The 72089-nt window shown below is 38.9% G+C and overlaps 2 protein-coding genes across 2 annotated transcripts; both read right to left on the bottom strand.

Moving 5' to 3' along the window:
* Positions 1–5670: 5670 nt before the first annotated feature.
* LOC124257195 (ankyrin repeat domain-containing protein 17-like) lies at positions 5671–7485 on the bottom strand. The gene has a single exon (XM_046691213.1). The coding sequence runs from the start codon at positions 7483–7485 to the stop codon at positions 5671–5673; it is 1815 nt and encodes a 604-aa protein (XP_046547169.1).
* Positions 7486–24061: 16576 nt separating this feature from the next.
* Positions 24062–25799, bottom strand: LOC124257167 (putative ankyrin repeat protein RF_0381). The gene has a single exon (XM_046691185.1). The coding sequence runs from the start codon at positions 25688–25690 to the stop codon at positions 24062–24064; it is 1629 nt and encodes a 542-aa protein (XP_046547141.1). The 5' UTR covers positions 25691–25799.
* Between the last annotated feature and the right edge of the window lie 46290 nt (positions 25800–72089).

Consider the following 72089-nt stretch of genomic DNA (forward strand, 5'->3'; position numbering starts at 1 on the left):
TACTGAGAAGGTGTAATCCCATGTCTAACATATGTTACAAGATCAATTTAACCCAGTCAAAAGCTTCGTTGTCCTTTCAGTCGTATTTGGAATGATGCCTATATCTTGTAATATGTGTTAATAGGATATGTGGCATATAAAATACATTAAGTGCAGTATTAAATAAAGGCAAGTTCGTTCTAGTAAAACAATTTCATTACAAGACATTACTCCCTTCAATTCACAAGAACACTTTTACAACTTAGGAGTGTCCGTTTGAAAATAACGTTTCTAAAATCAGAGCCACTTTAGAAATATTGTTTGAGTTTACTTTACGTTAATGTTGGTGAGTATAATTTTAAGTTACATCTAGATCAACGCCAAGCTGGTATCATGACTATATAACAGTAAATGATAAAGACTGTTTCAGGATATAGAGGTCGTTTGGCAGATACTGCTTATGGGAATAGTTCCATCTCATTTAGTTCTCTTGACAAAACTGGAGTCGATGATTATAGTTTTATGAAAATGTTTCAAGCTATAATTGGATGGTGATTATCTGATACTATTGCTCATAACAAGGACTGACATTTAGTGTGGTGAAGAAGATAAGTCCCAAGACCATTTTCGATAACTCTTTATTGAACATGATCCCAGTTACTGGACGACATCCTACTTCAGACCTAGATAAAGGATCAAATTCACATACCACCAGGTAATGAGTACATGTGTAGATTCAATCAGAGTGTGATCCGTTTCTAGATATCGGTAAAGTGCTTCAGCATACCAAATGTCTGTTCATTGGAACATGTGTCCAAGATGGGTTTGAAGATGCATCAGTATTGAGTAAGTAAGTTAGGTTAGTAGTCCCGTTGAACAATTACTCTCACAATTTGCAGTTAACACATCTTGTCCTCTATACATTTTAAAACGTGAGTGAGAGAGTTTAGTTTTACGCCGTACTTAGGCATATTTCAGCTATATGGCGGCGGTCTCTAAATAATCCAGTCTTGACCAGACAATCGAGTGATCAACAGCATGAGCATCGATCTACGCAACTGGGGCATGATGAGTGGAATCACACCAAACAGACAAACTTTACACCATAATCTACATATAGAACGAGATGTCATAGATGCACAAGCAAAAAAACCACACTGCACTATGGCCATCTTTCATTTCATTCCAGTCAAACTTTCAACATGGTTTGACACAACGGACTACCAGAAATGTAACAAAAAATGACATAAATGGTAAAAGTATAAATTCTTTACTACCAGACGGAATTGTTACAGTAAAATCAAATCAAGCACTTTCAGACAAATCCGCCCTGGAAAATGGCATCCCACAATGAATCATCATGATTGACGGCATTTTGCCCAAAGTAATCCAAACAAGTAATAGTAGGAAAGCCAAATTAGCCATTGTTTTGGCCAAGGTCGGAAAATTGATGAAGAAACGAAACCTGGCATATAAGTTCTATGGACCTTCCAGCATAACATACTAAAAGTCCCCATAAATCCCTAAATTCACAGTGCACAGATATAATGGATGATAGTGCACGTGTATAAAAATACTTTAAAAGTAGAAAATAATTATTTTCGGCCTGAAACTTTTGAAATGAAATTTAATTGGTCTTATACAGGCATGAATAAATTGCTGTACATATTTCATTTAAACATTTAAATTGAAACTAGCAAAACGGGAAATTTCATTGATTTGCATACCAGCCAGATTACTGTGTTGCCCCCAACCCCTATCCACTCGCTTTGTAATAACCAGCATGCATGAGTCTTATCACAATAATATTCATCAAAGTTACTGATAAGTAAACATTTTACTACTTTCATGGCAAATTGAACATTATCTAAAAATTTTAATATAATGACTATACTTATAATTATAATTTCATTTCCATTGAAAATCGCAACAATTATAAAAGCACTGGTACTTAACCAACAATTATTTCACAAAATCCCACGAATGGCTGAAACAATTCCCTCAGGCGGTAAACTATCACTTGCTCTTTTCTTCCATAATTGCTCATAAACTATGGTCTCCCACTTAAGGGGTCCTAAGATGCATAGCATTGATCAAGGGTTTGATTTTTTGTCAGCGAATAGTTTAACACGAACAGTTGAACAGCTTCCATTCACTGAAGCAAATGCAGTAACAGTTTTCTAAAGTTTCTAGTTTGATGGACCAATTTGATTTGATGGTTTGTGAGAAATCGATTGCTTGTGCTTTTCACAACATTTCTATCCTTGCTTCCATCATTTCTCTTCATGATAGTTTTGAGAGGGTCTCTAGCAATGACATAGTGAAGCATATCCACATTTCAACCTGCTAGTTCCACTGACAAGTTTTATTTCACGATGGATCCAACAGAGTGTTGTATCATATGCAGCAAAAGTTTATCTCCTGGTGATATTGTCACCCGTCACAAGAGGTCTAACTACCTTAGTGCAAAGTAGTGTCAGGCGCAAAGATGGAACTTCTGAAAAATTATCAGTTCATGTAAATTCCAGTTCATGTAAACTGCCGCAAAGATTACACTCGTGAATCTTCCATTTTAGCAGCTGTGAATCCCTCACCTCGAAAGACTGTGAATTTCAAAATGAATTGCTTGTTCTTTGGAGAAAATTGTGATATAGTTTCAGAGACTAAACAACCTAATGGCAAGAGGGATATTTTAGAACTCCGAACGATTAGTTCCAAAGATTCCATTCTTGAGATGGCTGAATATCGTGGTGATGTGTGGGGTCGAGCTGTTATTGAACGGATATCAAGCGCCATAGATTTAGTGGCTGCCGAAGCCAGGCATCACCATACAAGTCATAAGAAATTCTTTAACAGACCGCGTTCTATCCGAGGGATAGGGTAGACCTGCACATGAAAAACTTAGCAGAGCCTTGGATTATTTGTTTGAATTTCTGGAACAAAATGATGAATGTCAGAATTCAACAGAGGATCTCGTGAACAAACTGAGAGAATTTCATGTTGATGGTGAGAGTGAATGTAGTGAAAAAACCCTGATATCAAAATTGCTATCACTTTGGTGATGGTGTTATCATTTCTAGCATTCGTTGAAGGAAATCGTTATTTTGCATTAGAAACTGGCCACAAGATTCTTAGCGATGCATGGTATTCTCAGAAGTTGGCGAACCCTGAAGAAGAATGGTTGCTCATAGTAATGCGGATATCAGGACATCAGGTCAATGCTTTGTGATACTGACCATCACACTCCTGCTGATGATCCTTTCCATAATCACATGATAAATGTGTCTAAAACTCTCAGTGTTTTTTGGTCGAAAGGATTACAAACAAAGATAAGAAAGCAAAGGAAGGCATCTGTTATTTATCACCAAATACTCTCAGCAACAAGAGAAAGAAAGATTTCTTTCTATGATACAACTTGGTTAAGCCGTGTATATTCACCGACACATTGGATCTAAGCACCTTCTGGATGTTATGTCAGGGTTGGGAGTGTGTTCATCATATAATGAGGCTATTACTTATGAACATGCCTTCGTGCAATTTGCCTTTGACAATGCAGATTTTAATGTTCGCACACTTGGTGGATATGGCACATTTCATAGTATGGGTGGAATCATGTTTGACACACCAGGTAGATCTGTCTGTATATCTGATGTTATCAAGCGTAACAAAGCTGTTTCAGCAAACAATGTCAGGTCTAAGTCAATTGATATTTTGACTTGTTCATTTCAGAGCAAGAAAAGTTTGCTTGGTTCGACTGTTGATGACATTTCCAATGTCAGAAAGCTGACCTCTTCCAGCTCTGTGCATATTCTTTTGGATACGCTTTGGATGAATGGAGTATAGTTGAAATTTGAGGACACTCCCTGCTGGAGCGGATACATGGAGTGTACCAGAAGTGTTGACAATTATGAAATATCCAAAGTGATCCCATTGCTATTTGTCAACTTGCAGGCATCGAATCCAGACGCAGTATATTCTGTGCTGGCATATTCTGCTGACAAGTGCAGGAAACATGGACAGAAAACATGTTTTGTGACATTTGACCAACCTCTATATGAGAAAGCTGTTGATAGTGTAGCTTCCCACCAGAACAAAAGTACTCTAGCTTCAGTTTGTTGTCAGACTTGGTGGTATCCATCTCCTTATGCCTTTCGGTTTAGTCTTTATTCGCCTACATCTCAATTCGCCTACATCCCATTTCGCATACAGAAGCAATGTAGGCTAATTGGGATTAGAAAAATGCACCCCTACTCTTATAATGAACCTGACTCACTGGTCAGTGCCATACTAATTAGGTAAATCTTCCAAATTATCCTTACTCATGTCTAAATTACATTTTAACGACACACATTTTGGAAAAAGTTAGCATAAATGGATAATAATATTAAATATTTTTTTGACGAAATTGGACTTAGTTATATCTGGAATTCCCAAAATTTTGAATGAAAACTAGAAGAGGCGTATAAACAAGTGTGGTTGTCTACGGTAGAACATTCATCAAAAGATAACTTATATAGCTCCTTATCTAACTAAGATTTAAGGTTGAGTAAATATTTGGATATTTTAAATGGTAATTGTTCAAAGGCATTGTTATGTTATGAAACAGCAAATCCTAACTTACCCATTGAAACAGGCCGCTGGAGCAATATTCAAAAACGTGATAGAATATGCAAACTTTGTAATGGAAAGGACATTGGCGATGCATTTCATTATTTATCTATTTGTTCCCACTCTATAAATGCAAGAGTTAAATATTTAAAGCCATATTTTATTCCAAACCAAATTTCATAATATGTATACAATGTATTATTCAATAAAATAAGAAAGGTATTCTTAGAAAACTCAGATTCTGTAATATCATAAATGTTTTTCAGAATCTTCGGTAAGAATAACTCCATCTAAATATTTCTATTATCCTTATGCAATCTATTTGCAGATAGATTTGCAATCTATCTATATATATAATGCAATACTTATTCATCTGTATATATGAAATACTCGACTGCACACACTATGTGAATATATTTAATTGTAACATATTTGTAACCTCATATGCCGCTGTCTGTGGCCTGAGTTGAAATAAAGTTCAGTTCAGTTCAGTTAAAATAAAATGAAGGGATTAATGCACAAGCTAAATTGTAAAAGCAGTGATGATAACATATTGAACAAACAATGAGCAAACTACAATGAATGACAATCCAGATTTCTAGTACGATACACTTGAATCACAAATCTAATATATTGGGTCACAAATATAGGATATTAACTCTAAAGAGTCTTGGCATTTACAGTGAGAGCAGATACAGTGATTAAAGGTTGTTTACAATGACAGTCGACGAATAGGCAAGCACGACGATGGCAGACAGATGTACATAAATCCAGTTACGTGAAAAGTCCGTGTGATTCCGAGTCTCACAACACAACAACCAGCCTTTGTATAGCTCTTACACAGTTTTCGAGCATTCTAGCAAAGCTAGGCTGTATCATTATCCACTCTGAACTTTGTGGAAATCCGTCGAAATCGGTGAAAAAATCTATGGCATGATGAAACCGTAAATAAACAGGACTGCCAAGGAAGGCAACTCTGAAGCGCTATCAAAAAGGCTATCAAAAGGCCAAAGCCCATTGATCAATGGATTGATGTGTCAAAAAACGATGAAAGAAATTCTTTTACATATGATAGGGACTCCTTCAACATGGATCGTCTTCCCTGTATGGCCCCTCAACAATGTGTCGTGTGGAAACATACTTCACTATCTGTACATTTTCCCCGTCACACGCCATATTTAGGATGTTATCACCAGCATCATTTGTAATTGTTAGATCTGCCTCATTCTCAACAAGTAAGTTAAAGATAGCCTCATCTCCGCGACGTGCTGCAATCATTGCTGCCGTGCAGTCGTCCCCATCTCGACTGTTAATATCCACAAGTTTGTCTGTCAGGAGCTGCTTGATTATCTCGATACTGTCGTGACAACAAGCCAGATGAAGGATGTTGGCATTGTTTTCATCCAGCAGTGACAGATCAGCTCCCCCTTTCACAAGAACGTCAAACACATCTTTATGTCCTTCACAGGTTGCTTGCATTATTGGTGTCCAACCGTCCATATTCCGACTGTCGATGTCGACAATAGCATGTTTCAAGAGATACTTGATTATCTCAACATTTCCGTTTTCACAGGATACATGAAGTATGGTTTCATTGTAAGTACTCACTAGTGACAGATCTGCTCCTGCCTCCACAAGAACGTCAAACACATCTTTACGTCCTTCACTGGCTGCAAACATTGCTGGTGTCCAACCGTTGATATCCCGACTGTCGATGTCGACAATTTCATGTGTCAGGAGGTACTTGATTATCTCAACAGTGTTTCTTTTACAAGACACATGAAGGATGGTTTCTTTCTTATTGCCCACTTGTGACAGATCTGCTCCTGCTTCCACAAGAACGTCAAACACATCTTTTTGTCCAACACTGGCTGCACGCATCACTGGTGTCCATCCGTTGATATCTCGACTGTCTATGTCCACAATGCCAAGTTTCAGGAGGTACTTGATTATTTCAACAGATCCACTATCACAGACCACATGAAGGATGGTTTCTTTGGCATTATTCACTAATAACAGATCTGCACCTTGTTCAACAAGAAAGGCTAAAGCATCTTTATGCCCAGCATTGACTGCATGCATTACTGGTGTCCATCCATCCACATCTTGACTGTCGATGTCCACAACGCCATGTTTCAGGAGGTACTGGAGTATCCCAACATTACCCCCTTTACAGGCCGAATGAAGGAGGGTTTCTGCGCCATTAGTAATTAGTGACAGATCTGCTCCTGCTTCCACAAGAACGTCAAACGCACCCTTACGTCCCTTACTTACTGCATGCATTACTGGTGTCCGGCCGTAGATGTCTCGATTGTCAATGTCCAGAACTGAAAGTGTCAGGAGATACTTTACTATCTCAACATTACCCCCTCCACAGGCCATATGAAGGATGCTTTCTTTGTCATTACTCACTTGTGACAGATCTGCCCCTTCCTCCACAAGAACATCAAACACATCCTTTTGTCCATCACTTACTGCATACATTACGGGTGTCCAGCCGCTCATTGCACGACTGTTGATGTCCACAGTGTGGTGTGTGAGGATAGCCTTGACTATCTCAACATTACCCCCTTGACAGGCCACATGAAGGACGGTTTGTTTGAAATCATCCACCAGTAACAGATCTGCTCCTGCCTCCACCAGTAAATAAAACACGTCTTGTCTTTTGTATAACGCTGCATTCATTGCTGGCGTCTGCCTATCCATATCTCGGCTGTTGATGCTTGCAATATTCTGTTCGAGGACATACCTGACGATTTCAACATTTCCCCCAAAACAAGCGAAAAAGAGAATGTTCCGGTTTCGATGATCCACTAAAGACAGGTTGGCACCTTCCCTGACAAGTAGGTCAAACACTTCTCTATGTCCCGCTTTTGCTGCGTGCATCACCGGTGTCATGTTGCCCCTCCCCATTGAGTTGATATTTGCCTGGCCTTCAGACAAAAGTTTCTTGGTTCGAGCCAAATCTCCAACCGTGCAGGCATCTAGGAGAGTAGTGTTTAATTCACTATGATTCCATTTTTCTGGAGGAAAACAAACAATCATTCGATAAAACCTGAACAAATCATATCCTAGAAACATGGTAACGCATATGTAGAAAGCATGTATTATCATCTCCAACACCTCAATTATAATTTTATTCGACAGATTTGTTAATATTTGGTTTTTGAAATGAAACGTATAAAACATTAAAGGTAAAGGGTTGTAGATCCATTTCAGGCAGGAAGATTTGTTAACTTGCCTTTGCACGTCTTGTTATTGGAACAACTGGAGTGGCAGATTGCCCTCAGCTTTTTGGCCAGCTCTTTATATCATCACAATTTGATTGTGAATTTTAAACACATGGATTTCGCACAGTGGACGCTAGTCTCACAAGACATGTCATATGACTATACATTTATTCAAAGACACAAATACCTCTAGTATATTAAACAAAAATGGCAAAATTATTAATGATTATCGGTGAGTTGAGTCCTCCTCCTAAAACAATTGGACAAACGCAAATGAAATTTACTTATTGGAACGCTTACATGTTTGACAGAAAAATAGCTTACATATACTTTCTGATTCAAATGAAGGTTACTTATTGGATGATAGACATGATAGTTTACATGTACTGGTTAAATGGAAAATTCTCCAGGAAGAGTAACTCGATTGAATAATTGTACAGCTAGTTTCTATTTTCAAGCAAACCAGCAATGGTTTTACTCTGCTATTCTTCTTAGCTAACTCTTAGCACTTCAGAATAGGATCCAGAACAGTATCTTCTAGAATACCGGATAGCAGCTCTATTTTTACATATATTAACACTTCTAAAATATATTAAAAACACCCTTAACGCAAACAAAATAATATTCTTTTCTGACGCTCTTTCGTATATTCACGAAATTATTAAAAACCGATTCTTGTAAACACCCACTTTCAACAGAAAGTATTGAATTGTATAATGATCATGCTAGTGGTCAATACGACATTGTCGTCTGTTGGTTACCAAGCCACGTTGGAATTTCGGGTAACACCATGACCGACTTTGCTGCTGAGGCAGCACTCAACAAATCTGTAACACCACTGCTCATTCCATACACTGATTGTGAACTCGTAAATCTCACATCCGTGATCTGATGCAAAAGAAGTGGGACACCCAGTTAGGCATTAATAAACTACATGAAATAAAACCAATCACCGGTTACACCTCCTTCTGTTGTCTGTCCAGATGTGAGGAGGTCATTATGCGACGATGTCACATTGACCATACTAGATATACACACGGATATTTATTGAAAGGCGAGCATCCTCCGTTTTGTATTCTTTGTGATGCAAGAATCACGGTCAAGCATGTCCTGCTTGACTGTGTTGATTTTTCCATCATATGGGATAAATACTTCAGTTTCAATTTAGGACCTTTTTAACAATTTTAATTATTATGCAAGCACGACATTGTGTAATACTCGATTCTGATTGGCTGAGAGCTCATCAAAACCGTACTTAAATGGCAGTTTAAGACCGCTAATTAAAGTGACCGATTCACCGGTATGATTACAGTCTAATCCCACAGATAACCTTCAAAACAAAAGCGGCAGAATTCCGCCATACTTCAAACGGAGTCCAGATCTAGCGGGCAGGACTTTCAAATAGTGAACTGTGATGATACCATGTGAACCTGTCGTCACAAACACATGCAAAGCCAAGTCAAATGTTCAACTGAACAACGCGGCAACATAAGAAAATAGTGATTGTAAATGGAAGATGAGTAATGGCGATACTGTTCAGGTTTTACATGTTACGACATTTACCTTTCACACAATCAGTTTTGCCAGTTCGAGTCTCCAGACACCTCATGTTTGGACAAGTCTTCAACTGACAGGAGCCACCTCGGACCTAAAACACGAGCAGGCAGGACAATTGTCTTGATCATATTGTACCGTACATATCTTTATATCTTTAGCCAATAAGTTTACATCTTCTACTATAGGAATCTATTGGAATCTAATTATGCAAATACAGAGAATAATGACGATTCCACCGTGCCATGTTCACCCACGAGTGCATGCTCATCATGCTACATAAAACAACATATGGCAGCATAGCCAGGGTTAAGAAATGGAAAAGAATTTGATGTGGAAACTTTGAGGAGATTGGTTCCAACGCCTGATTAGAAAGAGTTCGAAGTCAAATAGGTTTCTTGTAGAAAAGACATCTGCAACAAATACAAGAGAGTTGCATATAGATATATCTATCACACAGACCCACAGACATACACTGTTTCAAAAAAATTTTTTTTTGTCTGACGTTTGTATAATATAATAGTGACAGCCTTAAGATTTGATTTGTTCGTTCTCGTAAAAATAAATACAAAACCTTTTCACTAGTGGCATCAATATCAAATACTATTGGAAATGTTACTGTTAAAAGGACATTTTCTGTTTCTATATTGCATAATTGACAAATTTATTTCGATTTTTCAATGGACAGTTTTCTGCCTTAATTTACAAATAGATAGACCAGTTCTGTGCATTCTTTCACATATTGAATCTGGAAAGACATTCAACTTAATATTCCATTAACCTGGACTCTTTTGGTATATTCTTCGGCGGTTTGTAGCAGGCTTCTCACGATAAAATGTCAACAAGCTAGACGAATCTGTGATTATTCGACCAACAGGTTGGTAGTGGCATGGTACAGTTTGGCAGCAAGAAGCAGTGGAATTTACACCATGACCTACCAACTCCACTTTCTGCAACACTTTCCTGTAACTCAGTGAATGGGTGTGTGGGGTAATAGTCATCGTCGCATCGGGAATGTTTCAACCTTATCGTGACCAGAACCAATTTGACATTGACAAGGATTTAATGTATACTATAAAACCTGTCGTCAAGGGACAGTAAAACAACTGTGGCATCACAGTTAGATTTAAACTTGGCATTTAATGTTAAAATAATAGCACCATACGGACAATATACAATGTAAATACAAGCTTTAGATCGCCAGCAACTGCAGGCAGATCACCATACTGAAGTCCACGGGGATTCATAGTACTTTTGCTACCTGCATGGACCCTAGCTGGATTTATATCGTCCTTTTAGATGTTGGCGATTGTGCTCAAATTTAGCCATCACTAAACAAAACAAATATACAGCGATAGCAAACGGTAGATTTGAATTTACTTCGAATGCTTTGGGACTTACGTACCCCCTCAGGAAGACTCTAATTTTAGTATGATAGTGTGACAGATTTTAGCAACAACAAGCAGTGGGGTTACCTAGACGTTCTGTTAAATCCACGTTCTGAAACACTTTCCTGTAATTAAACAACCTGCAATTTGAAATATGAACCCTTAGTGTACTGACTTTGTCTGTGAATGTTACATTTAAAGCAGCAATACCAAGAAATACATTCAAAGTTTTTTTTCGATTTGGTGGTGTCTGATTCTAATTTGGAAAGCATTTCGAATCACTCTCAAAAGTTATGGCCTATATAACGGGCTCTCTGCTGTAGATCCATCCATCAGCGAAAGTTTATAAAGTAGTTTGACTTCTTGTTCCTGTGCAATACTACGGTCCCCGAAGTCGTGGTAAAAAACCACGGACAACAAAGTAGTGGTAACAACTCTTCCAAACGCATATGCAAGGTCAGGGCAAAAGAATAGCCAGTCTTGACTTTACTCAGAAGCAAGTTATTGTCGGCGTATAGGTCAAAATAATTATTGAAATCATGTGAATGGACCACTGAACACCAAGTGTTCATGAACAGGGTAAGTATGTCAGGTACCATTCGCCCTTCACACACTTGGCCTAAAATAGTATTTACAGCCATTCGTCACCACTCGCCCCTTTCCGTAACCTTCATGAAGACTCGTCCCATTCGTTACCACTCGCCCCTTTCCGTAACCTCCAAGAAGACTCGTCCCATTCGTCACCACTCGCCCCATTCCGTAACCTCCAAGACGACTCGTCCCATTCGTCACCATTCGCCCCTTTCCGTAACCTCCAAGAAGACTCGTCCCCCGATCGAAGAATGTTATGTGCGAAAATACAACAAACCAATTAGCATGTTCGTAAGGACTGAAGTACTTTGATACGTTGATATATATGATATAATAGTCCTATGTAGTTAAATCGCTTATTACCATTTGTGATTGTTTTCAAAAATGGTGAAAAACACATATCGCCATTTTGACATTATAAAGACTGTAGCTAAAATAGTTGACGTTTGTTTAATTTAATGAGGATAACGCCATGAACTGTGAAAAATTCAAATTATCACGAGCGTTTGTTTACATAATTGCTCTCGTTCTTCGAATTGAGTGACCCACAATTTGAAAGCAAATTAAATCTAGCACATTATTTAATCGTTGCTTTTATTTTAATTGATATATAGATTTGTGTCCAATTTGATGGCATCTGACGATGGTGTAAATCCTTCTCCTTCACAGTTACAATGTGTGAAGCCCATGAAGCTGGAATATTGCTTAAAGCGGCGCAACACTAAAACGTACGCACTCACCCAATGGAATATTGCCGATTGACATAAAATTTCAACTCACTCACTCACTCTAACGATTTTGCGGGCATGCTTTCGAGATTATACGTGTGCTTTCCGACATGTTTAGATAAAATATATTATCATAAATGGCAACGGGTTGCAAAACAACATATTATGTTTTTATATAAACTATCAGCTGTAATCTTACACACTGTGGTTGCATTTCACTCAACTGGGGGTATTTTAGTCCGACGTTTCTTGGCGTCCTTCTTACTTTTTTTAGCGTATTCTATTAGTGAGTGAGTTGAGTTTGACACCACACTCTGCAATATTCCAGTTATATGGCGGCGGTCTGTAAATAAGCGAGTCTGGAACAATCAATCCAGTGATCAACAGCATGAGCATTGACCTGCGCAATTGAGAACCGATGATATGTGTCAACCAAGTCAGCGAGCCACCCGATCCCGTTAGTCGCCTCTTACGACAAGCATGGGTTGCTAAGGATCAACATTATAACCCGGACCTTCACGGCTACGTATTCTATTAAAGTTTACCAGGTTTATGGCAGCAATAGTATACTTGCAAGTTCATCTGGTAGACATCCTGTAAACTTTTGGATTCTCGAGGAATTCTTCAGTATGATATTATTCTAAACGTCTTTTAGGGCGGTTGGGTAGCCTAGTGGCTAAGGCGTTCGCTCGTCCCGGGTTCGATTCCCCACATGGGCAAAATGTGTGAAACCCATTTCTGGCACCACTCGCTGATGTTGCTGAAATATTGCTAAAACTAAACTAAAACTAAACTCACTCACTTACAAAACAAACTGTGTCTGTTTTTGGACTTATAACAGCGGACATATAATGTTACTTTAATTGCCTATGCAGGAAAGAAAATACCATTTGCGTTTGTTAAACCTGATTTAGACATATACATTTGGAAATGTATGATGAAGAACTGGTAATATTTACGTTAGAACATGTTTTCAACCAATCATCATCCCCATTATAATTGTTTAAAACAGATTTTAGCATTTCTAGTTTTCGTGACAAACAAAGCAACTAAATCATTCAAGGTCCTGTCGTTCTTGTATCTGCGGTGGCACTTTGGAATGACAGAGACTCAGTCCATTAGTATATAGGACTTTTTAGAATGAATTTGTTCATTTCATGGATATGACATATTTGTGCACAACATTGGCTGGCTGGCTGGTTGTGTTGTCTGATGGCCTACCCTTCATGCAAAGGAATATGAAATTCAGGTGAAATTTTTGTAGACACAATGTACACACGTTCTTAACACACAAATATCTTGTAGAAACAATCGACATATGTCGTTAACTCCTAGAGATCATGAACCCAAATGGTCACATGAGGAAACACAACGTTTATCACACTCACACAAACTTACATCTGCCAAGTCCTTAGATCCAACGAAGTGTTGTGCCTCGTTCGTAATCGTATCATGATCCAGTTCTGATAGGTGGCAAGTGAGTGTCGAGATAGTATATTCAATAGATCGACAGAAGCCATTCTCAGCACATTTGAGTTGGCATAATTTGATGCCTATGTTCTTGAAGACTAACGATCTATAAGTCGGTGTATTTGGCAGTTGACAAAAAGCCACATCAAATATGAGGCTTGTTATTAAAGGTAGGAGCATGATCTCATGATCGCCTAAAGACCACTTCGTCATCTTACTGTTTACAGAGCTACATGAAAGTATCATGTCGATGTGTTTCCACACATATGAAATGCTGCTGACTAAAATTAAATATTCAGCATTTTCAAGACTATCGTCTATTTCTGTATTTTTACAGTTTGTCTAATCAGCGCAGTATTCAATTCGAAATGAAATGAAATACTTACAAGGTGTTTTACAAAATGAACTGTCTCTGTTAAGTAGCAATTAACGGGGTACAGTGTTTCCTTATCCGGCATTCTACTTTTTCACTTTAACTATTTCACGGAAAAAGACCATATCATTGGAAAGATAGACTTTCATTGATTTTGCATTTAGATAAACGAATCAGTTTGCATTGTTTTGATGTTAAATATAGGGCCTGTACGACTCGCGAGGCGCTACTTCTAACCCAACCAGGGTCAGACCGACCTGACATGGATCACCTCTGAATCACAGACACCAGAACAAATGCCAAAACCAGAAACAGAAACTGCGCGCAGAAAAAGGGAAAAAAAGAGGCTAGAGAGACTAAAGCAACTTGAACAACCGCCAAACACAAAACCAAAGGCCACCTCTCCCTCAGAGGTCCCCACCGAGGTCCATAACTCCTTTGGCCCTCTGGATATGGAGGTAACTCCATCTCCACCAGACACCAATAGGAGTTCATCAAACGCTTTCTCACGTTCACGTGACATGTCACCAGTGGAAGCACCATGAACCCACAAAACAAGATCCAATGGAATTGCAGGGGACTTAAGATGAATTATAATGAATTACAGTTATTGATTCAAGACTTCAAACCATCCGCGTTTTGTCTCCAAGAAACCTACCTAAAAAGGACTGATAAATTTGACATCCGTCGGTACAGTTCCTACCACTCCTTTTCTCCCTCCGGTGTAAAAGCTACAGGAGGCACTTCTATCCTGGTGAGGCAGGGCATCCTCCATAGCCCTGTTCCACTTAACACCAATCTACAAACTGTTGCTGTCCGCATGACTCTGAACATAGGGTTTACACTATGTTCCCTCTATCTCCCTCCCACCTCAACTGTTCGCCTATCAGATCTTCAGAACTTATACGATCAACTCCCAAAGCCTTGCATAATCATGGGCGACTTCAACGGCCATAACCCCCTATGGGGGAGTACTGATACAAATAGTAAGGGAAAGGTCCTTGAAGAGTTTCTCTCCAATAATGATGTATGCATCTTGAACGATGGATCTAACACCTACCTCCGTCCTGTCACTGGATCATACTCTGCTCTCGATCTATCACTTACAGATTCTAATCTTTTAAATGAGTTCGAATGGTCGGTCCATGACGACCTTTGTGGAAGCGACCACTTCCCAACAATTCTTACTCCTATCAACCCACGGATGAACCACCATCAACAAGATGGAATTTTACTAAGGCCAACTGGCCTTTATTCCAAACCCTATGTTCAGAAAAACTTAAGCCAGACAACTCCAGGAGTGTTCCTGACCCCATGGAACTATTTTCAGACGTCCTAAATGCCATCGGGGACAAAACTATTCCTAAGTCCTCTGCAAACCCGCACATACGCAAACTATGGTTTGATACAAACTGCAAACAAGCTGGGAAAAATAGGAAGAAGGCGGAAAAATATTTCCGACAACATCCTACAGTGCATAACCTGAATGCTGTTAAAATGACAAATGCCAGGGCAAAACGTACCTTCAAACAAACTAAACGCCGGTCATGGAGGAAATATGTGTCAAAAATCAACTCCCGCACACCCATGTCCAAGGTGTGGAACATGATCCAAAAGATTAAGGGCAAAGGGTCAAAATCAGGAGTTCACCACCTGAAAGATGGTGACTCTCTCCTAACAAATAAATCTGAAATTACAAACAAACTTGGCGAAACTTTGGCAAACCACTCCGCCTCATCAAATTATAACCCTCAGTTCCAGAAATACCAAACCCAACAAGAAAAGAAATCAGTCAGTTTTAACTCTGATAATGGGGAGGATTACAACGAAACGTTTTCCCTCCATGAATTACGTACTGCCCTAGGACAGGCTCACGACACTGCGGCAGGAGCTGATAAAATCCATTATCAGCTTCTGAAACACCTCCCTGACTCAGGCTTGGAAACACTACTAAATATATTTGATGACATCTGGACATCCGGACACTTTCCCCCTTCATGGCACAATGCCATTATCATCCCTACACCAAAACCCGGCCGAGATCATACTAATCCCTCAAACTACCGTCCTTTATCACTAACTAGCTGCGTTTGCAAAACCATGGAGCGCATGGTCAACAATCGATTAATCTGGTACTTGGAGACCAAAAATCTCCTCACTGACCTCCAATGTGGTTTCCGAAAAAACCGAAGTACCATTGACCATCTGGTGCGTCTGGAATCATTCATCATAAACTCCATTGTCAACAAACAACATACAGTATCTATCTTTTTCGACTTAGAAAAAGCATATGATACAACGTTGAAACATGGTATCCTAAAAGACTTACACGAGTTTGGATTGAGGGGTAGACTACCTCAATTCATATCTCAGTTTTTAAACAACAGACAATTTCAAGTTCGGGTGGGTTCCACACTGTCCGACTATTTCCACCAAGATCAGGGCGTCCCCCTAGGCAGCATCCTGTCTGTCACACTAACGTTCTGAACAGTTGCGTTGATGGGTCCCTTTTCGTGGATGACTTCAATATTTCATGTCGTGGTAAGAACATGCACACAATAGAAAGGCAGCTACAACTCTGCCTTAACAAAATCCAAAAATGGGCCAATGAAAATGGTTTTAAGTTTTCAAAATCTAAAACAAATTGTATTCACTTTTGTCGTAAATACAAACCACAAAAGGATCAAGACGTATCTTTAGATGGTACTCCCATCAAGGTAGTAGAAGAGGCCAAATTACTTGGACTCATATTCGACCGCCACCTGACATTCTTACCACACATAAAATATTTGAAAACAAAGTGCTTGAAGGCTCTAGACTTGCTAAAAGTAGTCTCAACTACAGAGTGGGGAAGGGATCAGACCACCATCCTTCACTTGTACAAATCATTAGTTCGCAGTAAACTAGATTATGGCTCCGTTGTCTACGGTGGAGCCTGCAAAAGCAATTTAGAAAAATTAGACTCTATCCACCACCAAGGGCTGAGGCTCTGCCTGGGAGCTCTTAGGACCTCTCCGGTAGACAGTCTATATGCGGAGGCCAATGAACCTTTCCTTGAACAACGCCGCATTAAACTCTCACTGCAGTATATCACTAAATTACGTTCAAATGAGTCCAATCAAATTGTGTTTTCAACCCGCTCTTTGAAAACTTGTTTCCTAAACTGCCAAGCCTGGTTCCACCAATGGAATCCGGATCAAACCACACATATCTGCAGCTAAAATTGATCTCAACATCATTGCACCTTACCGACTTCTGTCCTCACCACCATGGCAAATGGTGAAACCACAGGTAGATCTTACCCTCACCAAACTCAAAAAGTCTGAAACAAATCCTTTGGTGTTCCAACAGGAATACAACCAGTTACGTTCTAAGTATAACACCCATAGATCCATTTTCACAGACGGATCCAAGGACGATGGCCAAGTTGGCAGCGCTACAGTCATTGGAACCAAGACTGTCTCCTCTAGGATCCCCGACAACAGTTCCATTTTCACCGCTGAAGCCAAAGCTATCTTCTCAGCTTTGACCTACATTCAACAGCAAAAACATTCCAAAAACTTTATCGTTTTCACAGATTCAGTATCCTGCCTTCAAGCACTTCAAAATGTGACTTCAAGTCACCCAATCATCCTGGACATATTAGAACTTTACAACGACCTTTCTACTGGCCAATGTGACATCGTCCTTTGCTGGTTGCCGGATCACGTCGGCATAGCAGGTAACACCAAGGCCGATGCTGCAGCAAAAGCAGCTCTTGACAAGCCTCTATCTCCACTGCTAATCCCGTACAGTGATTTCAAACCCACTATCAAAAGCTATACTCGGGACCTGATGCAAAAAAGGTGGGACACTCAAGCAGGAAGAAACAAACTCCATGAATTGAAGCCAACAATCGGTTATACCTACTTGGGTTGTCAATCAAGACGTGATGAGGTAATTTTACGACGATGTCGTATTGGCCACAGTCGATTTGCACATGACTATCTGCTGAAAACGGATGGGGATGGACCCCCCATGTGTGTCTCTTTGCGATGAGGTTTTCACCATCAAGCATATTCTGCTTGAATGCGTGAACTTATCGTCTGCAAGGGACTCACATTACGATGCAACAAACCTAAAAGATCTGTTCTCCCGCGTGAGCGCTCATCTCATAGTGAACTACCTGAGGGAAGTTGATCTGTATCATAAATTGTAACTGCGAAATGTAACAACCATAAATTGTAACTATGAAACGTGACTAACAAATTGCCTGCCTTTAAATTTGATGCTATGACTTTCTTTGCTTTTAAATGACAATGTAATCAATATATGTCCTTGAAATAAAACTCATTCCGAGTATGTAGTTACAATGTTTACTAATGCAAACTTGTTCTCGTCACTATATGGCTGGAATAATGCCGATGTGACGTAAAGCCCAACTCAACTAAACTCAACTCACTTCCGGTAGTAAACTGGTTCCCGGCTCCCTTTGTGCGCCTACATACTTCAGGTACCGTATTTTCGGCGACAAGCCTATATTCAAGAACCAGTTCTGGTTCTAAATTGCGCGACCGCCAAATGTGACTTTACTAAATGGGATCAAGTGTACATGCCTTGCTGTTACATCTGTTGACAGTGGTAATATTAAGTGAATTTGGGGATTGTTACATCGGAAATTTGTTATTCCTGGAAGGATCATTGATTCTTTATTGTCAACTGAGACCAGTCGAAAAGGTATGAGGCAAACATTTAAATTTGACATTATGTCACCTAGAAAACACGTCTGCATTGAGATGCTCCAGTATTTTGATGCTGCCCTGAAAGTTATATAAACCTATCTTAATGTGTTCATGTAATGGCCCATTTCTGGTGTCCCCCGCCGTGATGTTGCTGGAATATTGCTTAAAGCGGCGTAAAACCAAACTCAGTCAGTCAGTCAGTCAGTCATGTAATGGCAATTCTCATATCCCAACGCCTTGTGACAAATATATGATAATTAGTATACACACTTGATGCAACATTCATGAAACACGTTTTTGGAAGGTGATAAAAGATATAAATAGATATTCCATTAAGAAATACTCGTGTTCTGTCTCTGCCTAAAGTTGCCAATACTTGGTAGAATGCAACATCACAGGAAAAGAAAACAATCACAGCATTCTCTGACAACCATTAATGCACTTTATCCGTTTTTGGGCGATGGGGAAGTCCGGTGAGTAACACGTTCGCTCGTCACGCCGAAGATTCGGGTTCTATTCCCCGCATGGGTACAATGTGTGAAGCCCATTTCTGTTGCCACCAGAATATTGCTGGAATATTGCTAAAAGCGGCCTAAAATCTCAATCACTCACTCATCCGTTATCATTCATAGTGTCAATATATCACTAAGAACGGATGTAATCAACAGCTGTAGAAGCCAAACGATAGGTGCGCTCGTTCTACTTCTTTCAAAACACGTTTGACATTAATATTGACCAACACTCTGATTCTGTAGAAGTCACACGATGGGTGAATGAGTGAGTTAAGATTTTAAGTTACATCGGCAATATTTCAGCCATATCGATATCGTGACTATAAACAAGTTTTGAATTCTTTCAGTGGCATGTAGAAGTTGTACATTGATGCCCAAGATATTTTTATGGATTAAATATAGAAATTAAGAAATTAAAAAGAAGTTTAATCCATAGAAATATCTGGGACAAGTTTTGAATTCACCATAAATACATATAAATTTTAAAAACCTGTCGACGAAGGTCAGTAAAATCTACTGGAATATCACAGTATCAAGAAATAAAACTAGCATCTCACTCTAAAATTAGATTTCAAATTAGGGCAACACAATATAAATATGGGCTATAGATCGCCAACAACTGAACGTATATCACCATACGAGGGACCATGGGGACTTACATTACTTTTGCTACCTGCATGGAATTTACATCATCCCTTCAGCTGTCAGCCATTTCTGACAATCTAGCCATAAAGTAGAAGAACATATACACTACGATTAAACATAATAGTAGGTTAAAATCTACCTTGAATATGCTTTGGGACTTATGTACCGTCACATGATAATACCGATACACATTTGAATATAAGTATATTCTGTTGCTCAACGGACGACCAACCTTAGATGCATAACAGGATTCATATAGAAATACATGTCGACCCCAACAGATGTATCCTTATTGCTTTTAGAACCAAATGGCAAGAGCGTCAAAACAGATTTCCGGTTATGTCAGTATGATCAGCATTGAGTGGGTGAGTTAGGTTAGTATACCCGTTGTATCACGGCACCTACAGGTCTGACAGCATGGCGGTAGACCTTCCAGAATATAGTTCCCTGTTTAGAGTATTGCCAAATGTACAAAGGGCATTCTACAAGTTCTAAGCCAAATGCATTTTGACTTCTGGAAGAACCAGCACATTCAAGGATAACAGACGTCGAGTACCATAGTATAACATTGATATATTTAATAGGTTTCTAAATAGCGGAAATGTTTCCATTGTATATATAACACATTACATTAAAACATTTTGAGGGATTGGTGTGAAGTAATCATTACTAAAATAAATTTAATTTTGCGTAACCAAATAAATGAAGAATATTACTTATTCTGAACAAAGCGTTTCTTGAGGCTGTTTCCAATCTTCTTCACTGATTGAAACATTTTGTATATGCCGTTTAGTTCCTCAGGGTACTGGTGGAGCAAAGTATTCTTCTGTAAAAGTCTTTGGAAATTGATATGTTTGTGGTACAATCCTCTATGTATGGAGAATGAAGTTTGTACATTCGTATTGATGATATTGATATTCTGGTTTTCAATTCAAATGTGTAAGACAAAATATTTACTGAAAAATAACAATATTCGACGATGGATGTCATGTGAGCTATTTTGTTTATTACCCAGATACAATTCAGTGAAAATGGAGCAAAAGATGTAGCTTTTCCGACCACAAAACAAAACGTCAGATCAGACAAGATGATGTTGCACTGTCGCTACATAAACATCATGTGATGCCGTGAACAAAAGATGACGTCATTGACAATAGACCAGTGAAGATCCGGGGTAGAATAGGTCTAACCATCAACCCATGCTTGCCACAAAAGGCGACTATGCTTGTTGTAAGAGGCGACTTACGGGATCGGGTGGTCAGGCTCGCTGACTTGGTTGACACATGTCATCGGTTCCCAATTGCACAGATCGATGCTCATGCTGTTGAGCACTGGATTGTCTGGTCCAGACTCGATTATTTACAGACCGCCGCCATGGCGATATAGCTGGGATATTGTTGAGTGGGGCGTTTTATTTTAAAAATGCAGCCGAGTTAAAACTTCCCCTGTTTTAAATTCTCAGACTCAGCTTGAAATTTGAGTAAAAACTTAAGTTTGTTTCGAGAAATAGGGCCCTGAATGATACTAACAAACTCAAATTTCTTTAGATGTTGGAATGCTCAATTTTGCAAGCCGCAAGTTTGTTGCCTGGTGGACCTGCACCTATTGCGCTTCGGTCATGAAGTTCGTGAACGTACTGTTTTCCATTTCAAGACAATAATCATTCATGTAGCTATTTTTGAAAGAATTGAGAACGTGCTGTCTCACGGTATTTTTTGCCTTAAAATAAAATATATAAATTCAGGATAATGATGACATCAGAGTTGCTAGCGTTCCAAGGTTTATCCAGATGCAGAGTGACTTGACAGTCAAACTGCACCTGCTTCTATATCGGAGGAACGCATAGCAATTGTAAATAATTGTCACCATTATCCCTTTGTTATTTCATGGGTTGTTCCTGGTTGATACAATAGTCTATAAATTACCTAACGTATATCGGTCTATGACCGGACGGTGGTAATAAAAACACAAGGCTGCCGTTTCATTTAGCCAGAAGCATTTCAGATTGACCGCCGACTTGCTTGTGGGATTATCATTACGTGGTCAGCGTGTCAATCAGGAAGTGACATGCAGCCGGTAACTGCCGTGCAAACAGTTAACTATTGTCTGCAGTATGTCCATGTCTGGCGGCATGTATTTTACAACCTGAGTGAGTTACTCTCGTTTGTGTACGGAAAACCACAACATGGGTACTTTTGTGCATTCATATAAATTTCATATCATAGTTATTATACTTTTGTGTGTGAAATATTAGGGAAATATTTGCACTATAACAGAACTATGACTGTTTTTCAGTGGGCACAGTCCTCGGAAATAAAGTTGAACATAAAAAAACACATAATGAAACACTTACCGCTATACATTCGAGGAAACCTGCACTCAGATGGCCAAGCTTGTACTGTGATCATGGCGCGTCTGCTCGAGAGATGCAAGCAGATGTATGTTCAGCAACGGGCCAAATTGTTAAGTTGAGAAATATATGCGGTAGCAACGTGTTTCGTCTTATCGTTCTGTTTAACCTTAATAGTTGAATAGTTTTCTCAGTAGTGAATAGTACTGAAGAAACAAAGCAGAAATTCACTTCAATGGTTAGTCGTCAATTTGCATGTTGTTTTAGTCCTGTGTTTTCTGAAGCTTCAGCTGAATAGTGAAGATGAATGTCAAAGTGAAACGTTTTACAGGAAGCTCTATCGTGACACCAAATGATAAGAAAAGTTGATATTACGTTGTGAGGAGACCAAAGTATAACTTTTCCACAACGTAAATTTGCAACAATGCTATTATGGTGTGACATAACCTTGCACAGTGACGTGATATTAGCGTTGTTAGAAAGAATGGAAACCACTTCACTGTGACGGATGTTATATAGGAAATCACACAGTATAATATACGAGGTAAATAATGCATTCTGGTCCTTTTTTCTGCAGAAAGACAATAAATCTACGAACAATTCAATGTTCTTACGATTTTCAGGAAAGAGACATCAACGTTTCAGAAACGCTGAAATATAACGTTGTGAAATGGTTAATACACTACGTCTTGACTACCTATATGTGTAATGTTGCTGTAACGTTCTGAAATAACGTAATAAAATGACGTAAGTCGAATGTTGTGACAACGTTGTATCATGATCTTGCCAATGTACACCCTTCCCACAACGTTGAGATGACGTTGTGTGACAGCTGGGAAGCTCTTTTGGTATGGGTGAGTGAGTGAGTTTAGTTTTACGCCACACAGCTATATGGCGGCCTTTTTGGTAGGAAGCGTGGTACTGAGTGAACACTTAAAGTAAAAAACTCCTTAGCCTTCTTGAGTGGCTTGGACTTTATCGACTTGTGTTGATATTTTGGTACATCAACGGACACCCTAATAAATGGCATTCCACACAGTGGCGCTGAACTGACTGTGTTTTGAATGTATTTACTTTGACCCCATGTAATGACTGTGTCTATATGTTGTGTTATGATTAGGAAATTATTGACTAAATGTATCTACACATGTACTCTGGGACAGAGGCCTTGTATATTGAATGCCTTCTAAAAGATTGTACTGTACCCAAACTATCTCCTTGGAAACTGTAGGTTAACATTTAGTAGTTATTATTCACATTATTTACAAGGCATTTTATTGTGACGTTGACGATTTATCGAAAATCCTATCACGTTCTTTGAGTATACCTAATTGTAGAAATGATGCTGTCACAGTATGGCTGAAATATTGCCGATGTCTTAACTCACTCACCAAACCTTTTGATGAAGAATCACAGTCAATTTGGAGTATCTAGAATGTACAATTCACTGCCGTTATTACAGTTGGGCCATCATACACTTGTTTCATTAAATGAGTATGACACAAATGCCCGGATATCTGTATTTTATACCCACCCTTCAGTGAGTCATTGTTTTTTACAGTCAGTTACCAAACTAAACAGTCCCTTTTACGAACCGTTGATGGAATAAGTGAGGGATAAATAAACAACGTTCTGGAGAATTTTCAATGTCCATGCTCAAATATGAACACGAAAATTATTGAATGTTATCAGATCATCAATATGCCCAATGCACTATAATTTTGCAATCCAACCAGAAATTCCGGTTTATATGCACACAAAAATAGATCATCAAGGGTGGGCACAATTGGTGCCATACTGAGATGTCTATTTCTGGAATAATACCTCATATTTCATTTGAAGGATATCAGTGAGAAAGTCAAGAATAGATTTTCTTTCTTAAACATGTAATCACATATGATAGACACTGCATTTAACATGGATCGTCCTCCTTGTACGGCCCCTCAACAACGTGTCGTGTGGAAACATACTTGACGATATGTGCATTTTCTCCATTACACGCCAGATTTAGGATGTTATCACCAGCATCATTCATAATTGTTAGATCAGCCCTATGATCAACAAGTAAGAAGAAGACAGCCTCACGTCCCTTATATGCCGCAATCATTGCAGGCGTACATTCTTTCCCATCCCGACTGTTGATATCCACAATGTTGTGTGTGAGGAGGTACTTGACTATTTCAACACCGCCGTGGCTACAGGCCAAATGAAGAATGTTTTGATTGGTATCAGTGAGTAGTGACAGATCAGCTCCCCATTTCACAAGTAATTTAAACACGTCTATACTTCCCCCCATGGCTGTAGCCATTACTGCCGTCAAGCCATTATTATCTCGACTGTCGATGTCCACAATTTCATGTGTCAGGAGGTACTTGGTTATCCCAAAACTTCCCCATACACAGGCAACGTGAAGGATGGTTTCATTGTCATTAGTCACAAGTGACAGATCTGCTCCTGCTTCAACAAGAACGTCAAACACATCCTCATTTCCATTACTGACTCCATACATTAATGGTGTCCAACCGTTCGCATCTCGACTGCCGATGTCTACAATGTCATGCTTCAGGATGTACTTGATTATCTCAACATTACCCCCTTCACAGGCCACGTGAAGGATGGTTTCTTTGTCGTCACACAGTAGTGACAGATCAGCTCCTTCATCAACAAGAACGTCAAACACACCCTTATGTCCAGACATGGCTGCATGCATTATTGGTGTCCAACCTTTCCCATCTTGACAGTCGATGTTCACAATGTCATGTTTCAGGAGGTACTGGGTTATCTCAACATTACCCCCTTTACAGGCAGCGTAAAGGGTGTTCATTTTGTAGTCACCAACTAGTGACAGATCTGCTCCTCCTTCAACAAGAACGTCAAACACACCCTTATGTCCAGACATGGCTGCATGCATTATTGGTGTCCAACCTTTCCCATCTTGACAGTTGATGTTCACAATGTCATGCTTCAGGAGGTACTTGATTATCTCAACATTACCCCCTTCACAGGCCACGTGAAGGATAGTTTCTTTGTCGCCATCCACTGGTGACAGATCTGCTCCTTTATCAACAAGGACGTCAAACACAGCCTCATGACCACCCTTGGCTGCATGCATGACTGGTGTCCAACCGTTTTCATCTTGTTTGTCAATGCCCACAGTGTCTTGTGTCAGGAGGTACTGAATTATTTCAACATTACCCCCTTGACAGGCCACGTGAAGGATGGTTTCTTTGTCGTCACCCACTAGTAACAGATCGGCCCTTTCTTCCACAAGTAAGTCAAAGACATCTTTGTTTTTGTATAATGCTGCTTTCATTGCTGGTGTCCACCCGTCCTTATCCCGACTGTTGATGCCCACAATTTTCTGTACGAGGACATACTTGACGATGTCAACACTTCCCCCAATACTAGCTAAATGAAGAATGTTCATGTCCCAATCATCCAATAAAGACAGGTTGGCACCTTCTCGGACAAGTAGGTCAAACACTTCTTCATGTCCCCCCCTTGCAGCATGCATCACCGGTGTCATGTTGTTCTTCTCCATTGAGTTGATATTTGCCCGGCCATCAGACAAAATGTTCTTGACTCGAGCCACATCTCCAACCCGGCAGGCCTCGAGGAGAGTAGTGTTCAACTCAGTATACGCTAGCGTCCGATTCAGTTTCTCTGAAGGAAGACATAAAATTTCAGACAGTGCATAACTTTAAATATCATAGAAAAGTTGTGGCGTATATGTGAAAAGGAATGTATTCACATCTTCAACATCTTATTATATAGTTTTCTTCAAATTGCTAACATTTCGTGTTTGAAATGAAATGGACAATGAAAACACTTAAGCATTTGTTGATGATGATGCTTGTCAAATCCTCCATTTCATGTTGTATTATACGTTGCATGGGAGCGGTGTTAACATAAGCAGTAATACTTGTTCACCAATCCCAATTCACCTTCATGAACAAAAATATGTTTAAATTATGATGATGCTTGCCCTTGATAACACTTTGTATCATCCCTATATGACAATGAATTTTGAACACTGACGTCATCGGCTTCTCATCGCATAGAGCAATTCATTCAGAGGTCACAATATCATTCAAAGACACTATATATAACGTCCGGGGATTTTGCGTGGTGCCTCGGTTGTATTTGTACACAGGTGAAGAGATATGAGTCAGATTCTAAATACCTCTAAGAATGATCTTTTATTCCCTAGTTAAAACGAATGCTTACAATATAGCTTTTTGGCATTGCATTTGCCTGAGCACCTCTGAGAAATTTGTTGGAACAGGCGCTGTATAAATATTTACTATATTTATTTATTTATACGAGATACTCTCACCCAGGCAAGGTAAGGGTGTCATCTGCAGGATGACTCCACCTGCTAACGTAGGAACGAGTATGACACAAGTCTGCTATTTTAACTATATCACAGGCATTATTATCAAATAGTGAACTGTAGTCACGCCACGTGAACCTATCGGTCACAAACGCACGCAAAGTCTAGTAAATATCGGGGATATTAAGTGCAATTAAATTTTGCCGTCCAAGATGATCATTGTGCGGTTGATTGTAAGTTTGCGAATGGACGATTTTAACAAATCAGATTTCACATGCTGCACATTTACCTTTCACACATTCAGTTTTGCCAGTTCGAGTCTCCAGACACCTCATGTTTGGGCAAGTCGTCAACTGACAGGAGCCAGCTCGGACCTGAAACAAGTAGGACACATGTCTTGATCATAATATACTATCCATATCTATACATCTCAAGCCAATATGTTTACATATTCTACTGCAGAGGCTTCTGATATCATTATGCAGATTCTGACGATAATAACCCTCAGGGATGAATCTAAGATCGCGTCAATGACATCGCCAGGGTATGTCTTTAAACATAAGCCCCGCCCATCTCAGGTTGGAGGCCTGGCCATTGTCTTTAAAGCTCATCTCAACAGGAAGATATTGGATGGTGATTTAGTTTTTCTTCTTTTGAAAGTTAAGATTTTCTGTTGACTGCTGGCAAAACAACAAACATTGTCGCTTTATACAGACCACCCCTTCAACGCGTAACAAACTTTCTTTCGAACAAGTTTGTGAAGAAATGTCAACATTCGTTGAATCGAAATGCACAACACGTTCCCAATTTATCATGCTTGGAGATTTTAATGTTAATTTTAATAGCAAATCAAGTACTCAGTGTGATAACATGAAAGGTTTTTCTCGAGTTCGTAACGCAAGAGTGGACATACCCTAGACTGGGTTGTAACGATGAAGGATACATGCTGTGTTTGGGACCTTAGTGTGACCAACACCTTCAAATAACAGACCATTATCTGATCACTTTCTCTCTGGATGTCGATAAGCCCCCGCACCCGAAGAAAGTCAAGCAGTGTCGGAACTTAAAGGCTATTGATAAAACTGCATTCAGTGATGACTTATCAAATAGCGTTCTTGTGCAATGTCCTCCCTCGGATTTAAATGAACTGTCAGAACTCTTTAACTCTACACTTCTGGTTGTATTCGACAAACATGTGCCTCTGAAAAACAGGCGAGTAACGGATAGGCCTATGACACCATGGACCATGGCGTCAGATGTATTAGAGGCTAAACGCAGTAGAGATCTTATCTCCTGGAAGTACACAGGCAGATTTACTGTGTTGCCAGGAACAAGGTCACCTTGGAGATAAGGCGTGCCAAACAAGCATCCCTGAACAGCAGAATCCAGGAATCAATGTCCCATCCTCGGTGGCTCCATCAGCTTATGTGCCGCCTTCTTGGTAAATACTCCTCCCGACCTCTCATCTCGTCACATCTTCCTGATGAGCTGCCAGACGTCTTCCAGAATTTTTTCATAAAATATAATAGCCAAAATCCATAGTTCAATGGTAGGATCTAGTAACATGTCATATTTTGGCAACAGTGACTCCACACAAGATCCAGAAGTTTCCAGAGTGTCCCTAAACTATCGAGACTCCAGTGACAATGGCGAACAGACTCTCACACATTTCAGACCTTTCAGTGAGGCTGAAGTACCTTGTTGATCGGGAGATCAAACCCCACATCTTGCGCACTTGACCCGTTGCCTACATGTGTTCTTTTAGACCATCTTACCGTTCTGCTCCCAGTACTCACCAGAATCATCAACACCAGAAGAATTGAACACATGGTGAAACGCCCGCTGCTTTCAAATCTGCGCTAGTGAAACCTCTCTTGAAGAAGCCAAACCTTGACTGCAACGTACTTGGCAATTACAAACCTGTATCCAACCTCTCGAATGTTTCAAAACTCATTGAGCGAGCAGTGATTGTGAGGATGTCACAACACCTCCAGCAACATGACTTGTATGACCATCTTCAGTCAGCCTATCGTGCTCACCACTGAGACTGCTCTTGTTGAAGTCATAAATGATCTACGACTTGGTTTGGACAAAAGCAATATTGGTATCTTAACCCTCCTCGCTTCAAGTTCGGCTTTTGATACAATTGATCCCGACATGCTGATTCATCGTCTCATGTGTGACTTTCACATTGATGGCACCGCTCTCTGTTGGTTCAAGTCCTACCTAACCTCCGGCCGTCAGACTGTGCTCATAGAGGGACATTACTCTGCTCCAGTTCATCTCAAACATGGTGTACCACAGGGATCGGTCCTAGGGCCGGTCCTCTTCACTTGGCATGTTAAGAAGTTTGGAAGTGTGATTGCAGAACAACATAGATCGTCATCGATACGCAGATGACGCATAGCTATACAAATGTTTTCCTGCAGACCAAGAACAGTCATGTAGCGCACAAACAGACATGTGTCACTGCTGTGATGGCGTTAAATCCTGGATGACCAACAACAAACTTAAGCAACAAGACAGAGTACATTCTCCTTGGTCCAAAGAAGCGGAGGTCCAAGTGTGGAGTCAACTCACTGGAATTTGACAATTCATGTATCTACTTTGCTGATCAAGTCAAAGACCTGAGCGTGTTCTTAGATTCAATCCTGTCACCTGATTCTCATGTATCTCGTCTTGTCAAAACCTGTTTCATGGCACTCCACAACATTGGACATATTCGGCAATGTCTTACAGTTGAATCTGCAAAGACTCTTGTATTGTCACTTGTAATGAGTAAGCTTGATTATTGTAACAGTTTACTGGCCGGTGTATCAAAGACCCAGATAGCCAAGCTACAGAGAGTGCAGAACGTCGCCGTGCTCGCTCTGGAAAATATGAACACATTACTCCTTTACTGTACACTCTCCACTGGCTTCCAGTCGAGTTCCGGATCAAGTTTAAACTCTTATGCCTTGTTTTCCGCTGTCCCACTGGAACTGCGCCTTCCTATCTATCCAATCTTCTAACCGTGTACACGCCTTCCCGATCTCTTCGTTCACAGGATAAGAACTTGCTTGTTGTACCAAAAGTAAAGACAGTATGGAAACAGGTCCTTTGTCCATGCAGAATCAATCGCCTGGAACAGTCTCCCACAGAGTCTCAGAGACTGTTCTGACTTTCATACATTTAAATCCAATCTAAAACACACATGTTGAAGACTTAAGACTGTACATACCTCTTTGCCTTAGTTGCATTTTTTGTTTGTGCGCGTTGAGCATGCAAAAGCATGGATATACGCGCGTTACAAATATGCTATTATTATTATGTTTCACAGATTACAGATGGAAATGCAGCAGAGAGGGTTCGGGTGATCCTGGCACAATCAGGCTGGCAAGGCTCATCATCAGCTCAGGGCCCTTGCCCCTCTACAGGCAGCCCAGACAGCGAATGGGACTTCTCCCAGGAAACACTGCCTAGTCGAACCCACCAAAAACTTTGCGGAGAATTTGAAGGCTCCCCAACACTGCGACTTTCTGCATTACCCAGAGTGTCAGAAGGGCTGTGCTCCCGGTGGAGAACCCGGGCACTCTTGGCGCAGATCAGGAGGTACAAAACCAAGGGACCAAGAACAATGGGGAGCCTGACGACAGTGTACTTGGGATGCAAGCGAGACATTTCAAAGGCGAGGTCCGCATATTTATCATGCTTTTCCTGTCTTTCACATTGCTGTCAAAAGGGACAGAAAATTCAATGATATAAATAAATTCAGTGGCTTTATCAAAAGGACAAGATCAGGTTTGTTGGCAGGAATTCTTCTTCTGAGGCTGTATGTGGGCCTATTCCACAGAAGTTTGAAAGCATAATTTTCCATGACGCCCTGGACATGTTCAGGGTCGTACCATGGATGGACCTCGGAGTCAAAGCCACAGGCATGTCGAAGACGATAGTAGAAACAATGAGCCATGCCATCATGTCGTTTAAGGTATGCTGTTTGTGCCAAGGAAGGGCATCCACTGACAAGGTGTTGTGCAGTCTCTGTGAATTCATTGCAAAGTCGACATTTCATATTGATATTTTGTTTTAGAATCACATTTTGGCGATTACGAGTGGAAAGTGACTGTGGTCCTGAGCAGCGAAAAGGAAGCCCTCAGTTTCACATTTGAGACCAGCCAGCTTCATCCAGGCGAAGGAGACGGTGGGATTGCTGTTCTGTTCCACACACTGCATGTACACATGCTGCAACGGCTTCTCAGAAAGCCTCTCCACAAAAGACTGACTCTGGGCAGACTTGGTGAAGGACTTCACCTGGTTTACTCCCATCGCTGTACCGTCCAGCAATTCATCGCCATCAACAAAATCAACCTCAAATTTGAGATTCTGTCCAACAACTTTGGCACGCTTAAAATAAATGGCTTGTGAGTCTTGACATGCATCACCAAAGGATCATCCGATAAATAAATATGTGCAAAAGTACACAATAAAATTCTGTCATGAAGAGCCTCCACACTAATCAAACCTCGACCACCATAATTGATTGGCATATATAAACGGTTCAGAGAGGAACGAGGGTGGTGGGCTCTGTTATCAGACATGATCCTCCTGGTCAGGCGGTCAAGACACTGGATGTCCTGTTTCGTCCAGTCAACTACTCTAAAGGAATAAGAAAGGACTGGCACAGCATAAGTATTGGTGGCTTTGACCTTGTTTCGAGCATTTAGCTCTGAGATCCAGATTTCCTTTAAACGAGATTTGTACTCGGCCCGAAGTTTGTCTTGAATCTGGGCATTCTGGAGCTTGTCTCGAACTTGCATTCCAAGATAGGTGTAGGCCTGATCTTCCACAAGATGCTCAATAACTCCTCCCCTTGTAACTTGACCGATCCATCATTAACTACCTTGCCACGTTTCAAATGAAGAGCATTACATTTGTCGAGTCCAAATGTCATTCCAATATCATTAGAAAATGACTCGACAAGGAGAACCTGCTCTTTCAAATTGGTATCTCCTTTGGCAAGGAGCTCGATGTCATCCATGTAAAGGAGATGAGTAAGAGGTGTTGGGGATCTGTGCTGAGGAGGTCCGGGATGGTAACCCTCCTCTTTATTGAGCAGAAAGCTCAAAGGATTTAAAGACAGACAAAAAGCAAAGGACTTAAAGAATCCCCTGGAAAATCCCCTTCTGATTGGAATAGATTCCACCTGCACCTGCCCTTGCGAGTACATCTCAAGTTGAGTCGACCAGCAACTCATTAAAGACTTGAGTAAATCAAGTAGTCGCTCAGGGAGGTCAATACAATGAAGAGACTTCAGAATCCATTCGTGAGGAACAGAGTCGTATGCTTTTTGTAGTCAATCCAGCACATGGAGAGGTTGCGGTGATATGCGTTAGCCTCTTCCAAAATCATTTTCTGTACAAGAAGTTGATCCTTGCACCCCCAACATCCCTTTCTTGCTCCCTTCTGCTCTCTGTAAATTCTATCATTGGAAGAGCAGTAAAATGACACGAGGTTTGTCAAACACCCTGTGAATATTTTGTATTGTGTATTCAAACATGTGATAGGGCGGAAGTTTTGGGATCAGTCAAGTCTCCTTTCTTGGGAGAAGTATTGTTCGAGCTAATATCATTAGCAGAGCAGTATGATGACACGAGGTTTGTCAAACACCCTGTGAATAATTTGTATTGTGTATTTAAACATCTGATAGGGCGCACATCTTTGGGATCAGTCAAGTCTCCTTTTTGGGAAGGAGTATTGTGCGACCCTTGCAGAACCATGGAGGGACATCACCTGTGTCCACAAGAGAATTGAAACAGTGTAGTAATGGTGTTTGGACACAGGGAAACAGTTTCCAATACCGGTTTTGGAATGCCATCAGGCCCTGGAGCTATATTAGATTTGGACGTTTTTATAACAATTTTCAGGCAATCTGGTGAGATGTAACAGACGAACGACCTAGTTACCTTCTCATGCATTGCATGGTCATAATCACGGACCCATGGTGCCTCAAGGTTACAGTTGCCGGGTACAGACCACAACTGTTTCCAGAACCTTTCATTGGCATCCATGGGAGGCCGTTTGTCATGTTCACCATCACCCTTTGTTTTCAGTTACCTGTAGAAGTGCTTTTCATTGTTTCTAAAAAAAAGTTTATTTTGTTTGATGAATTTATTTTTCTTTTCCCATTTTTCTTTCTTTCAGTCCAAACCTGTATTTTTGCCTTAAGGGAATCGACAATTTGGAGAAGCACCCTTTCTTTTGTTGTCTTGTATTGTAATTGACTTTTGCCGTTTTGACATTTGACTCCCTGATGATCTGAACTTCAGGCACAGCTCTATCCAGGAAATGTATTTTTCTAGTTTCCGTTACTTTTACTTTAAACCGGTTTTTCTTTGGTGTATTGTTCTTAGTATTAGATGTTTTTCTTTGGAAACTGTGTGAATTTCCTCCAAGGTTCGAGCGGCAGCATATACACAACAATTAACTTCATGTAATGAACAGTCCGATGAAAGTTTCATAGAAATAATATCATTTAATAAATTGATTTCATTTTGGGGAAAAGATTCATTTGTTTTTGGCCTTTAACTAAAGGCCTCCAGATATTTCATCAATAGAGAATGAAACAAAATATACACAGGGTTTTCGGAAAGATCTGCAACTGTGGAAGAGGAAGAGTGAGGGTCTGAAATTTCGGGGCCAATTGGCTCTATGTCGGAAGAGTTTCCATCAGCAAGAGGAAAGAGGTTGAGACGGACGTCCATTGAAAGTTTTGGGTCTGCTGCCACTTGAGCATTCTGTTCATGCAAAGGTTCCTGACGGGCACCAGTTGTGGGTTGAACTGGCTCACGGGGCAAGAGATTTTAAGCCGCCGGAATTGTTCTCGGAGATTTTGCTCCGTCAGGTAAGCATATATGGGCATGGCATTGTCCCAATGCAGCTTCAGCGACTTGCCATTGATGCGTGGATTATCAGGCCATCCTGTCCCTTTCGCACACTCAAGCTGTGTGGATTTGAGATGGTTTGACCAAGATATTCTTGGCCGGGTTCTGTGCCTTCCCCTGGGGCAAGTCCCATATCCAGTATGGTTTGTTTCGTTACCGGAGGAAGGCTGACTGGACTGCGGAAGTAAAAGATTGAATTCTTCTTGGCTGTCTATAACCCAGTTATTTCCCAGTTTCGGGGGTCAGCCCTAACTGGGTGATGTACGTTCAGTTCAGGGAATATAATTCCCCTATCTAGGCCCACCACGAAGAGGCGTACCTCATCAGGCCCTTATATTATTATTATTATCATTATATTATTTGAAATGAACAGAGCATTCGTTGTTTTTCTTGTCTATTAATGCAGTTTATGTAAATAATTTGATTTTTAACGGTGATCCTGCCAATATTGTACAATTAAGTTCAATTCAAAATTTTGATCTTGATTCCTGCTACAATGGTAAGATTTCTTTTGTCATTATATACCTACATCAGTTTTTTATAAGGACATGTGAAAAAAAGTATTAAAATAGTGCAATTGTATTTGTCAATTGTTTATAGACCGTAATCGGTGGAACACGGTTTGTGGGGGCATTTTGGACTCTCGTCAATTATTTAAACCTGTTAGAACATGGGCAAGTATCCTAAGATCAATATGGTTAAAACATTATTCATTTATCTTCACGGATAAAAAGTTACAAATCCTTTTATGACATGTTCCCATATGGAAATTGGCATGAAAAGGTTAGTCTAGTCATGCAGGACAGCCAGACTTTATATGACAAATGGTTATGACAGGCTACGATAATTCCAATTCTGTTTTCAAATGCGCATGTTCTGTGGTTGAACAACTGATGTAGCATAAACGTACGTTTTAGGTCTTGCAACTTGGACCTCAGTCCGACTTTGGATGACAGCTGCGTGGGACAGAATGGCTTTTTCCAATTGATGTAAGCGAATGTTAACAAATGGAAACTTTTGCATATGCGAAGAGATAATGACAGCCACAATGAGGAAAGGCAACGTTCATTACAAAACAACAAAGAAACTTACATCTGCTAAGTCCTTTGCTCCAACGAAGTACTGTGTCTCAGTCGCAACAGTATCATGGTCCATTTCTGATAGTTGACATGTGAGTGTTGGAATAGTGTATACAAGGGCTCGACAGAAGCCACTTTGTATACATTTGTTTTGGACATAACTTGATACCTATGTTCTTGAAAACTATCGAACTATAGGTAGACGTAGCTGGCAGTTGACAAGTAGCCACATCGAAAGTGAGGCACGCTATTAAAATTAGGAACATATTCCCAAAATTGTCAAAACGCCACTTTGTCATGTTGCTGTTTTACAGCTGTCTTAGCTAACAACTGAAAACATGTTCCATTCGGTAGAACAGAAAAAAATGAAATGTTGCAAAACAATTAAATATGCAGCCTTTTCGTGATATCGTCCTGATATATGTGTTCTCGTGATCGACTAAATGCCACTTTGTCATCTTGCTGTTCATAAACAATATTTTAGAACAACCGAAAATATCACCTCCATCGTCCTTGTGGTGGTAGAACAGAAACGACAAAACCAAAAGAAGAAATGTCAAAGTCAACATTCAAGATATCGCCATTTACATATATTTTAACAGTCTGGTCCGTTATGGTTGTAGCTTCTTATCGGTTAATCAATTTTATCTCATGTGGGGATTACGACTATTTCACCATAAAAATGCCATATGCTAACAAGAATAGCAAAAATACACATTCACTGATTTTGTAATAAGATAAACGAGTTCTTGTTCACTGTGAATGATATTAAATAATGATTATATTTTGCCACGATAATAATTATTAAGCTATTGATGTGTGTGGACTGCTTATGGCAAACAGGTACAATAGGCATTGACTCTTAGAGTGATGAACAATTGGCCATTATCAATAACTCTTTATTGACCATGATCCGTTTCCGGAAGACGTCCTACTTGAAACGTAGATAATTTCACATACCACCAGTTCATTAGTAAAGTGTAGATTATATCAGAACCGTATCTGTTCCATTGAAAGAAAATGCAATTCAATATAAAGTTCTTGAAAAGTTTTTAGATGAGATTCCTTCATTTGTTTTATTGTTGGCGCTTCAGCAATGTGCTGGTGGTATGGAAAAGCATGGGTCCGGACCACACAATTTGTTGGCATTGTCAACCTAGTTAGATGAGATCCATGTTACGATGATTCCAGTTGATGTCTTGTTCAGCAAATCGACTTAATCGATTATACCTGATTTGGTTTCATTAATCATTATTTCAGAGTGTTATGTGGATATGTAACCAATAACATTCATTTATGTTGCCATTCCAGATGTATCTGAAAATTATTAATGAAACGAAATCCGTCCTCCCGACGGCTCTGTCAGTAAATATTATGCAATGGAATTGCAGAGAACTGTGTGCCCCTCTGACGAGCGTCAGCCGTGTCAATTTACACTTGTCAGAGAGGGGCACCCAAGTACATGATCCAGATAACAGGTTCTCCGACCTTTATTACATGTCATAAAAGTGAACCCTTGCCAGGAATAATAGGTTTATTGTAGTAGAATACATTCTTTCATGGTAACCTCTAATTAACACCTGTCACAAGGGATGGACCGTTTGGGTGGTTTATCATTGCGAAATCAACAGTCAAGACTGTTGTTTTAAGACTGTAGGCGAATAGAGAACAACCCATTTGGGTTTGTGGTCAGAGACGGTGTTATGCAGTTGGTGTATTCACGAAATATCATGAACTTGATAATAGATAATTGGTTATATTGTCCACAAACGGGCGGACTGAGGCAAAAGAACCCAAATGAATTCCTTCTTAAAATCTTTATAGTGTAACTATTAATTTGGTCATATACAATAAAAGGTGACTAAATGTTTAATTTTAGATAACGTTAAATAATTTCTAGAGAAATCACTACATAAGTTCATATCACAGATGATTCCAGAGACAAATAGTTTATGAGATTCTAGTTTATGAAAAGCATTAAATTCCAAACAAGCCAATTGTTCTCTAATGCTCAGGAATTATTACCACTTACATGAAAATAGTTTGAGATGTCGACTCAGGAAGCCGACCTTCAATTTTATAAGGCTCAGGACGTTGACAAGGGGTAGGCTTTGAAGTTTGTGTGTTATTTTAGCATGGCTAATCTCATGTGACGTGTTATTATGAGCTGGTGGTTGATGGAAGTGAACACATCACACACGGAAGCCGACCGTGTAAAATCATGATTAAAACAATCATATGATGAACACATTTAACAAGGCACTGATCCAGAGCAATTTCCGCGCACTGGTTGTTGCTTTTGTTATTGCTTTTCTCCCTGAGCACCCGGACGATATCCCAGTATTTTCAATGGATTCGTGACCTTTGCTGCGCCTTGCGCATGCGCATGCGCAAATGATCGTATAGGTATAGATTGATCAACAAAATGAAATCTTTTTACTCGATAATATTTCCATCTTCATTTGTATTATAACAAATGAAAACAGTTTGAAGTTTAATCATCTGCCAGTGGTAAAACATCATGACTGAAAAATAAGGAAGTCAATGGGATGGCCTAAAAGTCGGGGCTGGGCCAAGCCAAGGCAGACCAAATCACATTATGGGCTAATAAACCCATTAACCAAAACAATGCCTACAATTAATCAATGCAACATACACTCATGATAATAATGATCAATCAGGAAGCCACAAACGCGTACCATAATAACTTTATTACGAGTACATCGGCTAAAACCCAGGAAGACGAGAAGCCTGTGAACTGGCTGACCTAGGTTACGTATATAAGTGGGAATCGTTAAACGAAACGGGATTTAATGCATAAATACTTCAGCCAATTCCGATACACATTTCCGTCGGCCCGAAAATGATTTTAGATCTATATCCAATCACATACCACCCCATAAATTCACTATTCATCGTATTTAAAGCATGCCCACATTTAAATGATACGATCTCTTCCCCACACTCTCAACATTATCTCGGCCACAATTTTCCGCCCGGCTTGGCTCGAGCCGTCAAAAGCAGCTTAAACGTAACACACGTATCTTGAAATGTGTTTAATTCCATAGACTGGTATGATTTCTACCTAACTATCGCTTTGTAGTGTTATAAAATGCAACATGTAAAGAAAACTGCTCCGTTAAAGTGAAGCCCTTGTCTCACTTTTTTCAACATAGCCTCAGTCAAAAGTGTTTGGTCTCTGTTCAGAGACAGACTTGGCCCGTGCTGTCAAAACAACTTAAACCTCACACATGTATCCTGATTTGTGTTTATATCCATAGATTAGTATTATATCTACCGTCATTTCACTTCACAGAGTCTCAAAGCGTAATATTTGAAGCAAACACCTTGCTCAAAGTGAAGCCCTATTTTCTATACATTCTCAACAAAGACACAGTATCACAAGCTTTCGGTCCGGCTTGGCCCGGGCGCTCAAACGCACCTTATACCTCACAGATGTATCTTGAAATGTGTTTAAATCCATAGATTAGTATTATATCTACCTAAATATCAACGTGTGATGTTACAAAATGCCACATGTAAAGACAACTGCTCCGTTAAAGTGAAGCCCTTTTCTCTCTCCATTCACAATATAGTCTCAATCAAAAGTGTTTAGTCTCTCTTCAGCCCGACTTGGCCCGTGGTGTCAAAAACAACTTAAACCTCACACATGTATCTTGAAATGTGTTTAAATCCGTAGATTAGTATTATATCTACCTACATTTCACTTCACAGAGTCTCAAAGCGTAGTATTTGAAGCTAAAACGCCTTGCTCAAAGTGAAGCCCTATTTTGTATACATTCTCAACAAAGACACAATATCACAAGCTTTCGGTCCGGTTTTGGCCGGGCGCTCAAACGCACCTTATACCTCACAGATGTATCTTGAAATGTGTTTAAATCCATAGATTAGTATTATATCTACCTAAATATCACCTTGTAATGTTATCAAATGCAACATGTAAAGATCAGATGATTTGAAAATAGGCTGCTACTGCCCAGCTCGGCCAGTTAGGCGAGACACTGTGGATTTAATGAAAACATACTTCTCACTTCTCTCTAATACTTCTATTGTCTGTATGCGTGTTCAGGGAAAACAGGATTATCAGAAGAAGAAGAAGAAGAAACTATTTTATTTTGTGTCACATGTTATACATAAAACATACATAAACTTTAAAACATTCAATAAAATATAACATCCGGCCATATGGCCTAAGAGACACAAGGCACTATATTATATCTAAAACAGTATAGTAGTAAATAAAATATCACAGCTTTGTAAGCAACATTGGAGTGTGGTATATATATTTAATTACATGACTACAAACTGCGTTTACAAATGGTTACCAAGAAGAAAGAGTGTTATAATTTGTGTTTAACATGTTGTAGGGGCGGTGGGGGTAGCCTAGTGGTTAAAGCGTTGGCTCGTCACGCCGAAGACCCGGGTTCGAATCCCCACATGCGCACAATGTGAAGCCCATTTCTGGTGTCCCCCGCCGTGATGTTGCTGGAATATTGCTAAAAAGCGGCGTAAAACCAAACTCTGTCAGTCAGTCAGTTTAACATGTTGTACCATAAGACTCTAAATATAACATCTGGCCTGTGAGACACAAGCCACTACATTCTACCTAAAACAGAATAGAATCTCACAATTCTCTAAGCAACAGTGGAGTGTGGTATATTTAATTACATGACTACAAAGTGCGTTTACGTCTATTAAACATTTTAGTAACTAATGCAGCTAAGGGTTTTATTAATTTAACATTACCTAGCATATATTTGGCCTGGTCGGAAGGTGGCAAGAGAGAGAAAAAGGTTAATATTTAGTACATTTTCCACAAATCATATCGTAGAAATCCGAATATAGTGGGCAGCTGACCAAAAAGTGAACTTCGTCCCCAATCGAATTGCCATGACAACATTTACAAATTCTATCGTCTAAAGGTGTTTTAGGGCGTGTAAATCTACCGACCTCTATTTCAAGGAGTAAAGTGCCACATCGTAACTTGCTAAGTGTACTGCGATGAGATCTAGGCAGAAGTTCAGTGACATATGGTTCAGCTGTTAATAGTTTCTTAAACTTTCTGTAAGTACGGAGTTTATTCCCGTTAGGTTTCCCTCCGGTCGTTCCAAAGTTCTTTATTTCAGTCCTGACAATCTAATGATCGTATCCACAGTGAGGGCGTAATAAAATTCCATTTTAGACATATTATATAGAGTCAACCACGGGGAGATCCAATTTGTTAAGAATATTTACAACAATTTTATTCCAGGATTTTGGAAAAGTATTAGACCATCTGCATACAGCACTAGGTATTCCCTCAGCTTACTCCAGAACCGCACAATTTCAATTTTTTGTTTAGAAAATGGAGTTGTCCAACCCATCTCCACGGACCGCTAGAGTTGAGTCTTACTGCCAACGCCCAGGAAGAATCTACAGGCCTTGTTTTTGTACTGCATTTATACAATTGAATTGTTTGTGCCCCATATGGCTGACCAATAGGATAAGATCGGCTGGACAAGGTTATTGTATAAAGTATTAAGACATTATGCCAAACCACCACAAGATCTGAATTTACACATGATAGCACCAAGTGCTCGTCACTAGCCGATTTAGCGATTTCTTTGGCTGTAAACTTCATATCAATGTTTTCCTGCAACCAAACGCCCAGATACTTATATACGCACTGGTGTAGTCAATAGTAACATCACCAATTTTGAATACAATTTTGTGATCTATTGAAACAACAGGGTCGGTAATGAACGACATTAGTTTTCTTCTTAATAATAGTTAAACGCCAACGTTTTACAATTCAATTTATCAACACTTTTGATTGAGGCTATGTTGTGAATTGAGAGAAAGGGCTTCTACTTTAACGAACCAGTTATCTTTACATGTGACATTTGTAAAATCACACATTGATATTTAGGTAGATATAATACTAATCTATGGAATTAAACACAAAATCAGGACATATGTGTGAGGGTTTCAGTTGTTTTGAGAGCCGGGCCAAGCATGACTGTGATACTGTGTGGTTGTGTGGTTGTTGAGAATGTATAGAAAATAGGGCTTCAATTTTCAGCAACGTTTTTTGCTTCAAATTCTACTCTTCAGACTCTGTGAAGTGATATTTAGGTAGATATAATACTAATCTATTGATTTAAACACAAAATCAGGGTAAATGTGTGGAGGTTTAAGTTGTTTTTGACAGCACGGGCCAAGTCGGGCTGAAGAGAGACTAAACACTTTTGATTGAGACTATACACAGCAAAATAACAGGGTTTCAGATTTCCGGAAACCTACATGAAAACTGGGTAAAGCCAGAATTATGTAGGTTTCCGCTCACAGAAACTATGATTGTTTGTTTCCGGCAGGTTTCCTGTTGCTGAAACTAACACGGTTAGTTTCAGCGACTGAAAAACTTTCGGAAACAAACAAGACGTTATTTCCAGAAATGGAAACTGACAGGTAATGTATATCATTGTTAGTTTCCATTGCATAAAGCAACTGGAAACCACCATTGATGGTTTATATTAGTGAGAACTTGAATGAAACGTTCGTAGAAAATATATTTGACTCCATAAGCATATATCCAGAAACTTACATTAACCTACGTTAAACTGCCTATGTATTATATAGGGTTTAGTTTCGTGATGTCAGTGTTTCTTTACATCAGAATTCAAATAAAAGATATTGTCACATAAAATAAAAATTAATTTTCAGGAAAACAGAAACCTAATTGAAAGAATATGGAACCTGAAGATTATTATTTACGCTCTTTGTTTGGTAAACTTACGGAAAACTTAAATTTATAAGAGATTTGATGTAGTTACATTTAAAAGCCTATTTAAGCAGTGTAAAATCAAATATAGTTTGCAACAACCACAAAAGTAGCGGATGATTTGGCCTATTTTCAGTGTACCATGGTTTCCTTTATTTCTTTTGTGTGAACCATATGTTATCGACTTTATTCGTTTTGATTAGTTTGTCATAGATACCTGTGGTGAGACAGACTTTGATCACGTTTTGCAAACATCCGTTACCATAGCTATTTCACAGCAAGTCATATGTCTGCAAATTGATAGTTGCGAATGAGATTACATTCAGTAATTGAGGACAGCAGTGTTTATCCACAGTTATCTAGAATATCTATGATAAACATTAGCCAAGTATATTGTGAATGGAGAGAAAAGGGCTTCACTAGTTATCTTTACATGTAGCATTTTGTAACATCACACATTGATATTTAGGTAGATATAATACTGATCTATTGATTTAAACACAAATCAGGGTAAATGTGTGAGGTTTAAGTTGTTTTGACAGCACAGGCCAAGTCAAGGGTTGAAGAAGAGACTAAACACTTTTGATTGAGACTATACACAGCAAAAATAACAGGGTTTCCAGATTTCCGGAAACCTACATGAAACTAGGTAATGCCAGAATCATGTAGGTTTCTGCTCACAGAAACTATGATTGTTTGTTTCCGGCAGTTTCCTGTTGCTGAAGGGGCGGTGGGTAGCCTAGTGGTTAAAGCGTTGGCTCGTCACGCCGAAGGCCCCAGGTTCGATTCCCCACATGGGCACAATGTGTTAAGCCCATTTCTGGTGTCCCCCGCCGTGATATTGCTGGAATATTGCTAAAAAGCGGCGTAAAACTAAACTCAGTCCGATCAGTCAGTCCTGTTGCTGAAACTAACACGGTTAGTTTCAGCGACTGAAACTGTCGGAAACAAACAAGGTTAGTTTCCAGAAATGGAAACTTGACAGTAATGTATCATTGTTAGTTTCCATTGCATAAAGCAACTGGAAACCACCATTGATGGTTTATATTAGTGAGAACTTGAATGAAACGTTCGTAGAAAAATATATTTGACTCCATATGCATATATCCAGAAACTTACATTAACCTACGTTAAACTGCCTATGTATTATATAGGGTTTAGTTTCGTGATGTCAGTGTATTTCTTTACATCAGAATTCAAATAAAAGATATTGTGATATAAAATAAAATTAATTTCAGGGAAAACGGAAACCCTAATTGAAGAATATGGAACCTGAAGATTATTTACGTTTTGTTTGCAGTAAACTTACGGAAAACTTAAATTTATAAGAGATTTGATGGTACATTTAAAGCTATTTAAGCAGTGTAAATCAAATATAGTTTTGCAACAAACCACAAAAGTAGCGGATGATTTTGCCTATTTTCAGGTGTACCATGGTTTCCTTTTTTTCTTTTGTGTGAACCATATGTTATCGACTTTATTCGTTTGATTAGTTTGTCATAGATACCTGTGGTGAAAAGAGACAGACTTTTTGATCACGTTTTGCAAACATCCGTTACCATAGCTATTTCACAGCAAGTCATATGTCTGCAAAATTGATAGTTGCGCGAATGAGGATTACATTCAGTAATTGAGGACAGCAGTGTTTATCCACAGTTATCTAGAATATCTATGATAAACATTAGCCAAGTATATTGTGAATGGAGAAAAGGGGCCTTCACTAGTTATCTTTACATATAGCATTTTGTAACATCACACATTGATATTTAGGTAGATTATACTACTAATCTATGGAATTAAACACAAATCAGGACATATGTGTAATGGGTTTAATTTGTTTTGAGAGCCAGGCCAAACCGGACCGAAAGCATGACTGTGATACTGTGTGGTTGTTGAGAATGTATAGAAAAATAAGGCTTCACTTTTAGCAACGTGTTTGCTCTCAAATACAACGCTTTGAGACTCTATAAAGACGTACCTTAGGTAGATATGACTCTATTTCTAGAGATATAGAGAGAAATCAGGATACATTTGTGAGGTTTAAGGTGTTTTGATGACAGCACGGGCCAAGTCCTGGCTGAACAGAGACTAAACACACTTTGATTGAGGCTATATTGCATTTTGTAACATCACGCATTTGTTATTTTGAGGTAGATATAATACTAATCTATGGATTTAAACACAAATCAGGATACATCTTTCTGAGGTATAAGGCGCGTTTGAAGAGCACCGAGGCCAAAGCCGGACCAAAAGACTTGTGATATTGTGTCTTTGTATAGAAAATAGGACTTCACTTTGAGCAAGGTGTTTTGCTTCAAATACTACGCTTCTAGACTCTGTGAAGTGATATGTAGAGTAGATATAATACTAATCTATGGATATAAACACATTTCAAGATACATCTGTGAGTTTTAAGTTGTTTTGACATCACGGGCCAAATCCGGGCCGAACAGAGACTAAACTTACTTTTGATTGCGGATTTTGTTTTCCGAGGACATTATGTATTAGTAAATATAAGCATATGCATACGCGCTGGCTATCGGATTAGGGCTGGTATTGTTTACAATGAAAACACATAACATATCAAAGGAAAACACATAACAACAAGGCGGTATGCTTTTCTACGGGAATCTCGGTATGTAGACTTTGTTGTTGTGTTGGTCTTTCCCCATTAACGATACATTTTCAATCAAACTATGCATTTGTGAAGGTGGGAGTGTGTATCGACCCAAATGTGTGCGGGTTTCGTTTTAATATTCTGCAGATCATTTTAGTATTACCCGGTGGCCCGGCGGAAGCCCGACTTTTCTTGGCCCGACTTTTAGGCCATCCCGAAGTCAATGTATGTCTTTGTATTTTTGTCTTATAATCTAGTATTATTTTATTGCCATATTTGTATGCATTTTTGAAACTTAATAAAAGCATACGATCTACTTATACTTATAGCGTATTTATAACATGACTGTAATATCTAGACATATTATAGAATGCCAACATGAATCATATTTCCCACACGCCCTAGGTATGACCTAGTGTATGTTGTCTGTCGCATTACGCTACACGGCGAAAACAAATTATTCTGTTGAATGCTACCACAAATGAATAAAAACAAAATGCAAATGTAGAAATAAAACGGACTAAAATTGCAACAATGTCAGGTTATTACCTTGTTCGAGTAATGTATCCATCAATATCCACATAGGTTTTAGTCCCGATTTTTGACAGCCTCAAATTTTGACAGTGAAATTTCTCGCTTCTGTAATTTTATCTAGCCAGTTATCCCAATTTTGACAATGAACTTTGGTACCCTTGTCGAAAAGCTCTTCTCGTGCCCGTTTTTTACATTACTGGTAAGGATATAGGAACCAATAGAGCTTTGGTCTGGATGTGTATGCTGTTTGTCCCCTCTTCTGACAACAGTCCCATCTGCTGCTGTAGTGACTGAGGCTGTTTTCAGGCACTGACATCTCCATATAATGGTACCATTCCTGTTGGCAGTTCGTCTCAGATACCTATATCCATCCAGCAACAATTCTCCACCTGGTCTCCCCTACCATCTAACTTTGTACCTTCTCAGCCATGATGAAATATGATAAGGAAATGTGATGTATATGTGGAGCATATATACTTTGCAAGTAATTGGTAAAGCTACTTCTCCCATCCTGCTCATGACGTAACCTTTTAAATATTGCATTCATACATCTCAACGGATAATGCTGCTTCTTGCATCCTTTTCCCTCAGTTGATTGTGATATTTTAGTGTTCAAGAATGTTACTTGTTCTGTAACTTCTCTCGGGTGATTGCATTTACTAGTACATAACTACCCTTAATTGGTGCAGCCAGTTATCCCAGGTTTGAGAGCGAAACTTCGCGAAACTTCTTTTAAAAGGTAATTTAATTAGCCAATAATGAGCAATCAATCCACTTGTGTTTTTCTTTGGTCATATCCTCCCCCAACAATCCCTACCCACCCGTACCATTGTCTTGCTAATTAACATGGTCTGGTGATCCTCTTGCGCCTTAAAGGTCATATACAGCAAAAAATCAAACATAATTAAAAACACAATTATCACTTATTCATGACATATAATATACTTTGCTGATTATGAAAAAAAGATATAAACAAAATTATAAGCGTACAATCGCAAATCAAAAGTGCAATATTTTGTACTTGGGTTTACTTCCCAAGAAACAGAGCAGCCGGGATACCGAACCCAGTCAGGGCGGGTGGGTGTGCACTCAAGGGTAATGGCTGGTTCATTTGCAGATGCCTCACGTCTCGTGTGTGTATATATATAGAGATGTTAGGTTTTGTAAAAACATGCTCCTTTCTTGTGTATAACATTTTGCAATCAACAGACATCATAACATGTCATGTGTACAAAGTATCATCTGCCTGTCTGTGTAATTACATAATGTGACAGAGACCGAGCGCGGGCCATAAATCGATGCTTTTTGCTTATGGTGTGTAGCCTGATTGGTGTTCAGTTCAATTTGCATGTGGTGAAATAGACAAATGAAATTATATAAACAGTTATATCGGTCATCTACTGTCATAACATATAAAATGCTCGCACCTGTGAAATATCAACAACACATTAGAAATATAGCTCACACCAAAGCCTTCACCGAGTATTCACCGGACAACCCGCTTCCAAGCTGAGGCTAACCTATTTCACAGCCAACTGTTGAAACCACTTTTCCCCAAAGCGCTGGGGGAAAATTATGGAATCGTTTGAACTCCGATTTCGCGCGCGGGTTTTTCATCGCGTTATTTTTCAACTTTATAAGTTGAATTTGCATTTTGATGATTTGTTTCGGTAAGTCCATACCGAAAGGTATCAGAATCTGCAAAGTTATGTTTTACGTTGCATGTGACCTTTAAAATAAAACAACATGCCCGACTAGCAAAGAGGAACTCCCCATCAACTTACTGGCGGTTAAAGGAAAGATGTTGTTTTTACACAGGTACTTTACGACAGGGTGTAATCAGTATAGATTAGTAAATCTACATACATAAACACTACCTTTTGACAAATCCGCTGTGCAAGATAAAAGTAATTAATCAACCAGCGTGTTATCGGTTAATCCTTTGATCAATGTTTGTTTTGTATCTCAGCTGATAATTCGTCTTGCTGCACTTCCATGAGCATTACATAAAATGTACTACATTCGGGCTACATCAGACCTTAATTCATAATGCTGAGTATTTACACAAGAAATGCGAAATGGGAACCTCTGTCGGATAATCTTGAGTGGTTTTACCATCATACCAGTTATAAATTCAAACTGGAAAAAAATCCACAGTTACAAGCTTTGGAAATGTCTTGGAAAGATGATGTTTCCAAGACATTTCCACCTTTGAGAAAAGATGAGATTTGCAATTTTGGAAATATCCGCAAGGGGAGATAACTGGTGGGTGATGGTAAATGATTGTTCATGCATGGGCTAATAGCGGCATGGGGGCGGCATGGAGTGTTTCATGGGGGCGTTAAGGCGGCTGGCGGTAGTCTTTGATGTTTGGTGTTGTTTTAGTAATGATTGTTTAAAGGGATTAACGAAAGGATTATCGACTTGACTAGTCGAAATTGCAGTGGTGAACACATTTTAAATGTTCAATGTTTAACTTACCATCAAGTCAATTATGACATATAACATGTGTAGGTTTATACCACCAATTACTGGTTACGACAAGGGGTGGTAATCGCTGAATTGCATGCAATGTTAATTGACCCTGAAAAAAACTTATGGGCCAACACTGTTTGGCGGATACGAACGGAACTCTTCATTGTTGCATAAGAAATACATATAAGCATTTGATATGTACCGAAGTTAAAATTGCAGATACCTAAGTAAATTTTCATTTGTCATAAATATAATATGTAATAGAACATCATATGTTTACGTGGCATGATTAAATATCGAGGAGTAAAAAACACAGAAATAAGATCAAATTAGGATCCAGTCACTATGCCATTTATGCATTAAATCCGAAAAGCATACACTGCTGGTATACTTTATTGCAATCAGACAGGAACTGCGGGGGTATTCTCAAATAACAGCATCTGATGACCATCCACCCTTCCCTAATGTCCCGCTGTTTGGGTTGAAGAAATTTTGTCAAGGTGGCCAGAAGCCCAGTCCTGTGTCCGTCACGCGTCGAGAGGGAGCAGGTACCGACAAGCTTGCAGTTTGGTTTGGAAATTAGACTGTTGGCGAGAAACATTAATCGCTCTGGATCAGTTCCCTCTAATTACAAGGGGATATATAATGAGAAGAAGCATGAAAGTGTACATTCGACTTCGAAATGGCTAATGCTCAGCAACAGAAGTGTCACATTCCACCACACCTCGTTGGTGCAATATGCCAAAGGCCAAAGACAACCCACGAAGAAGAAATACCGATGGCCTGGAACGTCGTCTTCAAGAACTGAGACACCAGTTTCAAAAATGGAATTTTAACTGTTAGACGGTTTGCTGATTCAGCGTCTCAGCTTTCTCATCTTTAATATACTTATAAAATGTATGTATATTTTAAAATTTTTGTAATATTTTGAAGCATTTCATAATATGATGTAATATAACTGCAATATAACTCCTGTAAAATTTAGTATGTTGTAACATGATTAAATAAAAATATGTCCATATAGTCTCCCCGTTACCACTCGTGGCTTACGCCTTCTATGTCTTTTATGTGTTTTATATTTCAATGTATATGCTAAGTGAAATGAGACTGAAATAAAACACTATCTTTAAACATATTTTGGCTCGTTTTCTCATTAGGTGTGCTCATCTCGCATAATCCGGAATATCCCTCTTCCATCAACACGTAGGCCTATCATTGTCTCCATAATCCAATGTTAATTTGCTAACGGACGGGACATCAACATTTCTCTTAATCCATCTCTGTTTGGACCAAAGGTCGATAGAGGGGAGCTTCCATGTATATTCTCACGCCGTCATCAAAGATAACCCAGTTACTACAACCAGGTGAACAGAAGTATATATGCATAGTGACCAGCAGCAAATTAACACCAGGTAATTCAGCAACTAGCACATCGTTGGGGCCAACAGGAGTAAGATCAACAAGTCTAAATCCACTCCTTTGTCCAAGTGATGGAATCAATCAACATTCAAAATCAGCTTGTCTATCCTGAACGTTGTACTATCGGAATGCCGCCTCTATGCAATAAAATGGAGTTGTTATCACATAAGTGGTATGCTTCTGTTATTGTATCCCCATACTGTTTACTGCAGTATAAGTGAAATCTGCTTCACTTTGCGAATGACCAATCTTTTTTGAAGTTGATTTAAGTTCTATTTTATAAACTGCTACCTAACAGATTCATCTCAGATTAAAACATCTCATTCCAAAGTCGTGTTTTCTTAATTCAGGGTTCAAAGAAATACTGAATTTTTACATATTAGATATGAATCTATCGGTACCAGCTTTGACGTGTCTGGTCATGGAGTTAACTAACATAGTGATTATATATTTTGACCATTACATGTGTCATTCACACGTCATGTATGCCATTCTAATGTTCTCTGATCCATTTCATCTTACAGCATTTATTTCATTCAATGTTTTGAAGCTCATATGAAAACATGAAAAATGTTACTGTTCCAAGTTCCTTTTGAAGAGTGAAAGTATTTTTGTTCTTGGAGTGTTCCAACCAATATAGTCATTATGGTTACAATCGGCCTGATTTTGATTAATACCTATCAAGTTAGATGTTACACACGCGTGCATGCACACACACCCACACAAAACATCCGTAATTTGTGAATTCTGTTCGGACGATAAAGAAATATCTAATTTGATAAGAATCACTCTATAAATTATCTTCCCTTACTCTGAGGGAAGCATGACATTATTCGTTCATTTTTTTAATAATTTTATCTGCATAAAAGAAGGTATTATCAAAAATGAGAAACAAACTTTTCCGTATACTACCATTTCACAAACATTGCGATATTAACCATGGAATAATGTTAAGTTTAGATCTGTTTTCAATGTCATAATATGTGAGGTTCCTCATTCACATACATACAAACTGAGCAGCATAACACAAAACAATATGCAACCAACCCAATGTAATAATACAATACAATTTTCACCGCCTGTGCATACCTTTCATACACTGTAGACGAATCTCTCAGGTGTGTGTTAGAGCGATAATCACATCGCGACATGATTAACAAACCTACAGCTCAGCAGATTTTAATAACTTACCTTTTAATAAGAGAAAACAAGATTTATGGATGTCAACTTCTTTATTGTGAATAACACGAAGTTTCGAGTGTATGCTTGCTCCTTCATCAGGTGAAAATCAGGATCACAGTAATGCATTCCACTTCTAATGCCCATCAAAGATTTAACTTACTTCCAGAGGCTTCTTTAAGAGGCATAAAACGTGTTAATTAAGTAGGCCTTGTTAATTGGTGACTCTTAACTGCCTTGACTCACCTCAACTTAATCAACAAGGGATTAGGTCCTGGGGCGTGCAAAGAACAATAATTTACCTTCACCCACCAGTTATCTCCCCTTGTGGACATTTCCCAAATTTGTACATTTTTGGAAATCTCATATTTCCAAATTGGAAACATTGTTCGTGAATATGTCGTGCTTCTTGCATATTTCATGCAATTCGAACAGCAACTGTTTGACTGCGTTTCTCCTTTTTTAGCACATCCTTGCGCTTTGCTATTGCTAGAAGACTCTTTACTTAAGGTAAATAGGTAAATACAGTTTTAGCACACAGCAAATGCTTATATGTATTTCTTATGCAACAATGAAGTTCTGTCCGTATTCTCAAAATAGTGTCGGCCCATAGGTTTTCACATGCAGTACAGCAATTAATACTCCCTTGTTGTAACCCGCTGTGTTAGGTTGTATATAAACCTACACATGTCATTTGTCATCATTTCTTGATGGTCAGTTAATGAATTTATAACAGGTATAATCAGTGGTAACACCTTACCTCTAGATTACCCAAAGGAAGGTTCCCATTTTGCATTTCCTGTGTCTGGAGTAAATACTCAACATTATAAACATCGATCAAATGATTAACCCATACTTTTATCTTACACACAGCGGATTCTTTGTCAAAAGGTAGTGTTTATGTATGTGTACATTTACTAATCTATACTGAATACACTCTGTCTCTTGTCTGTGTCTTGCGTAAAACAACTTCCTTCTTTCAGAAGGATTAACCGCATAAGACGGTGATTCTCATTATTGGCTAACTAAATTACTTTTGTAAAGAATGGCGGACATTATGCAATTAGTTCCCAGGTATGCTATCTTTATTGACCAATGGACTATATACCAATGTGAAATACGCAAAACGATATATCACTTTTCGTAAACATGTATTAGACTGTTAAAAAGACACATCATTTGGAACAGCTGCAGGTGAATGGTATATCACTCATTTTTTGTGGATATTGATGGATACATTCAGCGAACAAAGTAATCGCCTGACATTATTCTTATAACTCTAATCTGTTTTAATTTTAATAATTGCATTTTGTTGTTTTTTCATTTTTCGTAGCATTCCACTGGAATCATTGTTTTCGTCATGAAGTAATGGGACAGACAACATACACTAGGGCGTGTGCGAATTATGATTTACATTGGCAAACTATAAAATGTCTAGATATTCCAGTTATAAGTATAGGCAGATCGCCTGATTTTTATTTAGTTTCAAAAGGAAATGCATACAAGTATGATAATAAACTAATTAGGATAATAAGACCAAATACATAAAGACGCACGTTGACTAGTATCTACATACTGGTGAGTGGACGTTTACCACGTGAATGTAGCAAGAAATTTATTGGGCAGTATTGTCACTTCGACCCCCACCTCGCTTCCGAGGAAGAAATCGTTATGTTACAAGTTACATTGTCAGCGCCAAAACCTGTTGGCCATGATTTAAATACATCAATTTAACTACCTGAGTAGAAAGTAAGTTTCGATTTTTCTAACTTGGTGAAAACAAACCATAATCTCATTAATTCTTTAACAGACTTTGGCCCGTGATGTTACGATTATCAAAAACATCCGCCAATCTGAGAATAAATGCTATTTAGTTTTGTTTCACCGAGTTCCCTAAAATCAAAACTACTTTCTACTGAAATAGTAAAATCTGTAATTGATTGATGTCAAATAGATTTTGCATGACATATCTTATAACATTACAGACTTCTCTTATTAGGCTGCGAGATGTGTCAATCAATACTACACAATATTATTGCCACTTCCACCACAACCTCGCTTCCGAAAGAATCGTTATGCTTCAAGTTATTGTCATGGGAAATCTTTTGGTCATCAATCATATATTTATTATTACTACAACTAGGTAGGTTGTTTTGATTCTTTTACTTCCGCGAAGCGAATCTGAACACATTTAAGATATCGTTTCAAGCTTTAACAACGCTCGCTTCGCACTCACAAACATAACCCATTTTAGCACGAACTACGGGGTCCGGTGGAAATTGAATTGCATGGTGACACCATCACTAGAGCCCCTAGGAGGGCAACGCAAACGATTCGTTTTGCCCTCGAGTAAGTTTCGTTGTGAGAGTAAGGATTCGAATCCCTAATACACGTACTGGGATCTGTACTTTACTACGAATGAGTAATCCCAGATATATATTTTGCAACTGACCACTTTTAAATGCCATTGAGTATTCTTAGTGGAAGAATATTCCTATTTCCATAATCCAATAAGGACAGGTTGGCACCTTCCCTGACAGGTAGGTCAAACACTACTCAATTTACCATCTTCAAAATCTTCCTTATATTTTATCAACAAATTGCACCTTTTTGTTCGAAATGGAACGTAAAACATTAGAAGTCAATTGATTGAAGATCCATTTCAGGCGTGAGAATTTGTTAACGATGCTTCTTGCCTGTGCATGTGTTTGTTATGAATACCACCAGTGGGACAGGGTGCCATCACCCTTTTCGCCAACACTTAGTATCATCGCTGTTTCATTGTGAATTTTGAAAATATTTCGCAGAGTGGACGCTGATCTAAGACGAGTCTTTGTCACTTGCGATTATATTTTCTGCATATCAATACTGTTACAATGAAATCAGATGACACTGACCTCATACCAGCCTCTTATCGTATAGACTTTGAAACAAATTCAATTAGATGTCAGTCTCTCATCACATGACTGGGGCTGTCGGGTAGCCTAGTGGTTAAAGCGTTGGCTCGTCACGCCGAAGACCCGGGTTCGAATCCCCACTTGGGTACAATGTGTGAAGCCCATTTCTGGTGTCCCCGCCGTGATGTTGCTGGAATATGTTAAAAGCGGCGTAAAACCAAACTCAGTCAGTCAGTCAGTCATCACATGACTGCTAAGGATTTTACTGCACTATCAATTTTTCCCAGAAGTGCACAGTACATGAGAAACAAAGCAGAAATTCACTTGAGTTTATTAGTCGACTTGAATGTTGTTTTGGTCTTGTGTTTTCTGAAGGTATAGCTGAATGGTGAAGAAAGAATCTCAAAGTGAAACGTTTTACAGAAAACTATCGCAACACCAGGTTATGCGAAACATTGTTATAACGTTGTGAGGAGCCCAAAGGCATAACGTTTCGTAAACGTAAATATTGTGACATAACGTTATAATATGACGTAATACTAACGTTGTCACCAATCTAAAACCTTCCGACAACATTGCGAAAACATTGTGTGTAGCTAGGTTTCTGTCAACTTGCCGCTGAAAGAATATTAATCTGCAAACATCGAATTCCTGATTGCTGGTTAGATTCCGTCCATGGATAAAATATGTCACTCTTGCTTGACGGCGTATTGTGTTGGTGTCTTGCCTGCCGGCGTATTGTGGTGGTGTCTTCCTTGACGGTGTATTGTGTTGGTGTCTTGCCTTGAAGGTGTATTGTGGTGGTGTCTTCCTTGACGGTGTATTGTGGTGGTGTCTTGCCTGCCGGTGTATTGTGGTGGTGTCTTGTCTTGACGAAGGTGTATTGTGGTGGTGTCTTGCTTAACGGTCTATCGTGTTGGTATCTTGCCTGCCGGCGTATTGTGGTGGTGAAGGTGTCTTGCTTAACGGTCTATCGTGTTGGTGTCTTGTCTGACGGTGTATTGTGGTGGTGTCTTGCTTAACGGTGTATCGTGTTGGTGTCTTGCTTGCCGGCGTATTGTGGTGGTGTCTTGCTTAACGGTCTATCGTGTTGGTGTCTTGCCTGCCGGCGTATTGTGGTGGTGTCTTGCTTAACGGTCTATCGTGTTGGTGTCTTGTTTGCCGGCGTATTGTGGTGGTGTCTTGCTTAACGGTCTATCGTGTTGGTGTCTTGCCTGCCGATGTATTGTGGTGGTGTCTTGCTTAACGGTCTATCGTGTTGGTGTCTTGTTTGCCGGTGTATTGTGTGGTGGTGTCTTGCTTAACGGTCTATCGTGTTGGTGTCTTGCCTGCCGGCGTATTGTGGTGGTGTCTTGCTTTAACGGTCTATCGTGTTGGTGTCTTGCTTGCCGGTGTATTGTGGTGGTGTCTTGCTTAATGGTTGTATCGTGTTGGGTGTCTTGCTTGCCGGCGTATTGTGGTGATGTCTTGCTTAACGGTCTATCGTGTTGGTGTCTTGCTTGCCGGCGTATTGTGTGGTGGTGTCTTGCTTAACGGTCTATCGTGTTGGTGTCTTGCCTGCCGATGTATTGTGGTGGTGTCTTGCTTAACGGTCTATCGTGTTGGTGTCTTGCCTGACGGTGTATTGTGGTGGTGTCTTGCTTAACGGTCTATCGTGTTGGTGTGTCTTGCCTGACGGTGTATTGTGGTGGTGTCTTGTTTTGAACGGTGTATCGTGTTGGTGTCTTGCCTGACGGTGTATTGTGTTGGTGTCTTGTTTGACGGTGTATCGTGTTGGTGTCTTGTCTGACGGTGTATTGTGGTGGTGTCTCGCTTGACGGTGTATTGTGTTGGTGTCTTGTCTGACGGTGTATTGTGGTTGGTGTCTTGTTTGAAGGTGTATTGTGTTGCTGTCTTGTCTGACGGTGTATTGTGGTGGTGTTTCGTTTGAAGAATCGAACATTGCCACCGATTTCATGGATTTTCTTCTAACAAGATTCAGAACCTTTGTGGCGTTCATAACGGGTACGCTTGAATATCTGCCGGGGTACCTCTAGGCGACTCTTAAGCCATGTGTGTTCTGCAATACGACACTAGCATTTGGACTGGCGAACCCGCTCGTCATACCAGCCCGTCTCTCTCCTCTGCTTAGTTGACTTCGTCACAAGCGGAGCACGTTTGTCCACCAAACAAGACAAAGTGCCACACACAACTCAGACAGTCCATTGATGTCAGTTGGTGTGTGAACGAAGAGAGATTAACTTGATAACAGACATTTTGGACTTCTGCCTACAAACATCCCATGGCATCGTGATAAAGAAATGAACAGAAACTTGTAAATATTCAAATCTTATAGCACTGACGATGTTATTGGTTTCTTGACTCACCACCCAGTCAAAGATGTGCCCAGATCTATGAGTTGGTGAATCGACCGTTTGAGTAAGGTTGCATGTTGACAACTAGCCCAGTGTCTCCTTACTATCTGTGTTTTATTTTTTTTCTTAAAGTGAACACTGAAATACCCAATAAAGATGGTGTTAGGTTCAGAGTTTTTGCTGAATAAAGTCATCGAATCCTCCAAAAATTTTAGATTGCTTTAGACTGTTTTTCGTCGACGGAGGTGGTCTATATAAGCATACAACCTTAACTGAAATCTCCAGACACCTCATGTTTGGGCAAGTCGTCAACTGACAGGAGCCAGCTCGGACCTAAAACAGAAGCAAGTAGGATACATGTCTTGATCTTATTAAAAGCCATATCTTTATATATCAAACCAATATGTGTACACATTCTACTACAGATGCTTGTGATATCATTATGAATATTCTGACGATAATAACAATACACAATACAGTGGTTAGCATGCTGGCCTTCACGCCAAAGGCCCGGGTTTGAATTCCGGTGGAGACACCAAAATTTGTGACCTGGGTCTCATACTGTGTTGTGTGGGCAAGGCACTTCGTCCCATTGCACTCAGTCCACCCAGCTGTTCAAAATGGGTACCTGAGAAGCGGATGTACGGACCTATAAGGTCGCGCGAAGCGCTTAGTAGCGACTTTGAAAGTACAATTCCGTCAGGGTAATAATGTAACGCCAGAGAACAGCATCGTGTTGGATTTTATATGCAAAAATTAGTATTATTATTATTACGCAATAGATGCGCCATGTCCATCCACGAGTGCATACTCAACCTGGCATGTTCGAAGTTCCCATCTTTCCCGTTCCCCTCCACTGCTGATAATCTTGGCATTGTGATATCTGCTTTTAACAGGTTACCCACTAGCAATTTCAGTCGACTGCAGTTTACATTGTTACGACACAACATGCGTGTGCGATTCAGCAAAACCATGAGGTACATGATATTCCACTTACACCAGTGTAAGGGATATCTGTCGTGTACTATGTTCGTCACAAGGAAAACACTTTTTAATATTTACGCTGTTTTGGGTACTTTTTCTGTGCATCATATAATTTGAGATACATGAAAAGGGGAGATATGTCGGACAGCTGATTTGCGAGGCTGAATGATCAGACAGATTACAAGATCCATACGTATCAGCAATATAGATGCCATTTGCACAGGAATACTTGTAATGTGAAGGCCCGTGTATAGGAGAGACAGAGGAATTGATGTTGGACAGCTAATTGACACCGTCAGATCCACTCTGTCTGATATTTTGCTGTAAACCGATTTTATTTGGGCCTGTCAAATGGGAAATGAATTACTTCCGGTCACAACCTTCATTTTCTACTTGCTGATGACAGGAGAAGCTTCTCATGGTGGGTGTAAAAAGCCGTGCGGAGATTTAGCAGTACTAGGGTACTCAATTTACCGGGCTCAGATCATATAATATCCTCAGTTTTGGCAAGGGCACTAGGCTGACTGTTACGTATGAAGGAGTGAAGAGGTGTCGCGACAAATGGTAATTATATTATACACGTCCTCATGTTTGGAAAATCACGTGTAAAGTTGGTAATACAGATACCTTATTGGGACACACCTATTCCACAGTTGACGTCTAGGTCTTGTATGTCTGTATGTGCCATTATTTGATATGTTCATAGGCGGATCCAGAGGTGTGTGTGTGTGTGTGTGTGTGTGTGTTGTGTTTGCAGGGGTACCCCTACCCCATTTTGTGCTGAAAGTTTGTTAATTGACCATTGAAACTCGGGTGTAAATGAAGTGTACACCACCCACCCATCCCACCTTTCTCAAAAAACTGTATCCGCCCCTGATGTTCTTTATGTATGTGCCATTATTTGATAAGTAGCATTTTAATTTTGTTTTAAAGGGTCTGGGGCGGTGGGGTAGCCTAATGGTTAAAGCGTTCGCTCGTCACGCCGTAGACCCGGGTTCGATTCCTGGCATGGGCACAATGTGTGAAGCCCATTTCTGGAGTCCCCCGCCGTGGTATTGCTGGAATATTGCTAAAAGCGGCGTAAAACTAAACTCAGTCAGTCAGTCAGTTTAAAGGGTCTTGGAACAACTACAAACTTGTCATGCAGGACATCCAGATTTTACATGACAAATGACTATGACAGACTACGATAATTCCAATTCTGTTTTCAAATGCGCATGTTCTATGGTTGAACAACTGATGTAGCATAAAATTACGTTTTAGGTCTTGCAACTTGGACCTCAGTCCGACTTTGGATGACAGCTCCTGGGACAGAATGGATTTTTTCCAGTTGATGTAAGCGAATGTTAACTTTTACATGAAAGTCTCCTTTCTTTTGCATATGCGAAGAGATAATGACAGCCACAATGAGGAAAGGCAACATTCATTACAAACAACACAAAGAAACTTACATCTGCTAAGTCCTTTGCTCCAACGAAGTACTGTGTCTCAGTCGCAACAGTATCATGGTCCATTTCTGATAGTTGACAAGTGAGTGTTGGAATAGTGTATACAAGGGCTCGACAGAAGCCACTTTGTATACATTTGTTTTGGCATAACTTGATACCTATGTTCTTGAAAACTATCGAACTATAGGTAGACGTAGCTGGCAGTTGACAAGTAGCCACATCAAAAGTGAGGCACGCTATTAAAATTAGGAACATATTCCCAAGAGTGCCAAAACACCACTTAGTCATGGTGTTGTTTTTACAGCTGTCTTAGCTAACAACTGAAAACATGTTCCATGTGGTAGAACAGAAAAAAATGAAATGTTGCAAAAACAATTAAATATGCAGCCTTTTCCAGTGTATGAAATAAGTAAAAATTCCAGACATCAGGGCTGGTAACTTCAAAATGTTACCAGCCAAAATGGATTTAACCAGACCCAATATGGTGAATTTATTCAGATGTATGGACCATCTAAACATTTTACCAGACCATCGGGCTGGCTAGCTGTTAATTTAGACCGTCCGTCAGAAATCTAGACAGTCTCGGGCGGACGGACGGGCCTTACTTCATACACTGCCTTTTCACGATATCGTCCTTTTATATATTTTTTAACCGTCAGTGTTCTCATGATTGACTAAATGCCACTTTGTCATCTTGCTGTTCATAAAAATATTTTGTTAATAACTGAAAATATCCTTTCCACATTCAATTTCTAAAAAACGAAATGCCAAAGTCAACAGTTGAGATATCGCCATTGATATATATACATATAACGGTCTGTGTAACGAGCTGGTCCGCAATGGGTTCTGCTCCTTATCAGACGATCAATTTTATCTCGTGTGGGGATTTCGACTATTTCACCATAAAAAATGCAAAAATAGCAAGCAAACACATTCTCTGATTTTGCATTAAGACAAACGAGTAATTGTTCACTGTCAATAATAATAATTATTTAGATACTGATGTGTGTGGGCTGCTTATGATAAACAGATACAAAACTCAGAAAAAAATGAAGCTAAATATATGCATGTGAATGAGTGCATTCGTTTGTGGGTGTATGATGAATTTCGATGTAACCTACACATGCATAATCTACGCACTGTTATCGTCAGGGAATATTAGTGGGAAATGTTGCTTAATTGTATCATTTCCTCTTTTACTGGTCTCTGTGTCGGAACTCATTTTACAAAGACATCAGGTCCTCCAACACATTGGAAGATACTGCTGGCACCATCCCGTTATTATCTCATTCGCCCCTTTTGGTACTAGCATATGTTAACACCTCGCATTCCTGGCAATCCTGGTACTCTCATGTCCACATCTTCACTTTGGATGTCAACCATTTCTTTTGTGGACTATCTCAATATTTCATCTTTCACAATTACAGAAGTACTCACACACGGAATGTCCATATTGCCGTAGCATAGATTAGCTTCATTTTAGAGTTTATCAAGCAAATCTTTATGTGAAGCATTTCTGCCTCGTTTTAGAATAGTACTATCGTCATCATCTAATACTTGAATACGTGGCCCGCTTTGTGGATAAGGTATTTAGAAGTTGGACGAACATGGATGCATGACACGTTTATTGTGGATAACAACTTCATGTTATACGTCTTGCCTTTCAAGAACATCACAATGAAAGTTCTGCACCTAACCTAGCAATCAGGTAAAACATTTCTTGATGTCACTCCTTTGTTGTGTATTCCAGGTGTTCTGCTGTGGTGTTTGACCTATCACCAGTCTCATTACAATGCTTGTTGATATTCCGATATGACACTTCTTCGTGTTCTCTATTCTCAGTCTTTATGCTTGAATGTGGTATTTCGGTATCTCGAAATCGATTTCTATTGACTTCTTACTTTTGATTTTATATATATATATTCACCTCGTCGTACTCCATCGCCCTCGCATCGTCACGCAAAATGAAGTGTTATTCCTGGATTCAAATAAATTTACAATTGTACAGGAATCACACACCTACGCCCAAGCAAATCCTTTTTGCTAGGATGTATTTTTCTGTATCTCGTAAATGGCGTCTTGTTGCCTTCTTTTCCGAATATGTCTCGGTACAATATCGTTGTGCATATTTATTCACCGTGTCGTACTTCATCGCCCTGGCATTATCACCCCAAATGAAGTGCTAATATTGCTATGCTAGTCAATATTTGGGTTGCCTTTATCTTCCTGCATTATTAAAATAAAGTAAATAAGTAACACAACATAGACTTGTCCTGATAGTTGTGTCCTAATATGTGAAAGGTAGAAATACACACAGCAATGGACAACTGAAGTTATTAAACTGAAGTTTATCAAAATACGAACCCTTCCATTTAATGATTAACAGCATTAGGAATGAAATGAAGGAAAAGACCGCCTAAATGCTCAACACTACGAACTCCCAAAGGAAGCAAAAAACGGACCGTACAAAATATTCATGATCCTACCGTTGATAAATCAACTAATATGCCAGAGAATGCCATTCGTTTAAGTGTTGCTTAATTTGTTTAATAAGTTATATTTTGTATTAAAAATTATCCCTACCTATCACTTACGATGAAGATTATTGCTCATAACGTAACAGGCATTGACTTTTAGAGTGATGAACAATTGAAGTTCCAACGCCAATATCGATAACTACTTTTATTGGCCATGATCCGTGTCCGGAAAACATCCTTCTTGAAACATAGATAAGTTCACATACCACAAGTAATTAAGTAAGAATGTAGGTTCTATTAGAGTGAGTGAGTAAGTTTAGTTTTAGGCCGCACTCAGCAATATTCCAGCTATAAGGCGGCGGTCTGTAAATAATCGAGTCTGGACCAGACAATCCATTGATCAACAGCATGAGCATCGATCTGCGCAATTGGGAACCGATGACATGTGTCAACCAAGTCAGCGAGCCTGACCACCCGATCCCGTTAGTTGCCTCTTACGACAAGCATAGTCGCCTTTTGTGGCAAGCATGGGTTGCTGAAGACCTATTCTACCCCGGATCTTCACGGGTAGATTCTATTCGAACCGAATCGTTTCCACTGTAAGAAAATCCAATTCAGTATATATAGTTGTTGACTTAAAATGTTTTTGGCTTACAGTCCTATATTTGTTTGCCTGTTGGTAACGCTTCAGCAATATTCCGGTGATCGCATGATTGAGAGTGGCACTTAGATATTACTCTCGCTTGCAACATTTACTATTGATTACAATGCCATGTTTGTACCATATTGATGTATTTCGCTGAGACGTTAGTTTTAATTTTTGTCATTTATCAGCAACGTGTTGTTGACATTGTACATTTGTTTCATCAAAACTAAGCTATATATTTGGGGTGGTTTTATGGTTGAGGCTGCAGGTAGTACCTATAATTAAGTTCTATTTCCCCTGTACATACATGTTTTATGATATAAAAACATTTCCATCTACCTTTAAGCATCAATGTACATACAAATCAACCATGCCACTACAAAATATAATATTCAAACCTTAGATGTACTCAAAGGAAAACATCAAACTATTATCTTTAAACTGTAGACACCCCTAAATGGTACTTTGAAGAATAAACAAGTATTTAGGTTTTTGAAAAACAAAAAGGCCCAGATGTACTCTTTGCAAGATGTGCATTTTACAGCTGATCAAGAACAAATAAATAAGCAGCAGTGGGGCTATAAGCAATGTTACACCTCTCCCTTTAAAAGTAACTCAAGAGGAACAGCAAACTTATTCAATAATAATTTCGAATTTAAAATCGTTGGTTCCACCACAGGCCAAGAAGAAGGTAACTATGTGGCACTAGATTTTCTCATTAATGAATAGATATATACATTAATAAATGTATATGGACCAAACACTGATAAACCAGATTTCATACACAAAATTAAGAACATAGCTGAAGATTTTGAGGGAGAACCAATTACCATGTGTGGTGATTGGAATATAGTTATTGATCCAGAGAATAAACATGTAAATAACCCTAATGCAAGACAAAAGTTGTCATGTGGTCTCACCTTAGGCAAGTGAGTTTGTTCAAAATTGTCTCTGTTCACCCAGCAGGAAAATGGGTACCCGGGTCGAAAAAAAGTCATATGACTATAACCTTCTAGCGCCTAACAGGCAGCTTGGGTTATCCGGGGTAATAATGAGCTGTGCCTTGATTGTTAGCGCTATGAGCATACCTAGTGTGGAGTTTGGCGCTATATAAATGGACACATTATTATTATTACTAAAAGTTGTTAGAGACAAATGATGCATTTGATCTTAAAGACCCATTGCGAGAGATAAATCCATCAGCTAGGAGATTTACTTGGCAACAACCTACACCATTAAAACAAGCCCGGCTAGACTATTTCAAGCTTCGCACAATATTCTGCAATCAATTACTGATACTGACATAATGGTCTTGAAGCCAGACCCCCCCAAATGGTGAAAATGTGGTGCAGTTCTGGCGACCGAATGGGATGTGATTTTTCACAATCAGGAATGATTTGGCTTTGATTTAAAGCCGGTTGTCCTCAGCTACCGTGTGTGACTACCGTGTAGGGGCCCTTTTAAGGTGCAACATGTCATGTCAGTTATGGCAATATTTTAACAGATAACTGGCTGGTTTAATTTAATAACTCTGGTTTGGTTTGACCGATTTTCGTAACAAAAATAGTTTTTGAATGCTTGGACCATGATTTAAAATTGTGGACAATAATATAACATATATGCTCATCGCAAAAATATTTTGATAAGGTCAAAGGTCAGTTTTAATAGAAAGGGCATTTGATGAGAAAATGTGAGTAGAACTTTACAAATTAAAGGTAATTTTTCCAAAATTATGTTTTTCTAATTCAGCTATATCATTTGAAGATCATATATACCTTTGGTTGGCATTGCATTCATGAAAAACCATTACAAGGAAATAAAGGTTGGTACTTTGTATTTAGATCAGCAAAACATAAAATAATTTCAGCTCCATGCTTTACAAAGTATCAACAATACTAAATATGTCGAAGATACTGTTGAACTATCATACAAATTTGCGTTTATTGACATTCTAGCAGAAACAACAATTCAGCTGATGTCAGAAGGAGAAATGTTTTGATAAGTGTCAGTTTTGCGCTGACATGCTGTGAAACCCTTAAAGTTGATGGATAATAATATGACATCCTAATGGAACGTTTACAATTGACATGATGGTGTTCCATTTTTTCTGTTTACAATGTGAAATATTACGACTTTGGTTTTCTTTCTATATTTTACACCGGCAATCATTGATACATTGTAAAAGATATGACACACTGATCAGAAAGGCGTTATGGTATCTTACCACCAAATATACACACAGTCATGTCATCATAACACAAGCAACATTACCTTCATATCATTTCGTATTTATTGTTCTTAATATTCATAGTGTATTCCCAGTTGACATGTTAGTCAATGTCAACATTGTCAAGATCACGGGAACATGTTTCATGTCCACATCCACATGCCGAAGCACACAACAGGTTCAACCTCTTGCAGTTACACCTTCCTGTACATTGGCGTTTACATGCACAGATATGTTGAAGAAGGTCCACGGAAACGATTTAGTCTTAACTTATTTGCAACCTTATCACAGAGGAACAGAGGAATATTTGATGAAGATCTATTACGAAAGAAACGTACTGCTTTAAATACAAAACATTAAGTGCCTAGTTTTGTGGACAACTCAAAAAGAAATTCCTAGACAATATTCATATGAACATCTTGCTTCTACTGTAACGTTCATAAAAATATGCATACCTCGGTTTTAGTAATATGCAATGATATACACAAAAGAGTTACACATAGCATGGTCATGACACTATGAGCATCGATCTTCACAAGTGGGATACGATGGCATGCATCAAACAAGTAAGTGAGAACGATCACCCGATCACATTAGTTCGCTCTTACAACATGGGTTGCTGAAGATCAATTTTGACCCAATTAACATATTTGTGAACCTGCCAGAATGGTTAATGAATAAATGCATAGTCAGTCTCGTGATATCTATTGTAGATCATTCCAAATGCTAATACTGACAACAGAATGTATGTCGCCAATATCTTTTCTGGTCTCTGAATAAGTCGTACCTCAGAGAGCCAATTGTCAAGGTGCATTTAATTAATATCAGCTATTCCGTACACGCACAGAAGTTGGTATATACGTTGACAGACGCTTTAGAATTATATTTTGCGCGGAAAACCTTGAATCGTGTAACATATTGACAGTATTGAGTGACCTCGTCTAGATGGATACTAAAAGGCGAACTGTCGTTCCATTCCCGATTTCAGTATGTCGCATGACTACGTTGTCCTTCAAGCAAAGAGAGAATGAACTGACAATAGTTATCGCATCATGGAATTGGCTCACGTGAATCACTATCTTCATCAGTTGATGCACGTCGACACTACAACGTCAGCTCTAACATATTGACAGACCTCACCTAGATAAACATTACCAAGTCAGCTGTAGTCAACTACATTGTTCCAACATATATAACGAAGCCACCAGCTGTGATCAGCAGAGTGTGTCTCAAATGAAGGACATCTCCTGCTTGCCTAGATTTATATATTTAGTTTCCGAAATACGAATGGTAATATTACTAGGATTAAGGTTTTTAAATGTGTTTCCCTCCTTGTAAGAACCACATTCGCTCTGTATCGCTGGGACCTTACACATGCCAGTAGTCTGTCTCATACTCCAAACTTTCGGCCCAGCCCCTTCTGTCCAAAATGAAGCCAGTCTAGTTCTGAATCTCCGAACTCACTGGGGCTAATTCAGTATATACGGTGTTATATATTGCTATCAAAAATTTCCTATTTTCAGAGGCTTCCGCTTGGTATAACGTGCCAGGATCCTGTAATTATGGACCCAGACATGCCCCGGATATGCTTATTGTTTTTTCAAGACCATATCTATGTTTCTGAATTTCTCCCACATTAAACAATGTTGTTAGATCCAACATTAAACTTGCACGCTGTGTAGCCTTTTTATGGCATTGGGTTTTGTGCGTGCGTTTGTTTATTATTTTCTTTGTTACATTTGTATGGGCTGGGGCTATTCAAGATGAAGTCCACCTAAGCAGGATTAATTGATTATTTTCTCACTAACACAGTGAGTAGCGAATGAAGAGACCTACTTTTTGTTTGCACCATAAGCTCCCGGTTTTTCCTGGTTACGTCAGTGTGTGTGTGTGTGTCCTGATTGGTGAAATGGCACACAACTACATCGTAATTCATATTTATTCATGGGTAAATATTCATAATGTTTGCACTGTAAACTGATCAACAAGTAGATGCTTGATGGGCATTTAGAAGTTTGAAGATATCATAACAACGTATGGTATGGATTTACAACTTCTTTATTATTTACAACACAACGATTCTAGGCTGCTTCTTAGTAGCCGTGAAACGTTGTGTATTTATGATAATGAATATTTGCTTGATATTTTATGGAATATGGAAAGGTTATTCCAGGTACATTGTATGTACATTGCTTGTGCGATCTCTTAATCAGGATGATTATTTTCTTCAATTATCCATGGGGTAGTGGAGATAGAGGAAAGATGGGAGGTATATGTTCAAGGCGTTAATGCGTTGATACGTCCAGACCTCCAGATAACCTGCAGCGTTGCTTGAAATACTAAATCAATACATTTGAAAACATGCTTACCTAAAAGAACTTTGAAAAGTAAAACAACACTGTGTGAAAGTACCTGTGAGCAATGCAGTTTTAAGCAGGTTCCGATCACAAGTATTTTTACAGATGTTTTGTTTTTGATTGAATGCATGAATCATGAATCAAGAACTGCGCTGTATAATGCATGGATGCGAAACATGTTGCAAACTGTAATGTTGTTGTCAGTGAACTCCCAGGAGAGAGTAATTACATATTGCATAGCCTAAACAACTGTCAAACCTCAATGTGAATAACACAATATGAACCCATATTTTCTGTGACCATTTTGTTTTAGTACTGGTAACATGAGCATATAAAATGTGTTCAAATACATACCCTTGATACCGGAATGATGCACAAGGTTTTAAGCCATGAAAAAAAATTGAAAACTTGCAAATTTACAAATGTTTTCCCACCTAAGGAAATATTCATATTTCGAACCCAAGTAAACATAGAAAAGAGTCGGAAATTGCATCACCTATATAATAATCAAAAGGAATGTATTGTGAATACTGTGTATTTCAGAGGTATATGACGGGTGTGTATATTTGGTGGTAAGATACCATAACGCCTTTCTGATCAGTGTGTCATATCTTTTACAATGTATCAATGATTGCCAGTGTAAAATAAATAAAGAAAACCAAAGTCGTAATATTTCACATTGTAAACAGAAATAATGGAACACCATCATGTCAATTGTAAACGTTCCATTAGGATGTCATATTATTATCCATCAGCTTTAAGGGTTTCACAGCATGTCAGTGCAATACTGACACTTATCAAATCATATCTCCTTCTGACATTAGCTGAATTGTTGTTTTTGCTAGAATGTCAATAAACGCAAATTTGTATGATAGTTCAACAGTATCTTCGACATATTTAGTATTGTTGATACTTTGTAAAGCATGGAGCTGAAATTATCTTATGTTTTGCTGATATAAATACAAAGTACCAACCTTTATTTCCTTGTAATGGTTTTTCATGAATGCAATGCCAACCAAAGGTATATATGATCTTCAAATGATATAGCTGAATCAGAAACACATAATTTTGGAAAAATTATCTTTAATTTGTAAAGTTCAACTCACATTTTCTCATCAAATGCCCTTTCTATTAAAACTGACCTTTGACCTTACCAAAATATTTTTGCGGTGTAAAATATAGAAAGAAAACCAATGACACATATATAAACAATATTGACACTTATCAAAACATATCTCCTTCTGACATCAGTTGAATTGTTGTGTTTCATGCATGCAGTGTCAACTAAAGATATGTATGATCTTCAAATGATAAAGCTGAATTATAAAAACATAATTTTGGTAAAATTACCTTAAATTTGTAAAATTGATAAAGTTGAAAATAAGTTAAGACTAAATGGTTTCCAAGGACCTTCTTCAACTTCATAACTGTGCATGTAAAAGTCAATGTACAGGAAGGTGTCAAAGAGGGTGAACCTGTTGTGTACCTAGGCATGTAGATGTGGACTTGAAACATGTTCCCGTGATCTTGACATTGTTGACATTGGCTAACATGTCAACTAGGAATACACTATGACTATTAGGAACAATAAACACGAATTGATATGAAGGAAATGTTGCTTGTGTTATGATGACATGGCTGACTCATCATTCTTTGATGAGCAAAGAAAGACATCTGGAATAATAGAATTTTACATTTAAGAGCTTTCTGTTATGTTTTGTGATTTTAGAGATAGTCCAACAGTATCATCGACATATTTGGTATCGTTGACTATGTAAAGCATGGAGCTGTTACTGCTGAACAGACATTATATAATATTTTGCTGATCTCAATACAAAGTACCAACTTTTGTTTCCTTGTAATGGTTTTTTCATGCATACAGTGCAAACCAAAGGTATATATGATCTACAAATGATATAGCTGAATTAGAAAAACATAATTTTGGAAACAATTACCCTTGATTTGTAAAGTTCAACTCATATTTTCTCATCAAATGCCCTTTCTATTAAAATTGACTTTGGACCTTACCAAAATATTTTTGCGATGTACATATATGTAATATTATTGTCCACAATTTTAAATCATGATCTGAGCATTCCAAAACTACTATTTTGATGAAAATCGGCCACTCCAAACCAAAGTTATTAAATTAAACCACCCAGTTATCTGTTAAAATATTGCCATAACTGACATGACATGTTGCACCTTAAAAGGGCCTCTGTACAGTAGTCACGCACGGTAGCTGATGACAACCGGCTTTAAATCAAAGCTAAATCATTCCTGATTGTGAAAAATCACATCCCGTTTGGTCGCCAGAACTGCACCACAGTTTCGGCATTTGGGGGGTCTGGCTTCTAGACCATAATTCCAAGTATAAATTCTGACCATTCTATAGCATCTCTTACCGTATCATTATGTGATATGCAGAGAGGAAAAGGGTTCTGGAAATTCAACAATTCGCCTTTGAAAGACAAAGAGTATGTTGAACTTGTAAAGCAAACTATGAGTGATACCTTAGAACAATATAAAGGTAATACAAACCAAGAAGATAATAGTTTATCCTAAACGATCAACTGTTATGGGAAATGTTACTGTTGCACATAAGGGGAAACACATGGCTCTAGAAGCCAAACTAGAAGAAGATTTAAATGATTATTACGTTAAATTTGGTGAAGTAAATGATGAAAATGAAAGATATACTAATGGAAACATTTAAGGAAACTACATACATACATACACATACATACAAATATTTATAAAGCGCTTTTTATCAATGTAATTACTCAAAAATGCTATCTGAGTCCACTTTATCCATGTGCAGAGGTGAATAGGTGCGTCTTGAGTCCACTTTTAAAATTTGACAGTTCTATTTCAGAACGAAGGATGGGTGGTAAATTGTTCCAGAGGAAGGGTCCTGCTCTAGAGAAAGACCTGTCCCCATGTGACTTAGTTCTAGTTTGTGGTATTTCAAGGAGAGACTTGTCTCTTGAGCGGAGTGATCTAGTTGGGTGATATGGTGTCAGGAGATCCGAGAGGTATTTTGGAGCTAGACCGTTGTTTAAACACTTGAAAACAAGGAGCAGGATTTTGTAGTCGATTCTGAAGCGAATTGGAAGCCAATGTAGAGTTTTGAGGGCAGGAGAGATATGTTCAGTCCTTTTAATTTGACAGATCAATCGTGCGGCTGAATTTTGTGCCTTCTGTAGCCTGTAGAGGACTTGTTTTGGCATACCAGACAGCAAAGAGTTACAATAGTCCAAGCGGGATGTTACATATGCTTGAACTAGAGCTTGTGCGGATTTCACATCCAGGTATCGACGGATCATACCAATGTTGCGCAGATGGAAATAAGATTGACGACAGACATTGCGAACATGGGGTTCCATGATGAGGGCAGAGTCAAAGATTACACCAAGATTGCGAACATGTGGGCGCATTGTTATTGCAGATTCACAGATGCAAAACTGTGGAAGCAGAAGCTTTTTCTGAAGTCGAAGAGGGTGGAACTCAATGAGCTCAGTTTTATCATCATTTAATTTAAGATAGTTCGATAACATCCAATTCTTGATACAATCAACACAATCTTCTACTCTTGGAAAGGGGAACTTGTTTGAAGATGCGTCAGATGGCTTGAAGGATAAGTAGACTTGCGTGTCACCAGCATAGAGGTGCATACTTAAGTTGTAGGACCTTACAATATTACCAAGGGGAGATGTGAAAAGTAGGGGGCCTTGGACTGAGCCCTGAGGCACTCCAAACTTCAAGTACGTTGCCTCTGACCTTTCACCCTGGATGACAACTGCCTGCTTCCGGTTTGTTAAGTAGGAGACAAACCACCTTAATGCAAGATCTTTGGCACTGAACCTGTTTTCAAGGGTAGAGAGTAGCACAGAATGGCCAACAGTGTCAAAAGCAGCTGAGAGATCCAGCAATACAAGAATGACCGCTCCATCGGTGTCTATGCCTCTTAGGATGTCGTTCTGAACCTTCAGCAACACAGTTTCTGTGCTGTGGAAGGATCGGTAGGCAGATTTGCATTCTTCATAGAAGCTGTTTCTGCTCACATGGTCTCTGAATTGAGAAGCAACAATGCGCCCACTCAGCTTAGAAATGAATGTCAGATTGGATATTGGTCTGTATTTTTTTAACAATTCGTGATCGAGATTCTTCTTCTTTATGAGGGGAGTGATAATTGCTGTCACCAGTTGATCAGGCATTACACCTTGGCTTAGCGAACTGTTGATGATATACGTCCAGATAGGAAGAAGAGATTGAATTGTTTGTTTCAAGAGCCACGTTGGTAATTGGTCAAGCAAACATGATTTCGCTGGACATTTGAGACAAGTTTGGACATTTCATCTTCCGTCACAGGTCTAAACGAGGACAAAGGAAGTGAGTTCGTGATTACTGGAACTTGCGAGGCGTCATGGTGATATTTGAACGATTGGGGTATGATGTTGATCTTGTCAGTGAAGAAGCCCCAAAAGCGATTAGCCAGTTCATCAATAGATGTGTGAGATGGGAGAACAAGAGAGTTCCGTTTAAACAAGCTGTTGGCAATTCCTTCTATTCAGTAGCTGTATTAATGACATCTTTCTAGAAGTCTGATTTTGCAGCCTCAATCAGTGATGCTAATGCATTACACTGTTCACTGTGCATCTGTTTGTGGATGGTCAAGTTAGTTCTCCTATACTGACGTTCCAGCTTCCGCCTCTGTCTCTTTGCAGCACGGATGTTATCATTATGCCATGGAGACTCAGGATGGGTTGTGATGGTACAGATTTTGACAGGTGCATGTTGGTCCGCTAGCTGTCGGAGCAGTGACTCGTGCATGTCCACAGCGTCAGAAACAGACATGCCTTGGTAACTGACACATGCTGTTGATATATCTTCAATGAGAAACTTAATGTCAACGTTTTTCCATTTCCGGTAAGTGTAACCATTCCTCCATCTTTTCTTGACTCTGATGTTCACAGTAAAGATAATACATGTGTGGTCCGATTTGATTGAGTGATCAAAGGTCATGTGTTTTATGTCCAGCTCCTGCTCACGGACGATCACCAGATCCAGAATATGACCCCTAGAATGGGTTGGTTCACTGACAAGTTGTATGAGACCATGGGTATCCAGGATATAGTGCATCCGTTTCGCGTTAGCATCTTCAGGATTGTCAATGTCAAAATTGAAATCCCCACACACTAACAGTTTTCCATTAACTGTGTACAATGTATCCAAAAGTGCCGAGAAATCATCAAAGAATATGTTGCCAGAATTTGGTGGCCTGTAAAGCACTATAACATTTACACACTGATTTTCAGTTACGAAATGAATCGGTAGTAGCTCGAATGAATTAAATTGTCTAACATCAGTCAGACGACACATTTTCGTAACTAAATCCAAATTTGAAAATTTAAATAGAATAAAGACTGAAGGATCCTTTATACGATCAAAAGCCAAATGGGTAGAACAAAGGGAAAAACCATCAAAATACTTTTTACAATTAGAATCCAGAAATTTTCTTAATAAATCTATATCAAAACTTGAAAACGGAGATGGAATTGTATTGAATACACAAGATGATATTATCCAAGAAGTTAAAAATTATTATGAACATTTATATACTAGTGACAACTGCACACAAATCGATTTAGAAATCTTATTACACAAACACGAATTCCAAGACTAAATGATATCACCTCCAAATCTCTTGAAGGTAAATTGAGTTATGATGAAGTACTTAAAGCATTAAAAAATGTGAAAAATGATAAAAGTCATGTGATGGATTCACAGCAGAATTTCTTAATTTCCTTTGGTTAGACCTGCATAGCTATCTTATACATGCATTGAACTATGCTTTTGATAATGGCTCTTTTTCAATAACACAAAGGCAAGGAATGATAACATGTATTCCAAAGGAAAATATATCTAAACTATATCTGAAAAATTGGCGCCCTATTTCCATTCGTAATACTTCACACAAGATAGCATCTGCAACAATAGCAAATAGAATAAAGCACACACTACTTTTAATAGCACATGAGGACCAAAAGGGCTTTGTAGCGGGTAGATATATTGGAGAGGTAACCAGAATGATGTATGATGTGATGGATTATACAGAAATGTACCAAAACCAGGCTTATTACTACTTATCGACTTATTGATATTGAATCATGTGTTTTAGTAAATGGATAGGCAAGTCCCTTTTTCAAAGTTTCAAGAGGTTTTCGCCAAGGAGATCCAATATCACAATATATATTTATACTTTGTGCAGAGATACTGGCAAATATGATCAGAAGTAATGTAAATATACATGGTATACAAATGGGATTTTTTTTTATCTCTCTCGTCCAATTTGCAGATGATACTACACTAACTATAGGCGTGTCAGAAAAAAGCCTCTACGCAACACTGAACTTTTTATCTTCTTTTGCAAGATTTTCTGAATTAAAGATTAATGCTGAAGAAACCAAGCTGATTTGTATTGGGTCAAGAAAAAGAAAAAGATATAAGCTCTGTAAAGAGTGGAAAATGGACTGGTCACAGACTCAGGTTAGACTACTAGGTATAGAATTTGATGTTGACTTAGATACTATGACGGAATTGAATTATGACAAAAACTTTGAGAAAATTGAAAAAGAAATGGCAATGTGGACGAAAAGAACCCTACCACCCTTGGGTAGAAATGTTGTATTGAACTCACTACTACTTCCAAAACTTAACCATTTGTTTAGTAGTATTCCTAGTCCCTCTAAAGAAACAGTGGAAGATTTTCAAAAGAAGTGCTATCAATTCATTTGGAAGGGTAAAACTGATCAAATCCAAAGAAATATTATGCAATTACCGCCTAAATATGGCGGTATCAGTGTTCCTGAAGTAAAAACCGTTGTTGCAGCACAAAAACTGAATGGATTAAGAGATTAATCTATAGCAATGCCATCTGGACAAAGCTGGTTTCAGAATATATCATAGATGTAAATGTAGTTTATTTAGCAGTTTCCAATGACATTACAGAGAAGATTACTCCTCACATTCATAATAGATTTCGGAAGGAGGTACTCTCATCATGGTCAACATACTTGTACTGATGTGATAAGGGTGATACAGAAGTGATGAAGAGAATTTGTCAAAATCTATTTAGTATAACAATGCTATTAGAATTGGGAGTGAAACTATTTATCTACAGCAATGGCATAAAAAGGGTGTAACATATTTT

The sequence above is a fragment of the Haliotis rubra genome, unplaced genomic scaffold, assembly GCF_003918875.1.
Source record: "Haliotis rubra isolate DU_JTF1 unplaced genomic scaffold, ASM391887v1 Scf650, whole genome shotgun sequence".
NCBI lineage: Eukaryota > Metazoa > Mollusca > Gastropoda > Lepetellida > Haliotidae > Haliotis > Haliotis rubra.

Bases quoted from the DNA above. Each gene is read 5' to 3' on its own strand.
- LOC124257167 (XM_046691185.1), bottom strand. From the start codon at position 25,690: ATGGAGAAGAACAACATGACACCGGTGATGCATGCTGCAAGGGGGGGA.
- LOC124257195 (XM_046691213.1), bottom strand. From the start codon at position 7,485: ATGACACCGGTGATGCACGCAGCAAAAGCGGGACATAGAGAAGTGTTT.